Source organism: Sphaerodactylus townsendi, linkage group LG01 (assembly GCF_021028975.2).
Source record: "Sphaerodactylus townsendi isolate TG3544 linkage group LG01, MPM_Stown_v2.3, whole genome shotgun sequence".
Classification (NCBI taxonomy): domain Eukaryota; kingdom Metazoa; phylum Chordata; class Lepidosauria; order Squamata; family Sphaerodactylidae; genus Sphaerodactylus; species Sphaerodactylus townsendi.
In genome coordinates this window covers 74359190-74431278 of record NC_059425.1, presented here as the reverse complement: position 1 = coordinate 74431278, position 72089 = coordinate 74359190, and the positions used below count along the sequence as shown (strand labels likewise).

The 72089-nt window shown below is 43.4% G+C and overlaps 1 protein-coding gene across 3 annotated transcripts; it reads left to right on the top strand.

The window, feature by feature from the left end:
- Positions 1-34688: 34688 nt before the first annotated feature.
- On the top strand, positions 34689-66725 carry VEGFA (vascular endothelial growth factor A). 3 transcript variants are annotated; one of them, XM_048483471.1, is made up of 8 exons: positions 34689-35684; positions 42016-42067; positions 49416-49612; positions 52163-52239; positions 52702-52734; positions 59530-59601; positions 60626-60757; positions 62838-66725. In XM_048483471.1, the coding sequence occupies exons 1-8, from the start codon at positions 35619-35621 to the stop codon at positions 62857-62859; spliced, it is 651 nt and encodes a 216-aa protein (XP_048339428.1). In that variant the 5' UTR covers positions 34689-35618; the 3' UTR covers positions 62860-66725. The 3 variants fall into 3 exon arrangements, with proteins under 3 accessions (XP_048339428.1, XP_048339435.1, XP_048339444.1); XM_048483478.1 differs by lacking the exon at positions 59530-59601; XM_048483487.1 differs by lacking the exons at positions 59530-59601; positions 60626-60757.
- Positions 66726-72089: the final 5364 nt, after the last annotated feature.

Sequence of the window (72089 nt, the reverse complement as noted above, 5' to 3'; positions counted from 1 at the left end):
TTCCTTCATCCCTTTTATGAAATTCATTTGTGTCCTTCAAAGGTGAGAGCCCTGATGGTCAAGAATACTGGCCCTTTCCACACATGCAGAATAATGCACTTTCAATCCACTTTCAATGCACTTTGCAGCCAGATTTTACTGTACAGAATAGTAAAATCGGCTTGCAAACAATTGTGAACGTGGATTGAAAATGCATTATTCTGCAGGTGCGGAAGGGGCCACTATTTGGGTTTGATCAAACCTCCCCAGCTACTTCAATGCAATAAGATGTATGTGTGGTCAGTGAGAAAATCACCCCAGAATTTAAGACTGCTTGCTTGCTTTATCATCTACAAGCAGTAATGAGCAAATTATTTAGCTGTTCATCTTGAATGTTATATGGCTGCTCTCTTGCTCCCTCTGTAGATCATGATTTACTAGCCTTGGGAGTGATATGAGAACCTCTGCAACCTCCAGTTACATGCCTCCCCCAAAAGATATACACCCTTTTGACTTGTATGCAAAGGTAAGAAAGCCTCCTCTTTTTTATTTGATAAATACCTGGGAGGGACCAAGTTTTGCACTGCAGTAAATATTGTACCCTTTAGAGATACAGGAGGTGGGTTCTTGCTGGTCAACCTGAAGACTTGTGCAAAAGCAACAGGAAAATGACAATACATTCAGCTATATCCAAGAGAAAATATGTGAGTGCTGAAAATGCCTGTTGACTATTTTGTCATTCTTAACATTTGCACACATTTCTTCAATAGCTCATGAGAATGCACTCTGGAACTTTTAAATGCAATGTATAAAACTCTTGTACTAATCAGGGTATAGTATTGACTATTCACTTTCTCCATTCCTCACTATTTCACAGGGCTGTTGGATAAAATGGAGGAGAGCCAGCATGGGATAAACAAATAGAAATGATAAACACTGGAAAATGAAATTTAAAGTGTGCTTTCTGTAGGATTCTAAAGTCTGTATAATTCAAAGTGGGAATGTATTGAGCCTACGGATCTCTTGAGGCATCCACATGAGCCAGTGTTTTGTAGTAACCTTGGCCACTCACACACTCTCAGCCTAACCTACCACATAGGGTTACTGTGAGGATAAAATGGAGGAGGGAGGACAATCTATACTGTCCTGAGCTCTTTGGAAGAAGAGCAGAATAAAAATGCACAAAACAAATAAACAAGTATACTGATTGGGTCCTAACAACTGCACAGGTCGCTGCAGCACTGCCGAATCAAATTAACTGTAGAAAGCACAGGCAAAAGTGAACTCTTGTAGTTCATACTCCTCTCTTACAAAATATGCCTTGAGGTTCTGTGTAGAGCAGACAATAATATTTTTGTAACTTGAGCAATAACCAGTGGGATGGAGTAAGTAGCCCTGCTCTGTACCTCAAGGCACAGCAAAATGTTGCTCAAAAACTGTGTTATGTCGTATTCTGGAATACTGCTTTGATTTACGAGTCTAGGGATTCAAGTCTGAGTCTTGAGCACAAGCCAGCTGTGGGGATATGTCTCTTGGGCCAGGCTCGGGGTTGGGTTGTCAGTTTATTCGTAAACACTGCTGAAAACTCTTCACCCTTGCTAGTGGTGCTCGTTCTGCTCTTGGTTCCTCAGTGCTTGCACTGCTAACGTCCAGCTTCTTTTCTGTTTCAGAGAGAAGAGAAAACTTATTCCTTTTCATATTTTAGTGGCAGGGGGAGCCAGCTTCCTCCTCCATTGCTCCACTTGCCTTGGCATTCATGCACCCTTTCTGAAGTTCTGCTGTGTTCACAAGAAAGTGCTAAGAAGAGTATTTTTAAATATAGAGAATTTTAAATGTATAGTTAGTAGATGGACCATACAACCAGAGGGGAAATAAATGGAATGATAACACTTAGCATTTAAGAGTGTTCTTCACAAACATAATCTCAGTAATCCTTATAACACCACTGTAAGGGAGGCCAGTGCTATTATCTCCATATAGGGAACAAGAGGGGGGTGAGGTGCAGCTGAGGCTGAAAGATCAGCAGCTTGCCTAAGACCACCTAGTGATTTCACAACTGAGGTAAGATTTGACAGGGGAACTTTCTAGTTCATGCTGCTAACCTCTGTGCTTTTGTGCCAGCTCTCAAGAAATCAGTTTTCTCTATCACAGACAGAGGTGGGATCCAGCAGGTTCTCACCAGTTCCCGAGAGTGGGTTACTAATTATTTGTGTGTGCCGAGAGGGGGTTACTAATTGGGTCCGCTTTTCCGTCTCCACACCCTCGCCTCCCCCTCTCTTCTTCTTTCTCGTAGCCTGGAGCTTGCTGGCTAGTAAGAGGAGGGACCCTTTATCTACTGCTGGGTCCAGGGGACTCTCTACTCTAAGTTTTGTAGGCTATTTTATTTTTGGCATACCTGTCTATTCTTATGATAAATTTTGATTTTACCATGATGTTTGGCCACCAAAAGCTCTGCATTCCTCAAAGAAACGTTATGCTAATCTGTGTCTCTAATCCTGGATTAATTAATGTGAAATATTTGCAGAATATACAATATGGATTGCGAATTCTAGTTCACAATGGATGATGTTCTGGTTTATGTTTTACTTTAAACAGAAGAAGAAGAGGAGTTTGGATTTATATCCCCCCTTTCTCTCCTGCACCGTAGCACTTCAGTGAGGCTTGGCAGGGAAATGGAAAAATATCTTTTAAAGGGCAGTATAGGGGGAATTGCACAGAGCAATGAGCTGTCACATTGTGGTACATAGGGTTGCTAGATCCTGGCTGGGAAACTTCTTGTGATTGAAGATGGAATCTGGGAAGAAACATAAGTGGGTTAAAATGCCATAGAGTATACCTTCAAAAGCATCCATTTTCTCCAGGGAAACTGATCTCTCTCGTCTGGAGATAAGCTGTCATCCCCAAGGTCCCAGCTGGAGGCTGATATCCTTAATTCCATGTGATATTCCAATGTCAAACAGCATATACTCTAGGGGTGACCATCGTTTTCAGTATTTTTTGGGTTCAGCTTTAAAAGATTTGACATTTTTTGGGAAAGCCAGAAAAGCTAATATCCCTTGCAAGGGAGGAAAGGTTGCTGGTGGGTGGTGGTTCAGGAGTCCTTCCACTCAGGCAGCTACAAAAGACGAAAAAGGCAAAATTTATTGAAATAAAAATAAACTCTGAAAAAAGCCCAAAATGGAGCAGAGCATTTCTATTCAGCTTTATCAAATGGCCAGCCCTAATACCCTCTCCCAAAGCCTTGGCCTGGTAAGTTCCCAGGGGATGAGGGCAGAGGCTCCGATATGGACACAGGAAGAGCTCTGCTGAAAGTCCAGGTGGTCCATCTAGTTCAGCAAGTTCTCTCACACAGTAGCCAATTAATGACTCTGGAGGGCCAACAACAGGGATGTTGCTTCCTGACACTGGTATTCAAAGGTTTACTACTCTCAAATGCCATGTTCCCCTTAAATCTGGAGCTTCTATAGAGGCAAAAATCCACATGTGGAAGCAGCCTTAGTGCTACCCTGAACTCCCCTCTGCTTCTTCAATTGCAGGATCACTTATGGTCATAGAAGAACTGTCCTCAACTAGAGCCAGGGCTATCTTGGCCCTGAGGGACTTATCTCAGTTCTGCAGGGTCTGCAAGATGAAGTTGTTCCACCAGGGCTATTGTTGAAGACAGCAACAGACGGTTCCATCATGGCAGGCCTTTATTTCTTTTCCCTCCTTCTTGCTTGGTTGTGGTTGTATATTAGGGTTCAGGGTTGTATGTTGTAGTTGTACACAGTGGTGGGATCCAAAATTTTTAATAACAGGTTCCGATGGTGGTGGGATTCAAACAGTGGCGCCACAGCACACACACACCTCCAGTCCCTATTGGGCAGGGAGGTTGCTTTAGTAATCCTTCTCGGCACTCAGAAAAAATTAGTAACCACTTCTAGAGAAGTGGTGAGAACTGGTTGGATCCCACCTCTGGTTGTACATTAGGGTTTCAGGGTTGGGAAATGTCCTGAGATTGTTCCATCCTTGTTTGGTTTGGATTGACATATATTTTATAGTATGAATTGGTGATGTTATTGTATATTGCAAATTTTGTTTTTTTTATATTGTTGTAAGCCACTTTGAACCTGCTGTCCCAAGGGAAAGTGGGGTAAAAATAAAATCAAATATATCTGCAATTGTCTTTTAATGCCACTGTTCCCTGCCCTTCTACTTTGTGTATCTGATAAAATGCCATAAAGTATCATGAGATTCCTTTCTGCTTTCACTGCAATAGACTCAGACAGCTATCCTTCTGGAATTTCACAGCATGAATTTTAGAGTTTAATCCTAGCTTTACTACAACACAATTTCAAAAAATGGCAGAATCTCTGGAGCCTACTATAGTGGCTCTTTGGCAGTATAGGGTTTAATATTGTAATGTAGGAATTTCTTGTAGTGGAAATGATTGAATTAAATGCTCCTCAAAGCCCTATATGCCAGGGGCATTTCACCTCCTGCTAGCCTTAGCAATGAGAACCAGGCACTAGGGAATAGCTCCAATTCTGGTTTCATTTCACAACTCCCTTGGAACAGCGGATGCCTGAGTGAGCAGGCCTGTTTATTGCCAAAAGAACCCCACACCAATCACCACCTCCACCTGTCTCTGTCAAATCTATAGCTTAGACATGGGTCTCTCTGTGAGGACCTTCAGTTGCTGTCTTGTATGGTTGCCAACTCCAGCTCGGGAAATTCATCCCCTACCAGTGGCGAGGGAGGGTGCTCAGCAAGGATGTGATATCATAGACTCTGCTTCTTAGAGCAGGGGTACTGATCTGTGTAGTCTGGAGAACAACTGAAATTCCAAGAGAAGTTCAGGCCCCATCTGGAGGTTGGCACGCATACATTTTGCTGCTGCCTCCTTTGTAGTGAATTATATAGTGCCACTGTGCCCCCAACATCCCTGGAGCATACTGTTCTGCACTCTAGTCAGGAACACTGCCTCCTTTAGCTCAGGCCTCTTCACCTTGTGAAGACCACAGGTGAAGCTGGCTGCCCATATTCTCGTCCATGCCTGCCTGCCAACCCCTCATCTGCAGTTGGCCCTTTTGCCCAGCTCTTCATCGCTATGAATGTTTCCCAACTGCCTTGGCCTACACGTGAGCAGGGTGTCAACCTCCTAGTGGGGGCAGAGAACACCTAAAATTACAACTGATGTCCAGACAACATAAATAATTTATTTTATTATTTACTTGTTATGTATTTGTAGTTGGCAATCTGAGTTCATTTTGGAAGAGATTTATTCCCAAAGAGGGTCATTCTTGAGGCCTGCTCCTGCCTTTCCCTCCCATGAAACAATTCTTAAGCTCTTCTGCTTTGCATCCTGACCTTGGGGTGTGATGGGCGTGACACTGGTCAAAATGAAGAAGAGTGTCTTTCTGTCAAGGTTGATACCAGCATTATAAAGAAAGAGAAAGGCATGTGGAAAGTAGCAAGAATGAGAACGGAAGGAATGGATTTATGGGGGTGGGGTTGAATTTCTGTCCATCTCTCAGGGCAACAAAGTAATATCACAAATCAGTGTGATACTGAAGGAAAAGGGGAGCTAGAAACAAGCAGTGTAAACTGAAAACTGAATGGGAAGACAAGTAACATGCTCCATTGGATGAAATCTATTCTGATGTGAGCTGGTTGACCTCAACTGGTGAAAGATTTGCCATGTCATAATGTTGGTCTTTGTCTTCCTTGGGGGAAAAGTGAATTTCAATGAAGGGACCTAGGCTAGGGGAATTAGTTGCTAAAGAGCAGGAAAGGATCACCAGGAGAGACTGAAGGCTGAAACCATGGAAACCATCATGCTGCCGGACCCCCAACTCCACCCCCTTCCCCTTATACTGTCCCTCTGTATTTCCTAGAATAGACACTGAACTCCCATTTCTTTTGATGAGGCAGACATTTGGTCAATGCAGCTGTGATTAGAGTGGTCAATGAGGTAGCATAAGAAAGGGAGACTGGGCTAAGGATCCTCCCTGCCCCACTTCCCTCTAAGCTGGTTGTCTTTTTGTCCAGCAGGAATGGACAAACCCTGAATGACAGTGCTCCCACACCCCAAAAAAGCTCTCTGGGGTTTTCATGGTTCATATTGGAGGCTTCAGCTTCTGCCCTGGTATTTGAAATAGGGTGGATAGATAATGGATTTGCTTCTCTCTACTGCTTGTCTGGTATTTGTATATTTTTATTGCAGTTTGACAGCATGATTTGACTCTCCTCTATCTGAAATGCAATTAATGAATAAATGAATTCTAAAAGCTACTATTTCTTGTGGAAAGGAAAGTCTGTCTTCAATATTTTCAAATTCACCTGCTTGCAAAAATGGAAAATAGAAGAATCCCTCTCCCCCACCCCCCAGCTCTGAGACAAAGTAACTTTATAAATGCACAAACTCAAATCCCATATACCCAGTGGAACAGTAACAATCTAACACATGTGTTTAACTTGATTTTGATAATTGTCTGTTTCAGATGACCATTTCTCGCTATTTGAAGGCCAGCCACAGTAGTTTCACTTCAAACAGGAAAATATCTGCTAGTGTTGGGTGGAATGTGAAGGCAGAAGAAAGGCCATCCCTGTTTTTACTTCATAAGATTTGACACAGGAAAGAGGCAACTGACAGATTGCTTTGTCCACCAAGCTCATCTTTACTGATTATTTGGGGAGGGGATTAAGTTGTGATTTAATGTTATTAATCAAATCTTAAGAGTCCTCCTGTAGATTATAAAATATGTATTGCAGATTGTAAGCATCAGTATAAGTAAAGAGTTTACCAAGGTGGTACAAGAAGGTTGTGTCAAAGCAGAAACCTTATCCTGAATCTTTCAGTAATGAATCTGGAATCTTCCTCGCAGCTGCTCTTTTATTCAAATATTTTTGCAGTGTGTGCACCTATGAGTTGGAGCCCAGGGTGTGTCCCCCATCTGAGCTCAGCTCACTGCATCCTGCACCAATCAGGAGCAACCTTCCAGGCTATCAAGAGTTGCATAAAGGAAGTAGGAAAGACCCAGTCTGTGGTCTGATTGAGAATCAGTGTTGGATTGGTTTAAGTTTCAAAGTGTTATAAATGCATAGAGTAAAAAGAGTATTAGAATATCATGAGAGGAAAATGAAATGTGTTCTGAAGAGAAAGTGATGAAAGGCTAAGCATAGTTAGTGAAGAGAATGAAAGAACATTAAGGGAGCATAGGAAAGGTTGGTCATTCGTCTCTGAAAGCTAGAGTTGTAATGCGAAACCCGAGGGAGCAAGAGCTTCATTTTAGGGGCCCTGAATGCATTGCTTATCCTGAAGATGACTGTTTATGCTTACATAATCTTCTAAGAAGAAGGAGGAGGGGACTCTTACTCATAAAAACATGAGAACATTGGACTCACGGGAAGACGACTTAAAGGGCATATTTCATTAGGCCTTTATGATCATGTGATTGAACAGATGCAAATCCCTTTTCTGCGTAAAACTGGGAGTGCTTTGCAATGAAGCAGGCAGGTGTCATGTTTTGAAGCACTGGAACACCTTTTTCTTTTCCTGTATATACTCTGTAGAAATACAACTTGCCAAGCCTTTTTCTTCAGTAAGGAAAGGGTGACTTTAGCAATTTTGTCATTCCCGGCATTTTTAAAAGCTCATTTTAAGGTACTGTGAGGGTAATCCTAAGCAAATCCACTCAGAATCCTAGTCAACTTTATCCAGTGGTTCTTATTCCCATAAAAGTATTTTTTGGCATGGACTGAAAATTTGGAAAAAAGAGTAAACCAAAATGAATAGTAAGAAGTAGACTTCTTAATGCTGTTATGAAAGCTTCACAGATTGGTGTATCATGCCAGATGTAACTACATAACATCACTAGGAATGTATTTTTAAAAATTCACAAAATAATCTGAAAGTAAGGAGGAAGGGTAATTTTATTTATTTTATTATATTTATATGCTGCCCTTCTCTTTGTGGGCTCAGGGTGGCTTCCGATACATCAAAATACAATCAAAACATAAAACTATAAATAACATTAAAACCAATATTAACAATGTAGGGGAGCAGGCGGCTGTTTGGATAGTACAATGGTAGCTGCCTCAACCATAAGCTTGGTGGATCCATTTGCATGCTTATATCCTTGGCTTCTTAAGATCTTTCATCTTGATCAGCTTATTGAACAACAAGGTGTGTACTTTGTTTCTGTATTTGTACAGGATTTTGCTGGTTTCCTCTAAGGTAGTGCTTCTGTTTGAGATTTCTCACATTTTTCCAGTGCTTATACCACACAGAATAATGTTACTGGGAAACCAGGAGTGTTAACGGCTAAGTGCGTCACTGTGATTTGCTGTGAAGCATGTGGGTGTGTCAGTGTCATGGTTGGCATTGTTATTATTGTTCAGTTTACATTCTACTCTTCCAACATGGAATCCAAGGCAGCACAAATAGGTACTGACAATTTCTTAACTTATACCTTTCTGCCCAATGTAGACCCAAAGCTCTCCTTCATTTTCTCCTCATAACATTGATTAGGCTTAGGCAAAGTGATTGGCCCAAGGTCATCCAGCAAACTTCCATTGGAGATGGGGATTTGAAACTGGGTCTCCCTGACCAAGACCAACATTCTAACTACTATACCACAATAGCTTCCAAATTAAACTTTCCCCACTTTTTCTCTCCAATGAGGACTCAAGCAGGTGACAACATCTTTCTTCCTATCTCCCCTTTATCCTCCCAACAACAACAACAACAACAGTGTGAGAGAGATTAGCATTTACGGCCCTGGCCCCTGCCTGGTGGAATGCTCTCCCACCAACTGTCCGGGCCCTGCGGGACCTTAATGAATTCCGCAGGGCCTGTAAGACTGAGTTATTCCGCCGGGCTTTTGGAGAGTCCAGCCGCTGATAGGGGTGCACGGAAACAGCTACAACCCGCTGTTCCCTTTGTAGGAGTTTTAATAGTGGGACGCCATCTTTATTTTAATTGATACAGAAATTGGATGCTGATTTTAAATTGTTTTAATATTTATTGTCTTATCACTGTTGTAAACCGCCCTGAGCCTTTCAGGGGAGGGCGGTATAAAAGTAGAATAATAAATAAATAAATAAATAAATAAATAAATAAATAAATAAATAAATAAATAAATAAATAAATAAATAAATAAGGCTAAGAGAGAGAGCGACTGGCTCAAGTTTGCCCTGTGAGGTTCTGGGGGCAGAGTGGGAATACACCCCAGTCCTAGCCTAATATTCTATCCACTATGCTGGAAGGCTGGGATCACTGCTGCAGTACAGTGTCAATCACTCCCAAGGCTATGGGAACGATGTAGCTGCCTAATGATGCTTGGTCCTGATGTCATCCCTGGCTTCGCTGTCCATAAAGCCTGCACTCTTGCGTGACAAGGAAATGCTATTATATTCAAAAGAACAACTGAGGTGGAGGAAAAATCAGTAATTTGCTACAAATCATATATAAAAGTAGCAACACAGTATATAGGGAATGTAATGAGTGATCTATCAAACATAGCTAAAAATCTAGGTTGGGACATGCAAACAAATTCATTCCTGGCTGGAGACGGGGCCAGATGGTACACACAGACCCTTTATTACTTCATACAGCCCAAAGGAGCCACATGCTGCTATACTAGGAGAGGTTTAGTTTTCTTACATACTTGATGAGTCCTTGAAAAGTTTCTAATACTTTCCTTCTCTGTAACCTCCTTCCTCTGGCCTTCCCTCAAACTAATAGAGATATCAGGATCCCCCTCCTGTACCTACTGCATTCTTGAGTGTCTAGAATTTCATAGCTGCCATTCTGTATAACAATAAAAAGGATCTTCCCAAACAACTATGCAACTAGAGCTGCCATGTATTAATATTCAAATAATTACATTGATATATGTATTAAACAAAACCAAATGAAATCCTGCATCCAGGTAATGTATACACTGTAGTATGAAAAGCTGAGTTTCATGGCCACTACATGTTTGGCAGCTGGAGCAAATGATGGACAATTTTACTATTTTGCAAAATTTATTTTGGTTTTAGTAATCCTAGTGAGGCCTGACCCAGACACCCAAGTTAGCCTGGTCTTGTCGGATTTTTGAAGCTAAGCAGGATCAACCCCAGCAAATATTTGGATGGGAGACAACCAAGGAATACCAGGGATGGGATGTGGAAGCAGGCAATGGCAAATCACCTCTGCATGAATCTTGCTTCAAAACCACACTAGGGGTCAGCATAAATCAGATGTGACTTTACAGCAAAATCAATCATTCAATCCTAGGGAGGGACAAGACATATGCAGGGCACTGAAAACACCAGTTAAGGTCATATTCAGGAGTTTGGCTACTTCCACATGTGAATGATTTCTCATTGTGGAATAATTGCCACTGCAAATATAGAGGCTTGTGCAGTAACAACAGTGTGTTCACATAGGATGGTTTTATGTTCTTCCCTCGTATCCCCTAGCATTGCTGTTTCCCATTATGCCACCAAAGGACTTTTTGCTGTTTTTTTAAAATAGCGTCAAGTGTATCACTACTAGCAGGGAACTCATAAAGACTTGTAGGGAGATCTCATTTCCCCTGCCCCACTATTTCTCTTTTGCTTCTCAGTAAGCCCCCATAGCATTCTCCCCTTTCCTGCTTTCTTCTCTCCTTCCCAGTCATGCACATAGGTAAGGGGGGGGGTTCTCGGGTTTGAACCCCCCCATTCATGTTCGAAGCTCCGCCCACCCGTTTGTGGGTTTTTAAAACATTTTAGTGCTTTTTAGGTTTTTGGCCTGCAGGGGGCGCATTGTTTGGGCTAGCACCAAACTTTCAGGGATTGTTTGGGGGACTCTCCTGATGATACTACCCAGGTTTGGTGAGGTTTGGCTCAGGGGGTCCAAAGTTATGGACTCCCAAAGGGGGTGCCCCCATCCTCCATTGTTTCCAATGGAAGCTAATAGAAGATGGGGGCTACAACTTTGAGGGTCCATAATTTTGGACCCCCTGAACCAAACTTCACCAAACCTGGGCTGTATTATCAGGAGAGCCTCTTATTGATACCACCCAGGTTTTGTGAAGTTTGGTCCAGGGGGTCCAAAGCTATGGACTCCCAAAGAGAGTGCCCCTCCTCCATTGTTTTCAATGGGAGCTAATAGAAAGCTACATCTTTGAGGGTCCATAACTTTGGACATCCTGAACCAAACTTCACCAAACCTGGGTGGTATCATTAGGAGAGACTCCTAAAGATACCCTGAAAGTTTGGTGCTTCTAGCTGAACCATTGCACCCTGGACAGCAGGCACCTCTGGCTTCCCCTCTAGATTCTCCTTTTAAATCCACCCTCTCTCTGGGCATGGATTTAAAGGGAGAATCTGAGGTCCCTCAGTTTAGAAGAAGAGAGAGTTTGACGATTTATATCCCCCCTTTGTCTCCCTGTAGGAGACCTGCAAAAGGGCTTACAATCTCCTTTGCCCTTGCTCCCTCACAACAAACACCCTGTGAGGTGGGTGGGGCTGAGAGAGCTCCGAAAAGCTGTGACTAGCCCAAGATCACCCAGCTGGCATGTGTGGGAGTGCACAGGCTAATCTGAATTCCCCAGATAAGCCTCCACAGCTCAAGTGGCAGTGCTGGGAATCAAACCCGGTTCCTCCAGATTAGAATGCACCTGCTCTTAACCACTACGCCACATTGAAAGTGATGCTGTTTCAGGGTGGGGGATAATCCACCCCAAAACAGCATCACTTTCAATGTTGTTTAACTAGGGACCCCAGATTCAACCTTTAATGTGGATTTAAAAGGAGAATTTGGGCTCTCTAGTTTATACACCATTGAAAGTGATGCTGTTTGGGGGTGGATTCCAGCATCACAGCGGCTGCCCGGGGGGAGACCACAAAACTCAGATTTTGCACCAGGCTCCATTTTCCATCTATGCCTCTGCCCAGAGGGGAGGGGCAGGGCAGGGCAGGGCAGGGCAGGGCAGGGGAGTCTGCTATCCCCGACCTTGGAGAGCTGCTTTTATAAGTGCTAGGTCAGGGGTGGGGCTTGGGGAGGCGTGGCCATGCCCTAGGGGCGGGTGGGGGTGTGGCTTCACCCCAACCCCCCCATAAAAAATCTATACCTACGTCCCTGTTCCCAGTCATCAGTAAACCTAACTTTATCTGCCTCCTTGTCTTCAGCTTTCCTTCCTTTCCTCCCCCAGCAACCTCTCCCAGGAAAGTTCTGGCCTAGTTGCACAGTGCCAGCCTCCTGACCCAGTTGGTTGCACTGGGGGACTCCCAAGAACTTGCAGCAAGTTTCTACTCTGATTTTCATGGGGTGGCTGTTGGTGAACAGTTGTGAGCAGCTAGGCCTGTGAAGATCATGCAAATCCCATGGTAGCAAGTTGCCTGATAAAACTCGTTTTACAAAGGGTAAAGCAGTCCAAAGAAGGGTCCGTCCTTTCCCCTGCCTTTTATTGACAAAAAACAAGGCTTGAAAACTAGCAATACTGTTGTGGTTCCCCAGTAATCCCAACATCAACCACAGCAGAGTGGATTGATTTAATAAAGTTATGTGCTCCTATTATTTTGGAACAACTTAAATTCTCCCCCCCCCGACCCCGATTTCACATTTTTCTGCAAACCTGGGGCTTCTCTTGGGTTTTCAGAAAGAACTGGTTTGTGTGTTTGTCACCCTAGTCTTTGGATATAAGTATCACAGATTTGGCCTTGCTGAGAATTAGATATATTGGTGATATTATGATACTGTAGCGATATACCATACCCAGTGCTGTTGTTTTTTTAAAGCAGCCAAAAGTCTTCAGTTGCTGGTGGTGACCAGACAACTAGCAGCGACAAGGAGATACAGAGGAGAAATGGCACCAGAGGGTAGGGATGGGATCAGAAATGCACATCTTTCCATGCCCACTGTGGGAAAACCCACATTGTTTCTGGAATGATGAGAGCAAAGCAGGGGATGCCACTAAAGGTCATGTAGATGCTCCAAAAACTCTTCTCCAGTTTGAGAGCCAGGGCAGACCAAATTCTCTGCATATTCTCTGCAAGATCACACACTTTTAAGCATGTTTTCACAACTATAAAGGCTAACAACGTCCTTTAAAAATAATTAGATTTTCAGGAAGCTCAATTCTGTGCCCACTACCATCTTCAGTATTTTTCCTGTACTACTAGAGAGTCACAGTACGCATAGGATGTGCATGGAAATATTCAGAGTTGAGGCCTACAAAACAACAAGCAGAGAAGTTCAAAGGCATTTCTGTCAGAGACAGATGATCTGTTAACTAAAGAAAACATCTCACACTGAAACAACACAGATTCTCTTCCTTTCTCATCTGACCAAGAGGCATCACACCAAGCCTGGCAGCCTTGAAGGACTGGTTTGACAAGAAAGCACAGGACCCATTCATGGTAATATTTAGAAGACATACAGGTCCTTTTTCTAATTGTTAAATGAGTCTTTGATTGCAAAAGCACTTTCTATGCAGTGTTTCATTGGGATACACTTAGGGCTACGTCTGAGTTAATTTAAATCCAAGGAAGCACTGTTCTATGACTTTACTCTTTTTCCCAAGTTGGCTGTATTTTCTTTCTTTTTCTTTTTCTACAAATTTATCTATGTCCCCAAAGAGGTGAGGGTAGTCTCACTAAAATCTAAGTGTTGGTATTGCTCTGTGGAATCCCCTCTGCCTTAGCACTCCCTTGTGTGTGGCTACATACATGGATAAAGATAGGGTTTGACTTAAATAATGTGAAAGGCTGTGTCCTCTGGAATCCTACCCATTTGCCTGAGATTCCCAATGAGACACTTTTGGTAAATGATGAAAGCAGTGATACCACTGTGATACCAAAAGGTCTTTCAGAGATCTGGAGTTGGGGACAGTTGCAAAGCACTACAGCAGATTTCTTCAAGGTGTTTCTTACTCCATTCAGTGAAAAAAAATCACTGGTAAGTTATTCCTGTTGGTATACTGTGGGTTGAGAGCCTTGTGGGGCAGAGTGATAAGCCACAGTACTGCAGTCCAAGCTCTGCTCATGACCGGAGTTCAATCTTGACTGAAGTTGGTTTCAGAAAGCTGGCTCAAGGTTGACTTGGCCTTTCTTTCTTTTGAGGTCAATAAAATGAGTACCTGGATTTTCTTGTGTTAAAGGGTAGATGACTGGTGAAGGCAATGGCAAACTACATCATCTGTCTAGTAAACATTGTGATGTGGTGTCACCCTATGGCAGGAGTCTGCAACCTGTGGCTCTCCAGATGTTCATGGACTACAAATCCCATCAGCCTCTGCCAGCATGGCCAATTGAATTCCACCACTGGAACCAGCATGGCCAATTGAATCCCACCACCGGAACCGGTTGTTAAATTATTTGAATCCCACCACTGGATTTAAGGTAGATTGCCAAATTTAAAAACAAATATTGCATATTTATCTTCATGATACCCAGTAACTCCTCCCCCAATATCTTTCCAGCTGTTTTTCCCCAAATGTTGTGAGTTGGGCACAATTATTTAACTATATATTCTTCCCAGATGATGCCAGGAATTTCCTTTTTTATTTAAATTTTCAGTGTCTATCTTCATGGGAACAAGAGGTTGCTAGAGGCCAGGGTCAAACACTAGAAGAGGAAAATAATTAACGATCCTTATCTTCCGGAATTTGAGTAGAGGTTGATTGGTGATCTTTACTGAACAGCATTTACCTCACACATAGGTTTTTCCTCAGGCTCATCCAGCAATCTGTGGGATAAGCCCAGTTCTGCATGATTCATCTTGAAAGTGGGAACTCAGGGGCCTGAAACACAAGAGAACACTGTTATGGTCAATAGTGTGTGAAGATGTTTGCTTTGAAGGACTGGACAATAATCACAGCAGACTAGGTTTGATAATTGCTAGTGGTTTGTGTTTCCAATATTGTCCTGGAGTTCTAAGGAGATAGGCTGCAGGAATGGTATTGGGAAAGACCCTGATTTAAGTGTTAAGGCAATTGCTAAGTTTGTGGAAAAATATTGTTTGGGTCATTTCTTAAAAATGTGGTAAAAACAAATCTGCAATTATTCTTTACAAACCTTGATTTTTTGTTTCAAAGATTTCAAATGACTTCATTTTAAAAGACAGGTCTTAAACACTTTTAGGATGAAACCCAACCATCAAGTTTTATTGATTTATGTTTGAGGTGCCATATAGAAAGCAGAAGAGAGCCTTTTTAAAAAATGCATCTTCTGCCCAATGTATAGTTTTTCTTTAATTTGTAGATGTAAAAATGAGAAAATCATAAACATTACTGATAAGAACACCCCAAAGCAGTTTGCATCAAGTGGTTTTAATCAGTTTCTCTTTATCTTCTAGTTTTTCTCACTCATCTTCCATTTGAATACTATAAAAATGCAATTCACATGATAACATTGAAGTGACCAGAAGAGTGATTTTTAATGGGGAGGCAATGCATCCCTTAGGAAAAGGTCAACATGTCTCTTGGACTTGGGCATGCTTTATAGTATACCAGAAATAGGAAAGGAACCTTCAGCAAAGACATTCCTTTGCTGGCAAAGATGTGCTTCTTTTTGTTCCTTCCTTCTCTCCTTTAAGAGGATGGAAGCCCCAGCCTCAAGGTGGGAATCCTATCCTATCTTTCTACACCATACAAATATTCCTTTTGGACCTGCGCTATTTGCTTTCACTTTGTATGTACATACACACATTCTTTGCACATCCAGCAGTAAAAGATTTCGCTCATAGTATTTAGTTTTAGCTTTTACTATTTAGATATAAACTGATTTGTATTCTGCCCAGTGGTGGAATTTAGACGGATCGGCCTGGTTTGGGCGAACCGGTTGTTAAAAGCCTGCTTGTTACCCCTCCCCTGGGAGAGGGAGAGACGGGACTTTTAGCGCCTTGGAGCCCAGGGCGGGGAGGAGAGCTGAGGTGTGCTGGGGTCTGTGTGTGTGTGGAGCAGAAGGCTCCAGCTTGGTTCTCCTCTCCACCCTGGGCAGGGAGGAGACTCACTGAGCCAGGAAGTGCTGCAGCGAGGTGGGGGGAAGTGGACCAGAGGTCTCCGGCTCAGCTCTCTTCCCGAGCCAGAGCAGAGCCACTGCTGATGGAGGTCAAGCTGGGGGGTGGGGGCACAACAGCCGGCAGCAAGCCGCGGGCAGGCTCACTGGCTGCTGCTGCTGCCTCCCACCTCAAACACCATCACATTGATGCAGGTTGAGCCGGGGGAGGGGGGGGTGTTGGGCGCAGCAGCAGGTGGGCCCATGGCTTGCTGCTGGCTGCTGCTGCTCCCTCCTCCATCAGCGGAGGCCCTGCTGCCTCATCTTCGGGATGTGATGTGGATGCAGGCATTGGCAAATTACCTACGAATATGCCTGGTCTTGAAAACCCTATGAGGTCTCCATATATCAGCTGTGACTTGATGGCAAAAAAGGCCTTTTGTTAACCTTCTTGATTACCTGGTTTTTCTGGGTTGAAGTTTTTTCTTCCCCTTTCTGTTTTGGCTAAGGGTACCACACAATGAAAGCAGATTTGCATTAGTATTTACTCCAGTAAATGCAGAATCACATGAGGGTGGACGGAAAAGACAGCAAATGACCCCATTTCCTCTTCTTCCTTTTGTCTTGCTGTGATGCCCAGATCACAACAGAAAGAACTGATGACACCTGTATCCACCACAGAGCATTCCAGAGCTGTGAATTATTATCTTGTACCCTCCTCTGCATTATCTTGTCCCCTCCTCTGTATTGTAAATTTTAGGCAATGTTGCTTGTGCCTCCAGCAAAGAATTTGGACTGTTCTGCTTGTATAATAGTTATGAGTGAAGAAGTGTCCTACACAAAGGGTGCCTGGCAGAGCACTCCAGGTGCACCCCAACCTAGATGGGATTTAGAGGAGAGTAGTAAAGTGTATAAAGTATTTAAAACATGTGAGGCCGAACTGCAGGAATGGGACATGATTAAATTTTAAAAGAGCAAATTAAGTGGTGGATAGGAAACACTGAAAATTCTATACATTAATGCTCAGTATTTGATCTTTTGTATTCAGTAACTGATGGTCTGTTATTCACTACCTGAAACCCAAACTTTCATTGGCTGTCAGGGAAACTACAAGTTAAAAAGGCATGAGGAAATGTAGAGTGGTACCTTACTCCAGTTGGTGCCTGAGTCCCTGGCTGGGTTAGGCTTAATTAACAATGGATACAATTGACTAGTCTTTAACCTGAAACAGCTGCCTCCCACCAGCTGTAGACCACCCAACAGAAACATTGAAGAACCAAGCTCTGCCACCAGCTGTTTCCATTCATCTACTCTGTGTTACAGGATAGGATCCAGTAATTTCAGCCATTTGGTCAAAGGCCCATTCACCTGTATGTTGCTCATATTCTGTACTGCCTTGTATGCCCTCACTTGTCAGCAGTGCCCTTTCATACCTAGCTCATCAGTTTTGACCCTGCTCCTAATGTTTCATGTAGGTGAATGAATGAAGGGACCCAATATGGACAGCAAAACAAGCACACAAAAATCATCATAACATTTAAAAATTTTTTGAGTGCACCATGTTTCTGATGTTGGGATGAATGTAGTGAAACAGAATAATTTCAAAAGACAAATTGGAGATCATATTGTATTTAATAAATTCAACTGTGAAGTTTCATATGTGGATAGTTTCTTCGCTACAAAACATGTGGTCTCCCTTTTTGTTGCACTAATTTAATATATCTAATTCTCAACTCGGCTCTATCTGTGGATACTTCAGTCCAGAGATCAGAGATATGAACAAATAAGTCAGATATTTCTACCAACCTAAAAAAGCCCCAGGTTTGCAGAAAAATCTGAAACCTGAAAAAAAAAATATAGTGCAGGGTTAAAAACCTTTGAAATAATAGAAATGGATGCCTTCTGATATCCCATGGATGACTGTGGTTGTTAGGCAACCACTAAGATATTACCAGCCTTCAAAACTTGGTTCTGTCAGTAAAAAGGGCATGTTCAAATCCTCATTCTTGCCATGAAAGCCTGCAGTGTAACCAGAGGTGTACCGGTGGGGAGGGGATGGCACTCAGGGCAATCCCTGCTCAAGGAGCCCCCCTGCCCACGCGTGCCCCCGTGCCCCATGGGGCTTCTTGATGTTGAGCCACAGCTGCAGGTCAGCTCCTGCCGAAGAGCTGGCCTGCGGCCCCGGCTCACAACTCAGGCAAGCACCTGAGGCTGCCTCCTGCCTCCTGGCCTCCCTGCTGACAGGGAAGAGTCATTCTGTGGCTGTGGCTAAGTGGTTCTTGGGCAGGAGCCATCCTGTGGCCACAGCTCAGTGGTTTGCAGTTCAGATGGACACCTGAGGCTGGCTCCTGCCCTCCCCAGCCTTTCTGCTGATGGCTCAGGTGGGTGCCATGGAGCCGGTGTCAGGCACCCGCCTGAGCTGCTTGCTGCCTCCTGACCTGGCCAGGCTTGGCGGTGGGTGGCTCAGATGGGCACCACTGCTGCAGCCAGCCTCCCTGTCAGCAGGGAGGCCGGGGAGTGCAGGAGCCAGCCTGCGGCCGCAGCACCCACCTGAGCAGGACAGTGCCTGGTCCCCCCCCATGTGATCAAATGGCATGCACCTGGGGGCATGGGATACCTCATGTCCACATTAGCGGTTTGCCACTGGCATGAGACACTCACTTCAGCCTAAGCTACTTCATAGGTTTGTTGTTAGTATAAAGTAGAAGAGAAGAGAATGATATAAGCTGCTTTGGATCCCAGTTAAGGAGAAAAAGGGGGGTAGAAATGTAATAAATAATAAAGCTGAAGTCTGCAAGGCCACATACAAGAAAGGTTGGTTGTTGAGTGGAAAGGAGAGAAGGAAGCAAGGAAAAGAGAGAGGATATGGGGGATGCCAGAAGGAGAGAAATGGGAAATAATGTAGGTGTGGGGATACAGGGGAAAATGAAGTGCCCCCACAAATCCTTGTAGGTTCCCAGTTGTCTCATATTCACATAGTATGATTCGTTTCCAAAAACTGGAGCGTGTTCTGTATTCCTTCTGGTGTATCTCACCATGCATCCTTTGCAGGTATTTAATGCATCTAAAAATTTCTTGCTTATTGTTGGTCATGCAACAATTCGTACTTAGGGAACTTCAGAAATTATCAGCTTACTATATGGGAAGCACTTGAACATTGGAAAAATACTTCAGTTCAAATTGCATATAAATTATCTTGTGTGATTGGGAGAACTTCGGCTCCAATTATTTGCATGGCTGTTAGTCCTAAATAATCATTTCAAGGTTTCCATGGCCAGATATGATGGCATATGCACCATCCTAGACTTTTCCAGTGTAGATTTAATAATGGGAATTCACTCCATGATATATTTCAAGTTGCAGCCAGAAACCAAAAGGCTATCAATAGACTGGACTTTGCTAATACATATCTGAGTATGACAAACAATAGGAAGACCTGATGATCTGCTGCAGACCAGGTCTAGTCAAGGTCCATGCCTTTAGACTCTGGATAAAGGTGTGAGGGGTGGGGGTGGGAAGGAAATCTTAAAGTCTTTCCTACCCAGAGACCAATATTTAGCAAGGAAACATTGCCTACCTCCCCTTTTCTCTTGCTTCAGGTCATCTCACATTGAGGGAAAACTTGATCTGCATTTCTGCAAGTTATTATGGGAACAAGGATGACATACCATTTCAGAAACAGCAATGTTTTCCATAGAAATAGAAACCTTTTTGGAGTAGGAACAGAGATTCCTAGATTCAGTTTAAAAGAGGAAGAAAAGCTGGCAATAAAAAGGGAGCGGAGAGTGGAACATGATCTTTAGCCCAACAACAAAATTGACCATAAAAGTAAGATTTATATCTCCTAAAGGCTGTGTATGTGTCCAACACAGAGCTGTATAAGTGACTAAAGAGGTGTTATTGTGTGCAGAAAGGGTAAAGGAATCACCCCTGAGCTAAAAAGGAGGCCTGAGTGAGAAATATGCAGTTCTTAAGTGTACTTTGATGTCTGAGCAGCTGAACAACTTTCTGTTTGGTAATGGAGCTGCTCATGGCTTAGTGGTAGATCATCTGCTTGGTACATGGAAGGTTCCAGATTTAATTTCCAGCATCTGCAGTTGAAAAGTAGTAGGCGATGTGACAGACCTCTGCCTGAGACCCTGAAGAGCTGCTGTCAATCTGAGTAGACAATACTGATCTTGATAGATCAATGGTCTGATTGTATCTAAGGCAGCTTCAGTTGTATTTGTAAGGGCATAAGATCGGGACAGGCATACAAAATGCCTGAGAAATTGTAGACAGAAAGGCCAACGATATAGTTATAAGATTACATGTGTCAAAAACATATTTGGAAAAAGGTGGGCCAAAATGGAAGATTTCAAACTGAGGTTTGGTTCAGCCAAAATGGAGAACTGTAGTGTATTTTAACTATTTACAATTGAGCTATTATGCTTCATGATCTTCTGGCCTGCTAGGCTCATCGCTTTCACTTTGGCCTTAACCAGAGAATGCGCTAAGGCAGCCATAACACAAAGCCAGGACTAAGTCTGATGCCTGTGTTCATATAACATGTGAAATCATAGTTAAGACTTAATAGCTAAACCAGCTTCAAATCATATTTCAGATCTTGGTTTTATGGAGCTTAAATAACTGTAGTTAGTGAACGATCTGTGTTCAGAAGATCACACTAGTTAATTTCATTTTGCTGTGATTTTTGCATCCTTGAATTGAGTAAACCTGAAATATGGTACTTTGCACATCAGTTTATAGTTGAATACTGCAAGCAAATTCTTGAATGCTATTATCTCTATTAACTGTGTCATAAACGTTTAAAAATCCTTTTGGTTTTAGCTTCAGTTGAGTAGAGGATTTGTTTTCCTTCAAATTTTTAACGTGACCAGCAGCTTTGGTGTAATGGGCTGAAGTGATGATTTCCATACAAGTACAGAATGATCTGTCAATGAAAAAGAATCTAATATATCATATTCAAATTCTTAACCATGTATTTATTTAGAATATTTTGGTGCTGCTTCTTCATAATCCTGCCATGAATTATTTTGCCTGTTTTATGTGTGGATTCTTTGATTGCGATTTCAAATTGGTAAAATTTGCTAGACTCTTCTTTGTTTTCCTAAAGTACTATGAATTCAATGGGACAGTTAACAAACAATTATTTAACTTACTAGTGAGATGCTCAACAGTTTAGTGCTAGAAAACAACAATAATAAATAACAAATAATAAACAAAATTAAAAAAAATCGACAAATTTAAAAGTACCTATCCTTAAATCTGGTGTTAAATGCTTTCTCCAGACAGTTATCCAGCATTATGTCAAAACCATACACCAAAACAAATGTTCTGGTTTCCTCTGGGCCACATTTAAGATGTGGGTGCTTTAGACTTTAAAGCTGTATGGTCGTTTCCTCACTACAACATTATACCTGTGTATCACCATTTTTTAAAAAACTGGGTCTATTTTATCCCGGGATGTCCATTCACATGGCTGCTCGTTTTTTGAAGGAATCCAGTGAAGACCGAGAGGAAATGCTCCAGCTTGTTTCACACGAGCCCAGGTCTTCTATATTTACTGTGGAAGCATATTTAAGCATGCCGGGTGTCCCGCATTCTGATTGGCTGTTGTTTTGGAGTGGCAGCTGCAGGCATCTTTGAGCATGCCCAGTGTCCTGCATTCTGATTGGCTGTGGTTTTTTTTTTTTTTTTTGGAGTGGCAGCTTGAAGGAATGTCAGGCAGGGAGATCAGGCAGCTGGGCGGGAAAAATAAACTGCTCCTGCTCCTGATTGGTGTTTGCACATTAGCAGGCTGTAGCCGGCTCACCTCAGGTTTTTTTTAAAAAGAACCTCCAATTTGGTGGTTTTTGAATACCCTGGAATGAGGGAAATATTGTGGGGGGAACCCGCTTTAGGAAACCCTGTGAAATTCTTGGCTGCACAGGGATAATTATCTTGCTCAACCCAGGATATTTTGATAGTGCGGAAATGACCTAAATGGTTTAGATTTGGAATGTGTCAAAGATAGTCTACACCATGTGATCTACAAGTAAAAATAGCTTTTTGGTGGCAGCCTCGGAGCTCTGGAATGCCATGAAATCTACCTTTTACCAGAAAAATCCGAACAACTTTCTGTTCAGAACAGTCTTTTAAATAATGTCTTCTGAGTCCTGCTCTCTTATTGCTTCTGCTATATTGGCTCTATTGACAATTATTGTTTTACGGATTTTAATTTTGAAAAATATTTTTATGGTGCTTGAAATGCCTGAAAAGCTCCAAACCACCACCCCCCTGCCCAAACTAAGAATGCCAGTGCCCCTGTATCCCATTACTCCTCTGATCGACATTTGAAACCACTTTCCTGCCTAAGGAGTTTTCCTGCTATGGAAGGAAGGACTATCCTCCAGTCTAAGGTGGGAATAATGGGCATAACATTTGGGAAGTCTTAGCATAATATTTTGCATTAGTTGATACAAGCAGCAGATTGCTTGGCACTCCCTGACCAGCACTCTGTGGTGGTGCTGCAGTGTCATTAACTGTGATATAACGGATGAAATAACTGAACAGTTTGGCAGGTTTCGATATCATCACAGACCTTGATGGAAGCATATTTTCAACAAACGGAGCACGTTTCAGCCCAGAAGGGATATTTTAGAGTGAACGGCCTGGGTGTGTGCACATTAACAAATGGAGGAAATAGAAAATAAACCTGTCAGTGGCTGTAAGATGTTAAGTGTCAACTCCACAGCAGGCAGACTGGCCTAAAATCTGTTTTCTTTTTAAATGGAATGAACGGGAACTTCATCTGAGAGGTGCTTAATAAACAAAGCTTCCCTTTTAAAGAGAAGAATATATGCACATATAAATTACCCAAAGTCGAATGCCATATAGCAATATGGACTGAAGACATTTAAAAAGCCTTCCATTAGTAGCAGTCCCAGCGGGAAAGCACAGGTGGTATGATACAATAATTAGGATGTTGAAACTTCCTCTGGGGCAAACCAAGTGAATTTGCCAGCAGGAGGAATGATGATGAGGCAGTGGATTAAAAAGTTTCTTGCCTGGCAGAACCTCACAAGATGGTTCTTTCAAAAAGAACAGAAATCAGTGTGGACTTAAGTTAAGGGAACAGGCTTTTGTTAGGAATAGTTTGGAATTATTTGCCAGCATGGTGCCTGGTAAGGAAAATGATGTGTTTTCTTGGTTTACTGGTTTCACTTTCACTTAAAGTAAACATTTGATCTTAACTGCATTTCATACGTTACACAACATTCTTAAGTCTAATCTTTACTGTATTGTCGAAGGCTTTCACGGCCGGAATCACTGGGGTGCTGTGTGGTTTCCGGGCTGTATGGCCGTGTTCTAGCAACAGCCATACAGCCCGGAAACCACACAGCACCCCACTAATCTTTACTGTTTCATTATTATATATATATCATACAGATACTCTCTTCCTCCATCAAATTTAATCTTTCCAGATCTAATTTATCCTGTTGCAAAGCACATTCATACACAACATTTTGTGATTAGTATATCAGTATTCTATAGATAGAACTTGTATATCTTTATCTTTCCACATATATTCTATCCATAAATGCCAATTAATCTCATATGTTTCGAATGGCAAATTGCATGATTGGTGGCTTATTCTGTCAACCTTATGTAGATGTTGTACTTTTTGCTTCCAGTCCTCAATCATAGCAGATTTCCAAACTTGAGCCAATACGATTTTTGCTGCCATGATCATATGTTGCAGAATGTGCATGTGCGGTTTTAGCTCATAATCTTTACAAAATGAAGGTCCTAATAAATAATTTACAGGATTTAATGGGAAATCATGTTTTATTACCTGCTCAATTTCTAGTCTTATCTCTTTCCAATATTCACTTATCTTGGAGCTAAACCACCAAACATGTTCAAAAATTCCATTCTCTATCCCGCATTTCCAACAAAGAGGCAATGTTGTTTTATTTATCTTCGACAGGATCCCTGGTGTAATATAATTCCTATAAAACATCTTTAAGTTGTACTCCCAAAGGTCCATATTTGGCATATATTTATAAATGTTTTTCCAATATATGTTCCACTCATCCAGCGTAATTATTCCCCCCCCCAGCCTCACCCATTCAATCATAGTTCCGTATTAGTTCTTCTTCCACTTTTTGTTCCAGTGATAGTTCATACATAGAACTCATTGTTTTCATTATGTTCAAAGTTAGAACTCTGTCAAAATCAATCTATTCCATTGAAATTCCCCACGTATTATTGTCAGTTATCATATTTTCACTTATTTGTATGTAAGTCTCCAGTTGACAAAGTTCACCATTTATTTGTATTTGTTCTCTTGGTTTAAGTCGACTTAAACCGAGAATGAAATTCTTCTGGAACAAGCCTATTTAGGGCTTTAAAGATCAGAGCTGGACCCAGAAAATAATTGGCAACAAAAAGCTTGCTCTGCCCATGGGTCACAGGATCCATGGGCAGAGCAAGCTCTCCCAACCTCCTCCCCCATCCCCAGCACACCTCCCTGCCCATGGATCACAGGACCATTGCTGTGTTCAGATTTGTGATTTGGGGCATGTTCTATGATGTGATATTGACTTTGAAATGACCTGGTGCAAAAAATTGTTTGGTCAGGTCGGGGAGGGCGGTTGCCTACATGAGGGGAAGGGGGCGCACAAAACTCAGATTTTGCCCCGGGCTCCATTTTCCTAGCTACGCCTCTGCCGTTGCTATTGAATTTATACTGTATTCTTGTCAGTAGAAGAGAAAAGACAAAGAAGAATGTGTAAAAGCGTAGGAAGAAATAAAGGGTAATGAAGGGTAATGCTCAAGTTCAATGAATGAAGAGTAATGCAGAATAATGCTCCATCAAAAACACAGGCACAGAGGGCCCAAAAGCCATTTTCATAAGTAATTATTTAGTTAGATGAGGAGGTATTTTTTGTGCATGACACAAATTCTGGCCAGAGAAGCTGCCAAGGAGTACACTGAGCTTAAACATGACTTGTTCACTCATGAGCGGCTGCAACCTGAGATTTTTGAAAAGACTTGCTAGTAGAGCGATTCTCAAATGACCCAGTTTGGGGAAAATTAGGGGAAGGATCTGTATGAAGTCTCTCCCCCCGCACGGGTTTTTATACCATCCTACTCCCCTGTTTATTGGCCCGTGCGGAAGGAGCCTCTGTGTTGCATGGAAAGATTCTGAAAGAGAGGTGGACAGGCACGTGTAATGCACATTCTAAAATGTTTGCTTCCATGTAGCATCCACATAAGTAAAACCCAGTGGGTTTTGTGGGTCGTGCTCCCCAATAAGTGTGCCCAGGATTGCACCATCAGGCCGGTAAAGCCGCCAAGGAGCATCTCTGAACAGCAAGCTGAGTCTGCCTGCCAGCAGCAACTGGGTGTATTCTATTTAAATCACAGCAGAGGGAGTCTTGGCACAGCAGTGCATGAAAGAGTGCAGTACCTAAACCTCCTGCTTCTGCAAGTTCAGCTGAAAAGGAAGATGTTAATGTTCCTTCCCAGTAAGGCTACTGAAATAAATACACCTCTTGCACAACTGCTTTTTGGGGAGGGTACTTTGGTTTGGTGACCTAGAGCACCTTTGAACCAGTGAGACTGCAACTGGCCAGCTGCACTGCGGCCCTTAGGAAACTATTGCTTTTCTGCCCTTTTGCCAGATCTGCTGAGAACCCTAATCAATTTGCTGTCTTCCCTGGTGCTGGGCTTAATGTCAAGGAATTTTATATGAGATCAAAGAGTGATTTGAGTTTTAAGAAACAGCACTGCTGCTGGTACTAAAATGTTTTAAAAATTGCTCTTTTGCTTCAATAATTTTTTTTTCTCAAATCGGTGTCCAAATTCAGAGGGAATTCTACTGAATAGTGTGATATTTGAATTGTTGAATGCCCCATAATTTAACTAACCCCTTTTGAACATTTTCTTGGAAGTTGCTTTAAATGATCAGCTAGTTCTCTCGAAGTTAAAGATTGGACTGGATGGTCAGACAGGAATTTCTTAGGAAATTGTAAATTACTAGTCCCGTAAAGCCCTTGAGTTATTCAGTGCATAGGAAATAATTGTTCATATGACTGGGATTGTGTATGATTATTTTGATCTTTCTTGGATCAAGCAGCAATTAGATGAAGAGTACAAACACCAGTGACTTCAAAGGATGAGACACTTCATCACCCTTTAAAAATCTACATACACACATTAGTTTCATTAGGCAATAAAGGCTGCAGTTCTGCTCACAGGCACCTCATAGCTGGAGTGAGCCCCAGTGACCACAATGGGCGTTATTTCCAGAGAAACAGACACAGAATTGAATGTTACATGTCATTTACGTCAAGGGATGTAGTCAGTCTATGTGGTCTAGGCAGACAACCTCAGGCAGCACTTAGATCTCACACCCCTGATTGACATTCTATTGTATGGTTGTGTGTATGGTTGTGGGGTTTTGTGCCACTATGGTAAAAAATGCAAAATTGCTCATCTTTCATACAATTATTCTCAAATAACAAAAGCACTGATTCCTAGCCTTCATATAGTGATTGAGAATGTGCAGAGTGTTTCACATCATTATTGTTCCATCCTGTGCTTTTCTACACATGTGAAGCTGCTGGAGAGGTCATCTAGAGGTTTAGGCTGAGTTGCCACCAATGTGCAGGTGATACTCGGCTCTCTCAATTCCAGCAGATCGTTGCGAGGCTGTGGAAATTGTGAACAGGAGCCTGGAAGTAGTCTTGGGATGAATGGGGGCTAACAAACAGAAATTTAATCCTGGTTTTTGGGCCCAATTTAAGGTGCCAATATGGACTTTTAAAGCCCTATATGGTTTGGAGCCAGCATACCTTAAGGCAGAGGCATATGGGGGAAAAATGGCACCCAGAGATGAGTGTTCTCTGAGCGCCCCCCTCCATGCCTAGGGGCCTGGGGGCGGGGCTCTGGGGCGGCACCCCCTTGTTACTATTATTAACTTTCTCCCTGGTTTTGGTGCTATGTATATTTATGTTTCATTGAATTATTATGTATGTACTTCAATTTAAATATACACATGTATTTTAATTTTGAAAAGTTTCAGTGTTTGATGTTTGTCATCTGAAGCCCCTGTTTGGGTGGAGAGGCAGCATAGAAATAAATAAATTAAATAATAATAAATGAATTAATAAATACAATAAAGAATAATAAAGAATTAATTAATAAGTACAATAAATAAGTTACATATTGCAGTGGGTGTGAGAGACAGATAATGTTGCTGAAAGGATGAGGTTTCAACTGAGGATTTCTTGGGCAGCAGTTTACCCACTCTCTATCCTATGGAAACCAGCGGAACTGACTTCTGATTGAATATGAATAAGTCGGGGGCTGTGCATTACTATTCTATACTAGTCTCATTAACTGTTTAATGACTTTGAGAAATTATGGTGAGAAAGTGAGAAGAAAACATGTATGCCATACAGGACTTGACATTACTGACTGATGCCAGCATTTTAAGATCCCTGGATAAATTTATAGTCACCCCTAAGCATTGAAGTGTTTGCTCCTTAGGAAACCATCTGAAAGTGCAGGGTTTCTCATGACTTTTGTCAGAATTTGTGCAAATGCATAAACAAATGGAATGGGTGGGATAAACAAATGGAATGTTTTTCTGATAACAGGATATTGAGGCAAGTTCCAAAAGATCAGATCCAGGTGAAACAAAAGAATGACCAAGAAAAGCTACAGTTTTTGTATTAGAAGAGAAGATGTTACATGTTGCACTGAAACTTCCCAGAGGCATTGCCTCTTAGTGAACAGAAGAAAACTTTCAAGAATCATCAAGACCAAAATCCTGGGGTGAATCAGTTACACATGGATTGTTTGCCCTGTCAGAAATACTACTGGAAAGGGTGTTTTCCCCCTCATTCCCCACAGCATTGCCCCAGTCCCTGCCGCAGCCATTTCCCATTATTTTACCAGGAGGGGCTTTTTTTATGGGTGTCTAATGTTGGTAACTGATTTTTTTTAAAAAAACCTTTAAAATCTCCCTGGTTGCATGAGGGGGGTTAGGATGACAACCACTATGGAGACTGGGGCAGGGAAATGAGGGGAAACCTGCCATGTGAAAGTCCCAACAACTATGCAGAAACCACAGGAAAATATCACTGTATGGAAGTTCATCTGTTGATTTCTCCCTTTTGTGCCATCTTTTCATGCACAGTTTGGAGAAAACCAAGACTTTGAGAAATCTAGTCTGCTAGTAAATGCCTCGTTTACTCACAGACTATTTGTGGTTTACTGAGGATTTATCTGAAATCATTTTCCTCATTATCTCTAGATCTAATTCCTCATTGTCAGTCACCACATTACCAGTTTTTTATTATTATTCTGTGTTAATTAACAGAATGGCCACAAGTCTGGAACTGATTTTGAGATGTTCATAGAGAAGGACATTTCTGTCTCCTAAAAAACAAGAACTGTAGGCTCTGCTCGTAGGCTTACCTTTAGATAGTTCTATGATAAAGCGGATCGTACGACATTATAAGGTTCATTGATCCCAGTAGCCTGGAAGTAATCAGGCCCTCAGAGCCACCTACTCACCTTAACAGAACTTAAAAAATCATTGTCAGTCTGAATCAACAATATTGACCTTGATGGAGTGATTATCTGATTCAGTATGATGCAGATTCATCTTTATTAACATCTTTGAAGTACAGAAATATTGGGAACAGCAAGTGGGGAAAGAATCTCAGAAGGGAACATTTCTCTGGGCTATACATGAGTTTGCCTAATGGGCCAAATAATGTCCTCTAGACTGGTTCAGGTCAAAAAAATGCCCTTCGCCATCCCAGCCCCAGTCCGAATTGGGCACTCCATATATCAGAAGTGCAGAAAAGTAATGACTCATTTTCTAGCACTAAAATAGGACAGTTTTCTCAGCTTCATTCTAAGAAATTGCGTTTACATCCCAAGTATGTAAATCCCATCTTACTCTATTAGTGTCAGGAAAGTGTCCTTAGGATTTCAAAGAGAATGGCTCATTCCGCACATGCAGAATAATGCACTTTCAAACTGCTTTCAGTACTCTTTGAAGCTGTGCGGAATAGCAAAATTCACTTGCAAACAGTTGTGAAAGTGGTTTGAAAATGCATTATTTTGCGTGTGCAGAAGGGGCCAATGAGTTGTGATCTGTTAACCTCTTGGTTCAAGTCTTATCCCTGCCATGAGAAGCTACTTTCTTTCAGCCTAAAGTCCCAGGCTTGCAATATGGGGATAATACTGGCCTGCCTTAAATGTCCAAATAAAACAGTATAATGGCCTGTATCTTACCAATCCACTAAGTCCAGTTTGAAGCCTACCTCCAGCGTAAGGAGCTTTCCTCAACAGAAGAGCCACTTAAGCTGGAGAGAGGCTCCTTAGGTTGGAAGAATTTCCTTGAGCTTCTGGTATGATTAAAGACAGTATGCACGAAACTTGTTAAACAGAAAAATGTTAAGTACCTTTATTATTTATTCATTCTTGCTCCTTTCCCTGTCTGGGTGACATGTATAGACTTCAATTCCTTAACTGTAGTGAACTTTGTGAATCAGAATTCTAGTACATTTTGATGCAGAACTTCACAACTAAGAAGCAACAACAAGAATATATTTCCAAAGGCAAAAATAATACCATGAACCTGCATTTGCAGAAACCAAGCTAATTATTGTGAGGGATTCTAGAATTAGCATCTTTCAGCTTTCAGAGGAGGGAAGGGTTTGGGGGCAGGAAGGATTTTGGTGAGATATAATCTTCCAAAGCAGCAATTTTCTCAAAATGAACAGATCTCTGTCACCTGGAGATTAGTTTTACTCTCCAGATCTCCAGCCACTACCTGGAGGATGGCAACCCCAATCACTTATACCTTCTGTGACAGAATGGGTTAGGGGCGGAACTTGTGGAAGAATGGGCTTGCTTTGCCTGGCAAGCCCTATTCCGCTCCCAAGCCTCTCCCAGGGGTTGCCAGCTTTCCTGGGGAGGGCTTGCTTTCTCTCTGGGAAAACCACTGCCACCACCTGACCAAGAAGAATTCCCCGCTGGGGAAGATCAGGGTTCCCCAACTTCCTTTCCAACCATGAGGCCTCTGCCTCAGTTTCCCTTGGTTCCCTTCTCCTGGGTTCCACAGGGCAGATTGGAGGCCCCAGAGGAAAAGCTGATTGCCAGCTTCCAGTCTTCCTTTCCCCTCCTAATTAGATAAGGCATCCAAGACAGTGGGGTGTTCATGGTACAGAAAACTGTTTAAAAGTATTTATTACAAATAAAATAGTCACAAGTATCTTTTAGCATAGCACCAGATTGAGCTAGGGTTTCCAAAGCAAAGGAATATAAACGCAAATCCCCTGCCCCTATCTCTCAACATACCCTAGTTAGCAGTTGTTGAAAATAGGGTAGGCCCATAAAGCTTAGAAGGTTGCAATTCTCAAAGAGTTCTCATTACCTGACAGCAGAGGTGGGATCCAACCAGTTCTTACCACTTCTCTAGAAGTGGTTACTAATTTTTTCTGAGTGCCGAGAAGGGGTTACTAAAGCAACCTCCCTGCCCAATAGGAACTGGAGGTGCGTGTGTGCGGCTGCGCCACTGTTTGAATCCCACCACCATCGGAACCTGTTATTAAAATTTTTGGATCCCACCACTGCCTGATAGGCTGGGTGTGCTCCCTGGATGAGCACATGGTTCAAAAATGGCTGCTCCCTTCCCAGCCCTGGCTAGAGGTCTTCTCCCTTCTGTGTCCCAGCAGAAAAGCCTGAGAAAGAGACCACATCTCTCTGCTCCCAGAACTTTTATCAGATCCCAGACCTCACCCTCATTTGACCTGGTCAGGCTGGGTCAAAATATCTTTTCCCCCTAGGTCAAGTAGCTCTTACTGATGTTCATCTGTGATTTCTAAGTCCTCCAAATCTATGGTACCTGGATGGAGAAGCAGAGGAGGGAAAAAAGGGGGAGAGGAAGGAGCCATTTCTCCACACCTTCCATCTTGTTTTGGTATTTGTATCCCTTCTAAACTGCATCCCGGTCTAGTACTTTCAGTAACTTTCTGCCTATCTTAGTTTTTATATTATTCCAACCACTTGAGTTATTTCTCAAGAAACAGAACAGAATTTGAGGAAAACCAGACCACGAAAATAGAATATATTCTTTAGGAACTTAAATAAAACTTGCTTCTGAGGTTCTAATTTCTTCAGTCACTTAACAAAAAATATATAACAGACAAATTTAATTTTTAAGACTAAATAAAATTTTTATTCTGCCTTCAGAATGCAGCCATGTACACTTGTGCTTGAGACCTGCTGTTGTAAAAGGGGATAGAACTGATGGACAAGGTACTCAAAATTCATTTAACATCTATTTTATACTGCACTCTCAGTAGAAGTTCCAAAAGTGTTTTACAAAGTAAAAACAGTTTAAAAGCAACAAGTAATCAACACAGTTTGCTCAAAATAAAAGCATCATCAAATTTAAAAATAACCAAGCAGCAAAATAATATGATTATTATGAAATACTTGTTAGTCGTAATTCAGATAAACAAGTATATGCTGATTGTAGCTGCAGCCACCTTTGGTTGTAGCATGTTGATTTGGAAATAAATCCTTTGGAGTTCCATGGGGCTTACTCCCAAGTAAAAATATGTGGGAAAGTATACAACCAGCATATACACCATCCCAGAGGTGGGATCCAGCAGGTTCTCACCAGTTCCCGAGAGTGGGTTACTAATTATTTGTGTGTGCCGAGAGGGGGTTACTAATTGAGTCCGCTTTTCCGTCTCCACGCCCTCACCTCCCCCTCTCTTCTTCTTTCTCATAGTCCGGAGCTTGCCAGCTACGGTAGTAAGAAGAGGACCCTTTAACTACTGTTGGGTCCGGGGGACTCTTTATTTGCTTGGTAAGCTATTTATTTTGGCACTTTTTTCATGATGCTTGGCCACTTAACAGCTCTGTATTCCTGTATGTGCGAATGTTATGCTAATCTGTGTCTCTAATCCTGGATTAATTAATGTGAAATATTTGCAGAATATACAGTATGGATTGCGAATTCTAGTTCACAATGGATGATGTTCTGGTGTATTTTTTACTTTAAACAGAAGAAGAAGAAGAAGAAGAAGAAGAAGAAGAAGAGGAGTTTGGATTTATATCCCCCTTTTCTCTCCTGCAGGAGACTCAAAGGGGCTTACAATCTCCTTGCCCTTCCCCCCTCACAACAAACACCCTGTGAGGGTGTGGGGCTGAAAGCTGTGACTAGCCCAAGGTCACCCAGGAATAAAAAGGGAGTGTTAATGACTGATTTTAGGTATTGATGGGGCTAAAGGATTACAAAGCATTTTGTATAAGTGAAAGGTTAAAGGTACTGACTACTAATGCTTACTCAAATTTTTTAAAAGTCATGACCTTTGTATCCTGGCAGTAGGCTTGATAGCTAGCTCTTGAATATGCCTATGCTATAGGAATGGTCCATTGGATCCATGTTTTAATGAATTTGTGTCTTAATCTAAAGTGCAAATTATTTTGAGTATTGAATGTATTAGCCCTTCAGAATATAGTTAACAAACAGTGGTGATGGTGAATCTTCACTAAACTGTAGTGACCACTCTTGATTTCATAGTTGGCATAAAGTCCTGTTGTTTCCTATGTGGCTGGTTAGCGAAGGTAGAAAACGGGATAATTCTCCCTCTTGGGCTGTTTTAAAAACATGTTTTGGAAATATGGTAAAGTTCCTTGTTTAAGGAAAGTATCCTTCTTTTGATTTCTAGAAACAAAATCAAGCATTTGAAAGTATTAAGTATTTGACAGGCAGTCAAGTAGAGGAGAAGTAGTTGTTTCTGTTGGCAGTAGATGATAGGACTTGCTATAATGAGTTTAAATTATGGACAGAAAGATACCAGCTGGAAATTAGGAACTTTTTTTTACAGTAAGAGTTTTTTACAGTAACAGAGAAATTATTAATGCCCCGCCCCCGGAATCCCTGCCCCCGCCCCCGTCGTGCCCAGCCCAGTCCCATTGGTGCTACGCCACTGTTTGAATCCCACAACCATGGGAACCTGTTACTAAAATTTTTGGATCCCACCACTGCACCATCCCATTATAGTCCCATAGGTACATAATTTGCTTTATCTGTACTTTCTGGGAAGCACAACTGCTTGCAGCAACCCAGTGCGATGAAATTTATTTACTTAATTTATATACCCTGCCTTTCTTCCCAGAAAGGGGCCCCAAAGCAACTTACTTCATTTTCCTCTCTAATTTATTCTCACAACAACCCTGCGAGTTAGGCTAGACTGAGAGTGTGTGAGGGCCTAAGATTATCCAACAAACTTCCATGTCAGTGTGGGAATTTGAACCTGGGCTTCACAGATCCTCGTCTGATATTCTAACCACTACAAGACACACACAGGAGCATGACGTGTAACACACTCATATGACCAAACTACATATGGGTTTCACATTTTCCCTTCCATGAAAGTAATTTATGCGCAGGAAAAGTTTAACATTAAAAAGGCTGTCTGTGAAATTTCGTTGACCTCTTACATAACGACTTTATCACACTTATTTTAAGGCATGGTTGTTGAGACATAACCCTGGGCTGCTGTTCAGTTTGCATACATTTGATAGCAGCCCAGCTTGTGCAAGTGCTCTTTTGCCTTAGCCAGTGTCATATTTAAATAAGGCCCAACTCAAGGAGGAAGGAATTTTTAACATTTTGCTCCATTCAAGTTTTCTTCAGATTGCCAGACTTAGCCACCAGGTGACTCCACAGAGTCACAGCTGTGCACTTCATTCTAGTGTAGTCTGAGGACCTGCTTTCTAAATTAATCAACCTCCACCCCCACTCAAATACAAAGAGTTTTCTCCTTCCTTCAATTTGTGTTGAGCCCCAGGTATTTGTCCCAGCTGAACTTTCATACCATTAAACATGAAGGTTTAACGTGCCTCTTTTAACAATTATTTCGCAGCTAGGGAAACATGAGCAGTTTCAATGATTTCGGTATGAGAATGTGCTCACAGGTAACCTATTTGGAATCCGTGAGGAAAAATGTGTTTCCAGCTTATTTTTCCCGAATGCAGATGAGGGGTTTATCAACTCATGGTTTCCCACGTCATGCGTCCACTTCCCTCCATGCATACATTTAGTATGGCAACCACCTCTTTTGATGACTTATGGAGGTAGAAGGCCTAGAAACAGTGACTCTTGCTTTATAAAAATTGTAAACTTTAGCCAGAAAAAGGGGGTGGCGGCAAGGGGGAAAAAGGCAACGGACTCTCCACCCATACAACATTCTTTGCCTTTCGGAAGCAGCCGTCACTAATAGGGGTAACCAGGTAGAACCCTCACTGTTTGTGACGTCAACGGTAACAATGGGTTCAAAGCCGCTGTAAATTCTCCTGCGCATTGCCACGGGAAGGCAGAGAGGAGGCTTTCTCTCAACTTCCATGCCGCCCACTGAGGCTTGCGCAAGAGAACGACCCGCTATATTTCGCCGAACGACTTCAAAGGAAAGGCGTGAGCTTGTTTGTTTAAAAACGCCCAGGGAATGCGCGTTTCTCAGCTTATTGCACACCTTCCTTTTGAGTTTCACAAGTACCGAGGAACCTTCATTTTTATATTAAAAAATCGGGGGGGGGGGAGGGGAAGGTGGGCGGGTCATTTTGATTGGAGGTGCACACGAGAAAATTTGGCTCACTATAGGAGGAGGAGAGGGAAGCAGAGAAGGGGGAGGAGGAGCGGAGGGGGGTGGGGACTGGAAGCCTGAAAAAGCGTCTCTTGTCGAGCCGTGAGCGGAGCCTGGAGAGAGTCTTCTGCCTGACATTCAAACGAGAGACAGGCACGCATAGGCAGCCAAGTGCAGGCTCTCCCGAAAGAAAGAAAGACGGCAAAGGGAGTCATCCGAGGCAGAGAATAGATCTGCACGGGGAGGAACCGACTCGGGTTGGGGACTGGCTGTTCCTCCCCCTTCCTGGCGCATTAAGATCCGCCGTTCAGTCTTTCATTGCTCATTAATTTATTTTTCCTTCCTCTGCTGAGAGGTGTCTCTTTCCCGGCTAAACCCCCCCCCCCCCCCCCCCAACTGGAAAGCGAAAGGAAGCGGCAAGAAGGCAGCACCCCCCCCCCCCCCGCCTCCTTTCAGGGGCCCGTTTCGCGCTGGGCTCATTGAACCTGGACTAAAGAGCGGCTTTCCTGAAGGTAGTGAACGGGAACGAGCCACCTTATTCCAGCTTGAAAACCAGTGGCAGGATCCGAACTCCGGCGAAAGGGAGCGAGGCAGAGCCTTCGCGGGGGAAAATCCATTGAAACTTTTGACAAACTTTTTTCGGGGGGTGCCTGAGTGGCGAGCGCGCGCGCCTTTGAGGGGTGTGAAAGATCTGTTACAATCCAGAGCCTTTTTGGTGCTGGAGATTGCCCCGGAGCAGCGTCGGATCAAGCCGGGCCGAGGACGCGGAGAAGCCAGGGGTGCGGAGTGGGCGGGGGTCCGCGTCTTCGGCGCCTCGGAAGTCGGGTTTATGAACGGGTGAAACCAGAGACTGAAGTCTCTCTCTTCCAGCCCACCCCCTTCCAGTCCCGAGCCTTTCCCAGATCGCCCAGGAGTAGCAGCCCCGGCCAAAGGAAGAAGCCGAGAAGAAAGCCAGGAAGAACCCCCCCACCCACCTCCCAGCCGGTTGGAAGCCTCTTTTGCCTTTCTCCAGGAATCATGAACTTTCTGCTATCTTGGCTCCACTGGGGGTTGGCAGCGCTGCTTTATTTCCACCACGCCAAGGTAAAAAGGGGGCGGGCGGACCTGGGGGGCGGCGGCGGGGAAACCTTTCTCCTGCCCCCGCATGGCCTGATCGCTCCATGCTGCTTTGAACTTGCAGGGTTGGGGGCGAGATGAGAGGCCACCCGCCTAGCCTGGCCAGGGGGCTCTTGCATCCGGGCAGGATAGATGATGACCCACCCAGGTACGCAGACCTTAGATGAGTGGCAGCGCCGGCGTGTTTAGGCCACCGCAAAAGCCTCTCGAGACGCCTGGAGAGCAGCGCGGCGCCGAGGTAGGCAGGTTATGCTGCTGCGTCCACGCCGCACTTCCATATGGGGCCTGCGCGGCTGCCGGCCACAGCCCGAGAGCGAGAGAGCGGCGGCTTCTTCCCCTCTCGGTATTCGGCCGGGTCTCGCCATGTCGCCTCCCCTCCGCCTGCGGACTTCGGGAGGAGTTGGAAACCGGGCTTTGAGCGGCACACGCAGCAGGCACCGCCGCCGTCCCTGCGTCGTCATGCATCCCGGAGGTTGGAGGCAGCGCGCTGACTTCTTGCATCAGCTTTTCGCTCGCTCGCTCTCACGCACACCGTTTCCCGCCTGACATTGCCAAAGGGTGGCTGGCTTTATTTGCTTGAATCAGAGGCAGGGTTGGTGACCGGAGTTCAAAATTCCTGGCTCGCAAAAGCAAATAGAGATAAAAGGCAACCTGGTGGGTTCTGTGTTTCTTCCGGATGGATTTTCAAATAAAGGACCTTTTGGAGAAGCCATAAATAAGAGTTTCTTCTGTACTCCCTGCTCACCCTCCTTTTGCAGCTGTCACTTGATAGGTATCCCCTGTCCCCTTCCGTTCCTCGTGTTGGGTGTAGGTGCTCTCCCTTGGCTTCTTGCCCTTCTTTCTCCTCCTTTCTTAAAACAAAGCACAAACTAATGACTTGTGTCCAAGGTAAACCACGGTGTCTGGTTGAGGTGGCTCGTGCTGGTTCCTAGTCACTCAACTGGGTGTAGAACTCTTTGGCTTTCTTATGCCACTCCGTGTCCTTGGAGGGAATTTAGGGAGGTCCATGTTAGTGTGAAAAGAAATGCCCTGGACAAATTGACCTAGCCGTTACCTGTGGTGCTGTGGCAGTGGTTACTGCCAAGAAAGGTATGGAACAGGAGCCATTTCAGTCATAGAATCAATCAAGTTTAGTTGGGGGCATCACATGCTTTCTTGCTAACCTGTTCCACCACCACTACCTTCTTCAAGTGACAGCGGCGTATTAGGCTATGCATGATGGGAAATATAGTCTGCATTCCTTTAGGGAGGTTTGCCCTGATGCATTGGTCATACTTGCATTTTAAACTGGCCTTAAAAATACATAGCAGTAGATCAGGAGTTTCTGTGAGATGGGTGCATGCGTAAAAGGATTGGGATGAAAATGAAGGGAGAAAGAACTATAAGTGCTGAGAAACTTCCATTTCCCCTGGGAAGATTGAGCAGAGATGCTCAGTTTTCCGGGCCATATGCTCCGGGCCATACAATACCTCCTTTTTGGGAATACTATCCAGGATTGTGAACTGTCTGCTGAAATGGTAATATATGTATTTTATATTAATTGACCCAGTGGCACAGAGACCATGACATGGCCAGCTATGGGTAACTGGGCAAAAGATGAGACTAAGAGGGGGAACCCGGAGGGGTGCATGTGAATGTGTTGGACTTCTTTAAATGAGTGTCAAGGGGAGGTGTACTGCTGAGTTGAAGGCAGAATTCACAGAGTCCGATAGTCTTCTGAAATGAGTCTGGGACACTGGGAAACTGTGAGTCAGTGACCTGGCATGGGAAGCACAGGTGCTGGTTCCCACTGGAGCCGTGGAGATGTAGCTGGCTGAAACAACAGCGTCGGGCACTCTCTCCACAGTGGCAGCCAGCTAGCTCCTTTAAGTGCTGCTTATAGAGCTCCCCTGCAAATGGGGCTGTGGTGAGGCAAAGGTTAATTTGTTCCCAATTTGCCAGTGTCCGAACTTGTAATCTGGCACAGCTCCTCTTTTCCCACCATGGTGCAAACACTTTAGCAGCATTTGGGTGTCAGCAGCCTTCCCCTTGATTTTTACTAAAGTGGCATCTTGTCATTCCCTTCGATTGTAAGTCTGTACGGTGCATTTGAAGTTAGGTGTCGTGGGGATCCCTCCCAAGATGCATTTCCAGTGGGATCAGGCAAAGATCAAACACAGAAGGAGAGGGAGGGAACAAGGGTGTGTGACTAGATTGCTAATGACCTTGCAGCCACTAGCTTTTTACTGTTGATCAGGCCACACTGGGGAGGGAATTTACCTCCCAGCTCTGTATGCTAAGTTGATGGAGCACAATGGGTTGCCTTCAGTGGTGTGATTCAAATAGTTTAACAACTGGTTGTTTATAAGCACCATTTTAACAACCGGTTCTGCCGAAGTGGTGCGAACCTGCTGAATCCCACCACTGGTTGCCTTCTATTGGAACACCTTCATTTCAATTTCTCACAAAAAAGGTTTGATTTTGCTGTGCTTCTCCAGTGTTGTTTCTGAACTGTTCAAGCTTCATTTCCCCCTGTTCAGGCCACGTCAAAAATCCCTCTAGCTGCTTTCTGGATTACTGCCGTCTCTCCCAATAGGTACAATGGGAGAAGGCTGCAGTAAAGTCCCTTTCTTAAGTAGAAACCTCTGAGAAGACTTCTTGAGTGCCTAAGATGGAAGAAGGGGTTTTAACTCCTGTCTAAGGGGCCCTCCCAAAGTAGTTGGATTGCTAGTTCCCGTCCTGAACAGTTACAAAGCTCTTTTGATGAGGCTGCAGAGATTAGGGGGAGGGAAAAAAGAGGGGGGCTGATGGTGAGCAGGAGTGGGCGGTGTGTGTTTGGGGAAAACTCTCAGATTAACCTTTTCCTTGCTTCAGATTGGAAGCAGGAGGCACAGTGTGGTCCTTATTCAAGAACACAACTGGCAGGTGATTTGGAGCCCAAAGGAAGCTTTCCTTCTATTCTTCTAGAGTCCAGTTATTCTTTTTTTTTGTCCTGTCAGAATGTCATAGGAAAATACTACATCCCCTGGGAAGACACCATAAAACAGAAACAGTGCATAAATCCCAAAGCCAGCAAAGGACAGGCAGTGTGACCTTCAGAAGGGCACTGGGCCTTTTTGTCTCCTGGAGAGATGTGTTGCTGTGACAGAAAGCAGCCCCATGTAAATGGGGACAAATACCCTGGGCCTGAATATTTCTGCTTTGGATAGGGAAGGATTGTCAGTGCTGACAACAAGAAAAGGCTCCACATTTCAGTGTAGACAAGAGAAGTGCCTTTATTGCAGGATGGTTTCAAGGTGACACTGTTGTATAATTAGCTCTGAGAAACTTTCTAGATCCAAAAGCAAGTGGCATGAGCATTACCATGGAAAAATTACGTATGGGTAATAGCAACTCATCATTTTATGAACTATGGACAGAGGAATCCTATTCTACAGATGCACCTGAATGTAACACTGCTGCTAATCACAGGTCTTCCATATGCCCTTGGTATGCATTTAAAAATGCTGCGGTAAATCTCTGTTTGCTGTCAGAAATAGTTTCTAGGGGTTTTTTTAGGTTGCTTTTACAGAGTGAAATGTCATAAAGCTATAGTGCAGCTGGTCTTTTTCCTATCCATTTTTTGTTGTGTTCAGCATCTGAGTAGAGAGAAAACTTAGACCTATTTCAGAGGAAAGTAGGAGGCTAAGAAGAACTGCAAAAGTAACTTCAGGGGTAACTTTAGATGTAGCTTGTAGCTGACTTCAGATTTCCCAAATAATGTTAAAGGAAATAGATGAGATCTTTTTCTCTATAGGGCCTAAAGTGTGTGTGTGTGTACCCTGTTGCTGCTGTAGGATGGCTCTTGCACGTGATTGCAGTTGCTGAAGGTGTGGTAGTTTTCATGACTCTTAAACTGGAGCAAGCCCTGGGATAACTTGCCACTTGATGCTTGCTCATAAAGGCTACGTGCATTATGTGGTGCTAGCGAAGTGGGTGGACACCTGTTTGACAGGGAGCTGTGGCAACTTGCTACTTCAATAGAGATCTGAGTTGCTGAAGCCCTTAGACACAGCTCAGGCTTTCTGTGGGCATGTTGTGGCTGTCTTCTGGCCCTTGGCCTTGTTGGTTTTAGAGTTCAAGTGTGCCTTGTGTCTCCCCCATCTTGTTTGTGCTGTGGCTGTGACCTTCCTGCTGGTGGAGAGAGACACTGTTTTGATTTCTGGAAAAGAATACTGTAGCCCACTGGCTAGCAAGCTCTCTGGCTGAAGGAGCCAGGCTGTTCAAAACCTGGTGGTTCTGTTTTCTTGATTTGGGGTTTAAATTCTCTTAGGCACTTCAATTCTACTGAAGTCAATGAGAAGTGATCACACTGAGCAGGATTGCAGCCCTGGTGTATGGTGCTGATTTGCCCTACTTCATAGCAAATATATTTGTAGCCCATTATTTGCAGTCGGGGCTTTGATACTAAAGAATGGCCTGATGGTCTCTTCTTTCCTTGGAAATGTGGAATCCTAGTTCAAATTCACTGAAGTTGGCAGAAGCCAGGAGGTGGCAGATCAGTACCAGTATATCTTGGATAGGGAACTGAATACAAGTCCAAGGAGAGAAGTACTTTATTTGACATATTTATATGTCCATATTTTCCCAAGTGTCTCAGGACCCAAGATGGATAGATGTGGAGATTCTTTTCCTTCCCAAGTGTACCTTTTTGTTCTCTCTTTAAATGTATGGACAACTGTTTGCAAGATAACACACTGTTATTGGTGTGTATGTGGGGGTAGTATGTTGAAAGTACAAAAGTACTGCCTTGCTTTGTTTGCCTTCCCTACTGTTTTTTACTAAAGTTCCGTTTCTCTAATTGCAGAACTGAATATAAGAACCAAGTTTGTTGGCTGTTTAAATGTATATTGCAGTTTAATCCTGAATACTTCAGCATAGTGAGTGGACATGTATTTATACCATGTTTTTCTCCCCAGTGGGGACCAAAGTAGTTTATAACATTGTTCTGCTTGCTTTTATCCTCACAACTAGAAACCCATGAGGTAGATTAGGAGACAGAGAGAGACAGAGACACAGAGACAGAGAGACAGAGACACACACACACACACAGAGACAGAGAGACAGACAGACAGAGAGACAGACAGACAGACAGACAGACAGAGACAGACAGAGAGACAGACAGAGAGACAAAGACTAGCCCAGGGTCATCCAGTGAGCTTTATGTCATTGTGTGGATTCATCTGGAAAAATACAAATCACTTCTGCAATATCCCAGGAATTCTAGTGCTCAAGCACCTCATTAAAGAGCTGGATTTCAAGACTCTCATCTAAACAACAATCTGATAAAAAGATACAAAACAGCTGTCAGATAGATGAATGATCATGTTGCATCTGAGCTATGAGATCATTTTGAGGGGAATGAGTGGCATGATGGGCTGAGTGACACATGGAAAAAAACTCTATGAACTTTTCCTGTCAGATGTAGAGGAACGAGGCAGTTATGACTAGCCAGGACTAATAGTATGCTGACACAGCATAGATACCTTGTTGTTGCTGGGGAGAAGATCTCTTCTGTTCCCTGCCCACGCCAGGTGACTAGATCTCCCTCTGTACCCTCTTATGAAGCAACATTATGCTGTGGTCAGTTGAATGGCTCTGCCAGCTCCTTCCCCTTTGCTGGAGATACATGGGGCCCCTGGTTGAACTGCCTTCTGATAGGTTGCCTTGGACCAGGGGCATGTACAGCTCTCATGGCATATTTGTCATGTCAGCGTTAGAAGGTCATCAATGTATTCTGCTCTGCCAGACCCCTCTCAAGTTCAGATTTGCTCTCTAGGTTTTGACGTTAATGTGAAATTCCTTTGAACAGCTAGACTCTGGTCTCTGTTAAAGTGACAAAGCCATTATCTTTCTCTAAAATCCCTTTCCTAATTTTCTAGCAGCTGAATTGCTTCTGCTTTCTCATGGATACTGTCATTGGTCTCCTTCCTTTCGTCCTTTACTGTTTCAGCCCAGACCATAGTGGTGTGCTAATTTTCATATGCTCAGAAGAAAAGGGGGGAACAAAAGTTTCTCTGTGCTTGTTCTGATACTTCGGCAAGCAGTGAAACCCGCTCAACAATTGCAAAAATGTATACAGAACTCCACAGTTCAAACAGTGACCCTCCCCGAAACAATTAACTGGAGAATTCAGAGGTTCTTATGTGGATGTTCCAGTGGAGAGAAATAAGTTTGGGGAGTATAACCATGTTTTGCCTCATGGTTGATTCCTGGGAAATTGCACAGATTCAAGACACAAGTGATTTTGTTATGACTAATTTTCCTCTTGTCTTTGCAGTTATCACAGGCAGCTCCTACCGAGGGGGATGGGGAGAGGCATCGCCGTGAAGGTAAGTGGCTCATCTTCCTTCTGTCCTTTTGACAATCACAAGTCCTGTGGAGAAAGAGATGTCGTAGGATGTGAGGAGGTGAATAGTAGATTATGGGAGAGGATAGCTAGTGTGGGGAGCCTTGTTGTTGGGGAGAAGCCTGATTAACACTACCACCTTCTGGAAGCAGAAGTAAAGTGTATAGAATTGGGTAACTGACATTCCAATTTTATATCGGGATGTGGCCATATAATGGCATGTGACTTCCCACTGTGGATGTCATATGATATAATGTTCCCACTTCTCTTTCCTGCTGCAGCCACTTGAGGGCTCCTCTGTTTTGTTTCTGGGGGTCAGCAGATACTCAGAAACAGCATAGAGTGGTCTGCAGGGAGGTTGCAATTGGTGGAAATTGCCATCCTCATTTCAGCAATCAGAAATATTGTTCTGTTGGAAGAACAGTATGGTTGCATACTGGGGACAATGGGAAATAAGATAGGAATGGTTAGCTGCCAGATTTTACTCTTTCTCAGTCATGAGATATTCCAATTTTCTTTTTCATTAAGAAGCAATCCAAATTAGCACCAACATTGTTTTTGTGGGGGACAGCCCGTAAGCTTGCCCAAAATTCATGTCATGTGGCACTTTCCAAAACACATGCATTTTATTTTTGGGTTATTTAAAAACTAAGCCTGGAGCAATTGTAAAGAACTCAGACGAATTTACCATGATTTCAGAAGGAAGCGTTGTGAATTCTTCTTATTAGTCTAGAGCAGGGCCAATTGGCCATGCTGGCAGGGGCTGCTGGGAATTGTAGTTCCTGAACATCTGGAGAGCCGCAGGTTCCCTACCCCTGCTCTAGAGCTATTCTTTCTGGTTGGTAGACCTTCGACCCAGGTTGTATGCATAGGCAAGACCTCAGAGTATCAACAATGGAATATGCTGAAGACTATGCTCCAAATAAAGGAAAGCTCTTTTCCAGGCAAATACTTCTCTTTTGCTACCTGAATTATACAGAAATTATATTTTTCTTAGAATCTTGTATTTCATAGACCATAATTTACACCAAATAGGTTAACCAGAGGTGAACTGAAGTACTTTGGATGTTTGCGTTGTAGGTGACTTTAAAATATGTGGGAGTCAGGATGTGGTGCTGGTACTAATTTGAATTGGGTATTAGATTTTTAGCAAGGGTTTAGTCAGTTAGACCTAACTACTGGTTGTGAACATTTGGACACCACATGGAATTTCAGACTTGAGCCTCCTTTTCAGAACATTGAGCCTCCTTTTCAGAGGAAGTGTTTGGATTTGTACCCCACTTTTCTCAACCATGAGGCATCTCAAAGGGGCTTATAAACTCCTTTTCCCTTCCTCTCCCCACCACAGACACCTTGTGAGGTAGGTGGGCCTGAGAGAGTCCGGAGAGATCTGTGACTAGCCCAAGGTCACTCAGCAGGCATCATGTATTGATGTAGGGGAAACAAACCTGGTTCACCAGAGTCTACCACTCTTCACCACTACAGCACACTGAAAGAAAAGGTGGCTGAACCTTCCCAGGTCTTAAATATAATGTAATGGAATCTTAGACTTTGCACAAATAGGCAAAATGGAAGGAGAGGATGAAAGAGTCAGAAGTAGGAAGGGGTGGAAGGACACAGCAATGGAGTGCTTCAGTGAGCTAAGTTTCCTATGACATAGGGCTGAGCCTCCTGGAGAAAGCTTGCTCACCTGTTCTGAAGACCTCTGTGCATCTTAATATACATGTGCCTTATTCGAGCTTGGGCTTTTCCCTGGCAAACTTTGAACCTTAAGGCTTTGCAGTCTCCACCCACATCTGAGATCTCTAGGTTGTGACTTGTTTTCCACCTTCTTGACGTGCAAATTGGCTGCTACAGTGCTTAAGTCTTGTGTCACATGCTTAGTTAGGGATGCACGCACACACACACACACACACACACACACACACACACACACACACACGGGGTGGCATTCTCTGCTGTTCTCGCTACAGGGCAGCAGGGGGCTGTAGAAGTGCAGCCAGGGATTGAATGCCTCTCATCCAACACAGAAGGCTTCAGTTTCAGTATGTTTTGTTGCCTTGATGTGCTATAGAATAGTATTGGTGAAGGCTTACAGGAGAGCACATTTATAACAACACACCTATTTTATACTGTTGTCCATTCCTGATTCCTTTTCCTGAGGAGATTACCACACATTTGTTGCATTATTTCTTTTCCTTTTAAAAATATACATTGTGACATGAAATGGAAGGAGAATGAGCATTTTGAGAAGGTATCAATTTAAATTTGAAGGCATTGTTAATTCTGGAGGGGGAATTCTGGGGGCCTTGAAAAGATACCCAGCAAAACTTTTTAGAACTTTGCAAGCAGTGATTGTGGTGCACAATAATTTACATCTTTAAAAACTTCTTAGAACTGGTTACTTATCTGGATCTGCAGATGTGCATGGATTTAAGCACAACTGTCCCTAATCTACTTCAGGAAACTGGCCAATTGGACCATTTATTTCTGCCAGTTGTGAAAATGCTTACTCTATATAATGCTTACTCCTATAAGTCACAGCTTTATCTTCTAGCTCTTTTGGAGCTGCACAGTGAAATGCATTGTACACAAATTTTGGTAATCTTTAACAAGAATTCAAATTAGGCTGGCCTCAAAAACCAAGGCCACACTTCTGCTAGCAATGCTGGTCTTGCTGGACAATTCCAGTCTGCAGCATTTTGTAAAACTGACATGAGTTTTGGCACCAAAGGATGAAGGAACCCAATCAAATGCTTTGTGATGAAACAGCACTGAATGAACTAGTGTTTGATTCTCCTCCGTTCTCTTTTGTGAATGTATAAGGTCTGCATAAAGGATTGTAGATTAATCACAGGGTTCAGTGGTTTTCCTTTCTATACAGGAGGTAGAGGAAACATTTTTACCATGAAACAAACATGTCTTTTCATTCTTTCTTTGTTGTGCACCAAAATTCATGTGGGCTGACAGCCTGAGTGATAGATAATCTGGAGCTAAAAACACAGTTAATTGATTATTCCCAGAACTGATTAGATCAGGCTACTTGAAGAGGGTAGGTATTTTGGGCCTTTAAAAAAAATTGAAACACAGTGACTTCGGTACTATTATGTGTTTTTGTGGGCATTAGTGAGTAGACTTTATGGTTAAGTATCTGATAGTGCTCCAGAACAGGAAAGATGTAACACAGTGGCTAAGAAAATTAAGATTTGGAGGTTGCTGATAGAAATCTCATCTGAAACACAAACTTGGGCGAGCCGTTCTTCCTCCAGTTTATAAGGTTATAGTGTTATATAGATATTGCTACCTTGAGTCTGCTTGTATTGGAGCTTTCCTTTGTAGTGAGGGAAAGGGGCAATGCTGCTTGCTACAAAGAGCATTTGTTCACAAGAGTAGGCCGCAGTGGGACAGACATCACAGATGCACCGAACCCCAAGATGGGTTCCTTCTGCTTGATGCTAGGAAAGGTGTGGGCAATCAATTACCTCCCTGGCTGTGTGCCTGCGTGCTTCCCAGGCCTAAATTGCTTAATTCTCCATTTTATAGACGGTGGAAGGGGAAGGAGGAGGAGGTGCCATAGATCAGGCAGAGGCCACGGGAGGCTGATATTAAACTTTGGACTTGATTTGTGGGTTGGATGGGGACTGTCCTTTCAGAATGAGGATTACAAATCATTGGCTGCCTGCCTCTCATGCCAGGCTTTTCTTTCCCCGAGCAGCTCCGTTTTTTAAATAGACCTGCTTGGGCCATAGCCATACATATCCCAGGCAGAGGCTCCGCCTGTTTGTCCCTGCTTCCAGGAGCACTGTAGCGGTGCTGGCTCTAAATGACCGAGAATTAACTTTCAACAGTTAATTGAGAGCCTTGAGCTCAAAGCCTTATAGCTGCTGGATGGGTTTTTTTCCCCCTCCAAGCAAAGCAGTCTTTATGCCAGGTTGTCACGGGTTCAAGCCTTTCCAGAAACGCTTACTGTTAAATGTTTTTTCCATGATGCAAGCAGTTTGTGCTTATCGAGCAGGGTTATCAACCTTTCTGCTGCAGGACTGTGCATATGTTAGAGACATATGATCAAAAGGCAACAGAGCTCTGGTTAGACACTTTCTGTGGAGTGTGTGAGTCACCGTAGAAGCTTCCTTGTACAACGTGCTGGAGATGTTTGTGTGTTCAAAGTATACAATGTAGTCTTGGAAGGAGGACTCCTTGTACTTGAATTTAGCCATCTTTTGCATACTGTAGTGTCTCCATCTGGTGACTGAGGATTGTGAGTAATCTTCAGCACTCGCTTGGGTGCGCTAAAACACTTGTATGGCAGCCAGTTAAAGCTATAGCCTGTCAAATTTGCTCCTTGTAGGACTAGGACTGAGACATCTCATATGCTTCAGCCTGCCTTCGAATTCACCAGCTAGATGTTTATAGCCCTGCTCATGTCTTCAGTCCTATTGGAAAAGGATTTCTTGGCTCAATCCCCAATCCTCAAGGCTCTGACAATATGGATTCCCCTGCAATTGTAATGGCCTGCCATACCATTCCTGACAATGGAAAAACGTTATCATTTTGTTGGTGACAATCATGGGGAGGCCAAACACATTGCCTTGCCTATCAACCTGCAAGGTACCAAAAACATAAGACAAAAATAACAGGAAGGAAGAGAGGTGAAAGTGCCTGAGGGTTACTATTGCTAGCTCAGCCCAGAGCACAGTGCTCTGTTCAAAACCTAGTGTGTGGAGGTGGACTGGGGAGTGGGGTGGCACACCTGGCAGCTTTTTTGCTCTGGGAGTGACGATATGAATGGAAAAATCTGATGAAAATAGAAGAATCTGGTGAGAACCTGGTGGAAGGCTTTGCTTTGATGGAAAGGCGTGGTGTTAGTGCTGTCCCACAGGTGCCTGTTAGATTCGCACAGTTGCATGACTAGTTGAGGAAGTACGTTTTCCCAGTGTCAAAGCACTTGGGAAACTGTGATATTCACTTTGCTGAAACACTTCCTTTGGGAATGTCTAGGTAGTACAAGTAGTCGTTGCATGAAGAAACCACCCAGAAAGCCCTTCTTCAGCATTGTCTGTGGAAATTGTCTTGGGTTGTATGAGCTCAGGTATTTGGCAAGATGGTTGTGGTTTGATAAACTGGTTACTGAATTGAAGACTTCAGGCACTACGTTTCACTTCCATTATCTTTGGAGGGAATACTTACTGCCTGTTCTGTAACTACAGATGTAAAGGCTAGGGGGAAAAAGATCCTAGAATTTTTCTAATAGAAAAACTGGGAAATCTTGGGAGTACTGACATTTCTTCGATTTTTGTATCACTAGGGATGTGTGAAATGCTTTTTAGTGATGGTGGTGGAAAGTATTGTCAAGTTATAGTTAACTTATGGCGACCCTGTATCTTTTTCAAGATCAGAGATGTTAAGAGGTGGGTTTGCGATTCCTGCCTCTGTGTAGCAACCCTGGACTTCTTAGTGGTCTCCCACCCAAATGCTAACCAGAGCCGACCCTGCTATTCTTCTGAGATCTGACGAGATCAAGCTAACCTGGGCCATCCAGGTCAGGCTTTTTAAAAAAAAGATATGCCAAAAAGTACAGCTTTGTATGTTAACCACCTTATAAAATTATTCATTTTATGTAACAATATGTAGAAACAGGTTGGTTTCCAATTTGAAAAGGTTTCAGACAAGGATATATTTTATCTCCCTATCTTCAATCTATGTAAGAGCATATCATAAGGAAACCTGATTTAGATTAAGGTTGAGTGCCCCGGGGGGAGGGGCTGCTGTTCAAGGGACCCCCCTCCATTTCAGCTCCTCCAGGGAGAATTGACTCAGGGTGGCAGGGGCAGCCTGTTGCCTGGCAGTTCCTTGCACCCTCGCCTGGTTCCGATGGCGCCCTTCCTCCCTCCCAGGGGCTCACTGGAGCCCTGCTGTGTACCCTCTGCCTCTGCCGGCCTGGCCTGAGGGAGCACCGCACTGGCTGGCTGGCGACTGGCAGCGTCTCCATCACAATCAGCCAGGAGCCCCTTTGGGACTCACCTGTCTCCTTGGGCGCTGCTCGGGGCTCAGTGGCTGGAGCAGGGGTGGCCAGCAGGCTTGGAGATGGAGTTGCCCGGGCCTTAGGGGCAGCCTTGAGAGCGGCGGAGCCCTGAGGGGTGGCCCTGGCATCAGTTGAGGGGGGCAGGCAGGCAGGGCATCCAACCGTGACAGACGGCTTGACTAGGCGACTCCGGCTTCCCTCCTGCTGCCCTCTGCCCTCCGTGGAGCCTGGGGAAGAGAAACAGTGTGGCTGCATTCAAGACTGGCCGGGGGGTGGGGGGAGGAGGGGGCGATTTTCCACCCACCATGTGACTGAATGGTCACTGCCCAGGGATATTTGCCCCAACATGTTCCAGTGGGTGGTACGCCCCTGCTCTATTATCAACCAAAAGGGAAACTGCAACCAAGAAATCAGAAGGAGGCTGAGACTGGGAAGGGCAGCCATGAAGGAGCTGGAAAGGATTCTTAAGTGTATGGATGTGTTGCTGCCGACTCAGAAGCAAAAATGATCAAATCAAGGCTATCATACTTTGGTCCCATTATGAGAAGACAAGAGTCACTAAAAAAGACATTCATGGTAGGAAAAGTAGAAGGCAGCTGTAAAAAGGTTAAGACCTAACATGAGGTGGATTGTCTTCATAAAGGACGCCACAGCCCTCGGTTTGCAAGTCCTGAGCAAGGCTGTTAATGATAGGACACTTTGAAGGTCATTAATTCATAGGGTCACAATGAATCAAAAGTGACTTAATGGCAGTCAACACACACGCATGTCAACGGTACACTAATTTTAGGTGTGACAGGAAAAAATTTCATATATTTCAATTTTGTCCCAAATGTCTGTTTTTCTGAAAACATCAAAAGTGGTTTTGTTTCTTCCCCCAGAGCTTCAATACTTCTAGAAGTTTTACATCTCTATCTGCAACTGCTTTGACTTCTGGGGTTTGCTACTTACTTTAGTTTCAGTATTGCAAATACTGTAGTGCAAAGGCATACAGAATTTAGCTAGTTAACATTTAGACAAGGTGAATGCTGAGTCTTCCTTGCTTTTTCCCCCACTCTTCCCCAGTTGAGCTTTAAGTGCCTCTTAACTGAGCTAATGCATTTATTGACAATATGTTTGGATGAACCTGGCCTGGGAGATAAAGAGGAGGTATGCAGGTTGAAGGAGCTTTAAGTGCAGAGTCATTAGCCTGTGTGCTTAGGGGTCTGGCTTCTACCCTACCTTGAAACTTTTTAAGGATGATGATACTGGAGTTCACAGAAAAAAACAAGTTAATAATTTGTACCCCCTCCCCCAACTTATTTTGCAGTTATCCCATTTGAGGAAGTCTTCGATCGCAGTTTCTGCAGATCAATCGAGACCCTGGTCGATATTTTCCAGGAATACCCTGATGAGGTGGAGTACATCTTCAAGCCGTCCTGTGTGCCCCTGATGAGATGCGCAGGCTGCTGTAATGATGAGGCGCTTGAGTGTGTGCCCCTAGAGATGCATAATGTCACCATGGAGGTGAGGTTGTGGAACAGAGCAAAGAAGCTATATTTTGTATTATTTAGGGTTTTCACAGTTGATGTCAATTACCTATTGTGGGTTTTCGGGGCTGTGTAGCCATGGTCTGTTAGTTTTTGTTTCTTATGTTTCACTTGCATCTATGGCTGGAAACTGCTTCGGAGGCCCTGCAACTACTTCTCATTTTGGGGGTCATGATTCTCTGAGCTTTATTGCTGGTTGACTCCACTTTCTGTGCAGGACAACTAAGAGGGTGCTGCAAGTTCTTATGCATCCCAGTGGGCTGTCCCTGCCTTTTTGGTGACGTATGTGCACACCAGTCAGAGGGTGTGTTCTCAGGCTGAAAGGCCGCAGAATAGGGAACACCCCTATCAGCACCATGGTGGGCTCCTGCACCAGGGGGGTGCTGGTACAGTGGCAGTGTTCACACTCAGGTGCTGCATAGACGCACAGCTCCCTGGCACTTGCGTAAGTGGCCTGGTGTTAGCATAGATGCCACTTATACCATGTGGAGTGGTGTTTATGCTAGCGTCAGGGTCCTCACAGCTCCACAGCTCTTTTCTCTCCCCCGCTTCTTGATTGCACTGTTAAAGTCAACCTGGCACGGGTTCTTTCATAGTCTTCTGGTGTTCTGCCCGATGAACTTGTATTTTGGAAAACATCCACACTGCTCTTCCTTCACTGTCACTCTTGCTTGAGTTTCTCTGTCTGATGATGCGACAGACTGTGGTGTTCAAGAGGAAGCCCCTCATGAACGATCTCTTGGCCAAGTCAGACTTGGCTGGCCAAGCTACAGTTTGTGACTCCTTAGCACTGCAGGGATAGGAAGAGCAGTGATGCAGGGCTGAGTGGAAGAGCTTCCTCTCTTTATTTAGAATTAAGTCACCCAGAAAAGCAGTGGGTGGAAATAATAGCCAGGGCCAAGCAAGCTGAAGACTCTCTCTTTCCACATACAGGAGTGCCAGTTCACTTCCGCTCCACTGACATCATGTCCACTCCTCTTCCTTAGCTTAATCCTGACCCACACCAAGACTGTTCTTCCATGCCAGAAATAACTGCTGACACCCTGTCCACTTTTGCAGATGCCTCCATCCCATTCCATTTCCAGGCCTCTGAAGAGTTGTGGTTTAAGTCCAAGAGCCACAAGTGGCTACATTGATTCCAAGGAGAATTTGGAATGGGAGAACTCATATTTTATATATTATCTACTGTACAGAGACACTGAAAAAGTTTAATCTCTGTCATAAATCACTGAATGCATTTTGGAGTCAGTACCACCAGTTCATTTCCAGACCTTTTTTGTGCTTAAAAAGCTCCCCTTGACTTATATGCGAGTCAGGTGTATTTTAAAAAATATTTTTGGGTTTTTATTTTGTCGGCTGCCAGGGGGCGCAGCTTTTAGGCTAGCAGCACCAAAATGTCAGGGATTTTTCAAGAGACTCTCCTGATGATACCACCCAAGTTTGGTAAAGTTTGGTTCAGGGGGTCCAAAGTTATGGACTCCCAAAGGGGGTGCCCCATCCCCCATTGTTTCCAATGGGAGCTAATAGTAGATACGGCTACATTTTGAGGGTCCATAACTTTAGACCCCTTGAACCAAACTTCACTAAACCTGGGTAGTATCATCAGGATAATTTCTTGCTGATACCAACCAGGTTTGGTGATGTTTGGTTTAGGGGGTCCAAAGTTATGAACCCCCAAAGGGGGTTACCCATCTCCCATTGTTTCCAATGGTAGAAGATAGGGGCTACATTTTGAGGGTCCATAACTTTGGTCCCCTTGAACCAAACTTCACCAAACTGGGTGGTATCATCAGGAAGGTCTCCTAAAGATACTCTGAAATGTTGGTACTGCTAACATAAACATTCCTCCCCTGACCAAAAATCCAGTTTTGAAGGATTTTAACTCTTGTATTTTAGCAACCAAGCTAAAAGGTTGAGCTAAGGTTTTTGTACTTTTAAAGTTATTGTTGAGACCATATTGTTTTTGTTGACCTTCTTTTCCACTTACAGAATTAGTTTACTGTTTTTCTGTGAAATAAATATTCAAAAACATTTAACCTACTGATGCCTCAATTAGTGTAATTTTATTGGTATCTATTTTTATTTTTGAAATTTACCAGTAGCTGCTGCATTTCCCACCCTCGACTTATACGCGAGTCAATAAGTTTTCCCAGTTTTTTGTGGTACAGTTAGGTGCCTCGACTTATATGCGGGTCGACTTATATACGAGTATATACGGTATATATTTAAGCTCTAAGCAAATAACTGGCGAAGGTGAGCAGGAAATCATATTCTATGTACATATGAATTATAAATGTGGTGAATAGGTGGTTGTACTTCATTGCATTGCAGAGTTGAGGCTTTTGGGCTGGCTAGGTTAAGTTAGGTGGTGGGAAGTACTGTCGAGTCATAGCTGACTTGTGGTCATCCCCAAGTTTAGCTAATGAATAGTTTGTGTACTTACATTTGTCAGAGTTTTTAGTCTAAACTATATTGGTGTGCATCTGATTTACCTAATTTTTTCTTTCAATTTTCTTTTTTACTTTAGATTATGAGAATTAAACCCTTTCATGGTCAGCACATAAACCAGATGAGCTTCCAACACCACAGTAAATGTAGCTGCAGGTGAGGATGAAGAACTTGCTCAGCTGTTCTTGGAATATGCCTTGTCATACTGATAACTGTGACCATATGTATCTAGTTCTGATTTAAAAAAAACACAAATTCTGATGGGGTAGGGGGCAGTGCTTGAGAGCTGGAGTCTGTCTGAAAGAGAGTAGTATTACAATTTTAGTAGAATTGTTGGAAAATGTTCATAAACTGCTGGCTGTGGACACTAGATGATTCAGATTGAGAATCCATAAAATGCAGTAGCACACAACTATTGGAAAATGCTTTGGAGGACCAGGAAGGAAGGAAGACCTGCTTTTAAAAATAATCCTTGGAATTCATAATACTGGCAAAGTAGCTGAGCAATGGAACTACTTACGGGTTTTTGTAAGAGGGGTAATCTGGTGAAGTGAGGGTTAGAGATATGTGTGTACATTGCCAGCCTTCTCCTGATATTGCTTTTATTCCCTCTTGTAGACCAAAGAAAGAAACCAGACTTAAACCAGAAAAGTAAGTGACCTGGCTTATTTTTTTCCGGTGGTGTTGGTGATTCCCCTTTCCTTCCTTCTTTTCTTCAAAAGAAACAAACTGTCTTTGTAAAAAAGTGGACATCTGAAGATCTGTCCCTTGAATCCATTCCATGTAGACACTCAAATTTACTGCCTTAATGGCTGTTGCTTGGAATCTGTCGCTACATCAACATTTCTTGATGAAAGTTGCAAAGAAATGACTGAGTTCCACTGTTCCTCTTTCCCCCCTCCTTGGGAATTGATTCTGGGTGAAAGTTTCCTTGCGCACACAATCATTACTCCAAACACTGGAAATCATTGCCATTCTCGCTCTTGCTGCTTGGGTGAAAATTTGCTGACTTACTCCCACCAGTTTGCCTGGATTTCTAACACTAAGACTAAGCATGTGAGCTTTGCTCAGAGCATGGGAGCCCTGCCAACCTGGGTAAAAGCTGAGATTCCTGATTAGGGCACAGAGTGTGTTCTGTATGTGAATGAACTCTGCATATCAGCTGTGGAGGGCGGATAAAGTGAAGTGAGTCAAGCTAATCTGATCACTAGGTGGTTTACCTCATGGGAAAGAGTCTGAAAGGGAAATCTGTTTTCAGCTTTCTGTACACAAAGACCACCCTGAAGGAAAAAATATTGGATCCTTTAATCTGCAGGACCATACCAAAGATAAGCCAATAATTTCTCCTGCCACCCCTCTTGTAGTTACAAATAGGACACTTCCTGTTCTTCAGTTTGATATGAAAGCCATGAAAAGAAGGGGAACCCCCCAAAACTGTTATTTTCCAATGTTCAATTCCTCCCCCCTTCATTTTGTGTAGCCATCAAGGGGTCAGCCTCCTGAAGCTTGACTTATTCTCTGTAGAATGTGTGCACTTACTGATTGACTGAGTGGCTTTAATGGTTCAAAGGTGTGTGAATGTTGGGGCCAAATGAACACTGTTGCTAATGGGGTGTTGCCAAAGCCCCTTCTTCCGTTGTCTGTGATTTATGCTCTTCACCTTTGGCTGAACTTCAGGTGGCTTTGCATTGCCATGCGAACCTTGCAAATACATGTGGCATGCTAGTTTGGGTTGTGCTGACAATTTTTCTGGTGCTGGTTGCCTTTTTGTATGCCTCTGGATATGTGGAAGTTGAAAGTCATGGAAAGGTTCTTGGAAGTAGATATGGCTTTCTCTGTCCCTCTTCCCCACTTGTAATTCTAGCTGTGTTTTTGATATGCTTATTTGCTAAGTTAGAGAAATTGGTGCCAACAGTATACTTTCACACAGCCCTGGAAACTTCCTGTCTGCTACCATTGGGAGCTGCCTAATTACAGTATTGCCATCCCTCCCACTCAGGGTTCCAAGAAGGAAAAAGAAAAAATGAAGAAGAAGCCCTCTTAAAGCATTTTTGCCACAAGAGCTCCATGGCCCTTTGGTGATGACAAGCCCTGGATCTGAGACCAAATAAAACTCTGAAACAGTCGGTTCAAAAGGCTTTATTGGAAGTATCAGTAGCCAGCAGATGAAAAACCAATTCTAAATTGTCTTTTCTCAATCCCCCCCCCATATATCAACTGAAAGTACTCATCCCCCCTCCCATCTTCCTGCGCTACCCAACTACAAAGCAAAGACAGTGAAATGGTGAGAGGCCAGAGGATGAGATAAACAGCACTCCTACTTGTTCAGCTATGTGAAAAAGAAAGTAACTCTCCACTCAGACTTCTCGCTCCCCCCCAGTTGCAGACTATCTTCCCAGATGCCAGGCTCCCACCTGACATTCTGCCCTCCTTGAGGCCTACCTCCCCCTGGAGGTTGATTGGGATAAGCTTTGTGAAATGCCTTCTCCAGGCAGGGAGCATTCACAAGTTGTGCATCCACCCACTCTTTAGACCTAGTTGGTTGGTTAGTCCAGGAAACCAGGTACTGCAACTTCTTGCGGTGTAAACCAGAGTCCGGAATAGCATCGGCCCCCTGGTGCCATTCACCCCCCCCCCCACTGGGATGGGCGGCGGGACCTTGACCAATGGGTGCCACTTGTGCAGGGGTGGAGCCTTTTTCAGTAAACTGCAATGAAACAGGGTGTATTTTTCTCAGGTTCTTAGGCAAGTTGAACTCCACCGTCACCTCATTAATCTTTCAAACAATTGTTAATGACCCAATGAGCTTTTGTCCCAACTTTTTTCACTCCTGCAACCCCTGCAAATTCTTGATAGACAAATACACCCGCTCCCCCACTTCCAAGGCAATAACATGTCTCCTTTTATCCGCTTGAGTTTCCTGAGCAATTTTGGCTTGCTGCATGGGAGGTCTCGCTTGGCGGATGGAAGCTACCCACTCCTGCAGTTCTTTAGGCCCCAATATATCCCAATCCCCAAAAGGGAAGGGTTTGGCTAACTGACCAGAAACAACTGCAGAGTCTATGATCTGCATTATTATAGGCATACTCTGCTAACAGCAGGAGGTCAACCCAATCATCCTGATGGTAATTAATGTAGCACTGCAGGTGCTTTTCTAGGGTAGCATTGGTCCTTTCAGACTGGCCATAGGTTGCCGCATGATAAGCTGAAGATAAGGCATGCTCAACTCCAAGCAATTTCAAAAAATGTTTTCAGAACTGAGAAAAGAACTGGCTACCTCTATCAGAGATCATTTTCTTGGGAACCGAGTGTAGCTGGTATACATGCATTATGAACATGTGGACCAATTTGGCCGCCGATGGGAGGGGAGAACAGGGGATGAAGTGGGGCTGTTTGGAAAAAAGGTCCACAACCCAAATCACCAATTTGCCTTTACTGGATGGAAGGTCCATTATAAAGTCCATTGAAAGAGAGCACCTTCCAAGGGGCTGGCAAAGGCTGAAGACATCCAGGGGCTTTCCCAGGAGCTTTTTTTGGCCATAGCACAAACAGGGCAACACCAAAATTGCCGGATCAACAGGTGCAAAGTCTTGACAAAAGCCAAAATGGCTGGCTGAGCGGGCATCATCATCTTGAGGATTTTGGAATGAAGGTAGCACATATAACTTATTACCCTTCTACCATAACCCCCCATCCCTTCCAAGTCAGAAGAACTCTCAGAAGGATCAATGGGAGTTTACCTGTCTCCATCAGGGCAGTTTCCAAGGAGGAAGCCAGCGAAGGGGAAGGAGGTGTCAGAAAAGCCTGTAGGCATGAATTTCTGTGACAAATGGGCACAAGGGTGCAGTTTACCATCCTCCCCCCTCTGCAGGACAGCAGCCTCCATAGCTTGGTCCAAGGCATCAACATGTACCACGAATGGTTTAGTGGAGTCAGCATGGTGAAGTACTGGCACAGAAGTAAAAGCCTCTTTCAATTTCAAAAAGTCAGCCTCACACTGAGAATCCCAGTTCAATGGCTCATTCGGTTTCCGACCGCTGCCCCTTTATCCTTCATATGCAATAGGCTAATTATGAAGAGGGCCAACTCCACAAAATTTGGAATAAAATCCCAGTAGAAATGAGCAAAGTCCAAACATTATTGCAACTGCTTCTGCATTCGGGGGACTGGCCAAGCTAAAATATCTTTAACTTTGCTTGGATCCATTTCAATCCCTGCTCCCGATACCCAATATCCAAGAAAGTCAAGTTTGTCCTTATGAAATTCACACTTGGTTAACTTCACATACATGTAATTGTCCAAGAGTCTCTGTAAAACCTTCCAGACCAACAGTACATGCTCCTCTATGGAGTTAGAGTGAATCAAGACATCGTCCAAATACACCACTACTCCGTTGAACAATAAGTCCTGCAATACTTCATTGATTAAATTCATGAACACACCAGGGGCTCCATTAAGCCCGAATGGCATGACCCTGTACTCAAATTGACCATAAAGGGTGTTAAAAGCTGTCATCCATCCCATCCCTTTTGCAGTTCGAACTCTATAATAGGCTTCCTGTAAATCCAACTTAGTAAAAATCTCCCCCTGGCCCAGACTTACCAACAGGTCTTTGATGAGCAGCGGGGGTGTTTATTACAAGTAGAAATGGCATTAAGTCCACGATAGTCTGTACACAAGCAGAAGGACCCATCCTTCTTTTTCCGGAAAAGTATAGGAGCAGCAAACTTACTGGTAGCCAGGCAAATAAATTTGCATGCCAAATTCTTATCCATAAACTCTTTGAGGGCTTCTGCTTCTGTTGGGCTCATCAGATATAAACTCCCCTTAGGTAACTTTACCCCCAGAATCAATTCAATGTTACAGTTTGTCTTTCGATGGGGAGGCACTCCCCCTCTTCAAAGACATGTTATAAATCCACATAAGGTGTAGGGGTAGCTGGGACATCCTCTGCTGGCCCTGCAAAACCCCCCTACTTGCACTGTAGAATCATTGACATCCATCACATGGGGTTCAGGCACTGGCTCTAGATGGGGTTCGCAAGGGGGATCTTGAAAACGGATAATCCAAGACAACCACTCTATCACGGGGTCTTGATTCACCAACCAGGGCATCCCCCAAACCACCAGGTATTTAACCACATTGACAATAATGAAGCTGTGCTATTCCCATTGCTGACCTTGCTTCACCAATACTTTTCAGTTTTATGAGTGACTGGGGGACCCTCCCATTAGTTTACCATCCATTTGTTCAAACTGGATTTCCCGTCTAAGCAGGATCTTCTTTAGCCCCAAGCCATCCACTACAGTAGGATGCATGAAGCATTCAAAACAACCAGAGTCTATCAGTGCTTGAAGCAGCATTCGGGTCCCCGGTTCACCAATGTTAAGGGGAGAAGAAGGGGCCCAGAGTCACTCACCCTTGTTTGCCCTGTGAAGGGACCTGACCATGGGCACCGTGTGTTGCTATCCAGTGCTCCCTTGGAGGTGGAGATCTCATCAGGGGATTGTACAATGCAGGCACAATCCCAAGCATCGGTGCCTCACATATTGAGACTCGGGCACTACACATTTTTTGCCACTCCTCAGTGCTGCCTGATATGTTGGTGGTGACCCCTGTTTGGGGCTGGTCTTATGCTTATATTTTTGCATTGATTTCAAGTGTGCCTCAGCCTCTCCAGCCAGAACAATCCACCCTATCAGGGTATCAAGGTTGTCGGCTACTGTAGCCCAATGGGCTACCTTTGGATCAAGGGCTTCTTTGAATGTGTACACCAATACATGCTTGGGTCAATCATTGATAGGACTGGCAAGCTGCCAAAATTCTGCTGTGAATTTGGCCACCGAGTGGTTACCCTGTTTGATATGTTGTCGCTGCCGCTTAGCTTTCTCTGCCAAAAAGGGATTCTCAAACCATCTGCGCAGTCCCATCACAAACTGATGGTGAGTGACTTTGGGCCCCTTCTTCTCCCCTTAATGTTGGTGAACCGGGATGGGCGGTGGGACCTTGATCAATGGGTGCCACTCAATGTCAAGCCCTGGTTCTGAGATCAAATACAACTCTGAAACCGTCGATTCAAAAGGCTTTATTGGAAGTATCAGTAGCCAGCAGATGAAAAGCCAGTTCTAAATTGCCTTTTCCCCAACGCACCATATATCAACCCAAAGTACTCATCCCCCTTCCATCTTCCCACTACAAAGCAAAGACAGTGAAATGGTGAGACCGCTCTCCAAGGCCAGAGGATGAGATAAGCAGCCATCTGGCCTGGGCACCCCTACTTGTTCAGCTATGTGAAAAAGAAAGTAACTCTCCACTCAGACTCCTTGCTCCCCCTCCCATTGCAGACTGTCTTCCCAGATGGCAGGCTCCTGCCTGACAGGTGTTCATTTTTGGCTTTGGTCCTCAGCCAGCACTGGCTCCGAGATACCATCTATATTGGCGTTCCTGTAGCTTTTGAGTGGAAGGTTGAAGCAGCATTCAGGTTGATGGTCATTCTTCTCCATACATCAGAAGTGATACGTACTTCATGGGGAGAAAAATTAGTAAAAAACTAGTGAACATATTGTCTTTGCAGTGGGAAAGTAGTGACATCCTAGGCTTTTTTCTTTTCCTTGGTATCTCACCACGCAGAAATATGTCACTTGGCAAGTCTGTACCTCCACCTGCGGCTTGAGCAGCTCGAGGCTGGGCAGAGAATTGTTGGTGCTATGAATCCTTTTCTTGCATTGTTGTTCACCTGCTGAATTGCTTCAGTGCGCCTATGTCGAGCCCCATTAGCAGAGGGGTGGAAATGCTGGCTCACCTGTTGGCTGTTTGTAAAGGACAGCCCTAGCAGCAGAACCACTGAGTTGGACTGACATGAGCCATAATAGCTTGGCCTTTCGTGAAGCCCATGAGGCTGTACTCTTCCATGTACTGTGGGACGTTTCTCCTCCTCCCCCCCCCCCACTGACATCTGAACTTTGCCTACTTTCCATATTACCACCATGACATTCTGGGTCTTCAACACAGAACATTGGCACAGTGATCGCCCAGATCAGAAATTCTAGTTGGTTTTAGCAGGGAATCAGGTGCTGATTTACCTGCATTATCCCTGCCAACTGATGATGCTCAGCATCTGGGAGTTGGTAACTTGCAAGTCCCTTGTCGGCAAACCCATTGTCTTTAAAGGGAGAAGAAGTTTCTCTCTGGAACAAGAAGATTATTGTGTGCTTTGAGGCAGCCTTTAAGTGAGGGGAGGTTGCAGTACGCGATCATGTTTTGACTTTGCCAAACATGCTAGTGTACCTGGAGCGGCAAAGAATAAATCACCCAAAGACTCTCCATCCTTTTGTTTTTTATGTGCTTCCCCTTCTACCAAGGGCACATGGCTGTATCTTCTCCCTGTTTTTATTTTCTTCCCTTCTCCACTTTCCTTTCTGCTTTTTTGTTTTGTTTTTCTTCCAGAAAATCAAAGCGAGGAAGGGGGAAGGGTCAAAAGAGAAAGCGCAAGAGACGCCGGTATAAGCCACAAAACTTGTACGTTTGCATCATGTGCTTGTAGAACTCTGCGCTTTTCCCATTTCTTCCTCCCCCCAATCAAATTTTTTGCTTGCAATACACTTAAAAGAAATTTTCACCCGTCTCTCTAAATCACTCATGCAGTATTTTACCTGTGGTGCAAACATTGCCTTGACACATGGGAAGTAAAACCATAACAGAGTAGTGATCTTTTTAAAAAAATCTTGCGTGGGGATTATTGTTTCTCTTAAGGTACAACATAGACAGTCAGGCAGGCTTGTTTGCTGTTGCACCTTGCAATGTGCCTGTGTGATTTCTCCTCTTACCCCCTCCCCCATTTTCCTCAGCTTTCTTTTGAAACTTAATATTTAGGAGGCTGGCAGTGGGAGCTTAATGCTTGTTGTTCATGTGCATGTATGTGCATTGTGTGTGTTTGTATGTTGGTCAGAAGGTAATGAAGGAGCTAGAGTACACTGAGAAATGTGTGAGGACATCACTGTTGTATTTTGGTGGCTTTTCTTTCCTCCTCTGCTCTCCCACCAATTCACAAAATCCTGCATTGCCAATAATCTTAAATAGCAAGTTAGGAGCAGGAACGGGGTTTAAATAGCAACTATTTTCATTCGATTCAGGAGGCGAAAAGCAATTGACCTCTGATTCAGGAGCTTATGTGTCCCTTTTGTACTACTGAAGCCCCAGCTAGTGTTGGAAGCACTTTCTATCTGAGGTGCCCTGACATTATGGCTGCTGATTTATGGTCCTCTAATAATACAGTGAAGAGCTTTCAGTTTCTGCTTATTTGGCTAATGCAGGATTTGTGGACTACGTAGTTGCAGAAAGCCTGTTTCTGTCTCTTTAAAGCTATTGCAAGTAAGTGTTGAACACCTTTGGGAATTTCCACCAACCGGCAGTATTCTGAATCAGCAATGCTGGGTGTGTATGGGGTGGGCCAAGGGTTGTTTCAATGTGCAGGGTGTTGCATGTGTAATTTCTTCCCGCTAAAGCGCTGTAGCTTAGACCTCTTTCCTTTTGCCTTTTGCAGTCACTGTGAGCCTTGCTCAGAAAGGAGAAAGCACTTGTTTGTACAAGATCCCCAGACCTGTAAATGTTCCTGCAAATTCACAGACTCACGTTGCAAGTCGAGGCAGCTTGAGTTAAACGAACGCACTTGCAGGTTTGTGCCCGGAGAATGAAAGAGAAAAATTCACACTCATGCACATAGACTGAAAGAGAGAGCAAGAGGATTTGCTTGTGGCTAGCTTCTGTTGCCTGTGTTTGTGGCCCCCTTCCTTCTGCTTTATAAAGATGGGGAGGCGGGCAGGAGGAACAGGGTAGTCCTGACTGTCTAAAGTGGTGAGCTTCTTGAATGTTGTATAGTTGGATTGGGATGGTCACAGGTAGCATGGTGTTAATGTAGCTGTACTCCTTGGGGAACAGTATTTGTCCTTCCATACTGTTAGGAAAAAGACTCCAGGCCTTTTATGCAATTGCATAACAAACCGAAAAGTTGATTTAGTTGCCCAAATCACTTGTGTAGAAATCAGCATCCTGTTATCCCCAGCCTTCTGCTTTGAGCTTCCAGGATAGCTGTACTAGTCTAGCCTCAATCCCCTAACATTCTATAGAGGATTCTTAGTATGAGCCTGCATAGGACCACCATGACATCTAAGTATGCTTTCTCTTTTAGCACAGATTGTGTGGCCAGTCCCTTCTTCATTCTTTCCCAATTTTAAATACAACTGGATGAATTAAATACAATGTTCAGGCATGTGAAAAAGGCCACAGGTGGTCCAGAGTGGCAAAATCGAAAACTCATGAAAGTTTCCTGATTTTATATTACTTCCAGGCCTGCTTGCATGTGGGACAACCTCTGTTTTTCTGTTGTATGGCCACAATGTTGGCCCAACATTCACAATAACTCCAGTGCTTTCTGACATTAATACAGCATACATATTGGTTATGTTTGGAACACAAAAGCACTTCTGTATATGAAAGTGGGGTGCCTTGTAGATAAGGCTAGGTGGTCAGGAATCCATTCTCATCTCTTAAAACTGTATGTGGATCTACAGAGTTCCAATACAGTAAGGTCTGTTCACATCTGTTCAGCATGATGATTGCAGGCCTTTTCCTACCACTGCGCAGGAAATCCAGTTTCCTGCCACTGGAAGAGCTTGGGAAACTGTTCTGTGTACAGAGGAATCTTGTGTGTGTGGTTGTAATCTGAGTGTGAATGCCTGGTGCAGCAGAAAGAAGAGATCCAACTCTTCTTGAATTACAGTTCACCCTGCAGAAGTAGTCCCTGGAGTGAAACCAAACAGCCCCCTGCCCTTGACCTTTAGAGTTCTCTTAAACGAGCTCAGTCTTTCTTGCAGAAAGCGTAAGGCTTAGGCTTAGAGATAAATTCTTTAGGACGGAGCAACATACTCCCTGGATGCACCAGTCTTGGAGGAATGCATGGGTGGGAGGATGCGTTGTGGGCTGGCAAATTCATGTTTGGAGAGCCACTTTGAATGAACTGTATCCCTGTCACTCCTGTGAAGTTATGGAATGTGGATTTTAAATGGGCACAGCCAATTCTTTCTCCTGCTTCTGCTAGAAACGCTGCTGTGTTCAGGCACTAACTTCTGCCTCTTGGCAATCACTGGAATGAGAAACTTTTCCTTTTTTATTTTTTCTGCCTGCATGAGACACTTATGGCTTTGTTTGGCTGCACCTCAACATGATCAAAAGTGGAAATGAGATTAGGCACTGAAAGGTGTGTACATGTTTCTGTGCATGTCAGGTTTGTGTGTGCATAGATGAATGTGTGCAAGAAGATGGAATGATGACTTCAAAGGGAAAGTAATAGTTTCATGTATGTTTTTCTAATATGGCAGGAAGCTTGAGGGGATTGTAAATGGGTTTTCATCATTCTAAGACTAATCTTAGTCATTCCTTAGCCCATTTTTGTATGGACTGTATGGCTCATTCCGCACACGCAAAATAATGCACTTTCAAGCTGCTTTCACAACTGTTTTTGCCATTCCGCACAGCTTCAAAGAGCCCTGAAAGCAGCTTGAAAGTGCATTATTCTGTGTGTGCGGAATGAGCCAATGAAAAATCATGAGTGCCTCATTCAAGTTGATGGTCTTGACATTATTTCTGGTTCTACTGTCATCCTTTTTACCAACCAGGCCCTCAAAGAATCCTGCAGCCAACTTCCCTGCAGAAAAGGATAACCTCTCTTTCTCTTCCCCTTCCCCTCTCTTTAACAGATGTGAAAAACCAAGACGATGAGCAGCAGAGAAGAAAGGGGCAGGGGAGGGTGAATAACCTTGGTTCTGGAGCCTAATTTCTCATCTGGTCAAAAACACTATCCAAATGGACACTAAAATGAAGGATCAGAAGAGCACAGCACTTTTGAGTACAGATGATGGACTCAGGAAGGAACATTCCCCGAAGACCCGCACAGGATTCACCTTTTGGTTTTGGACTATTTTATTATACAAACTTTCCTTCTCATGCTGCTAAATAATAAAGCCAGGGAGACTAGAATGGTATATGTTTTGAGAAGTCCATATTTACATGAATAATATATATGTGTGTATATATATAGATATACATATATATTCTAACTCTTTTAAATCCTTGCTAACATTATTGATGTCTTCACTGGATATACTCAACTGCTGTGGACACAAGTGAGCTACTTGGTGCATAAGAGCAACTATGACTCGACTTCAGCCAAAGTGCTGCATGTATTCTTCATCCCTTGCTGGTTTTTCTAGAACATACTGCTTCACTAATGTCATTCCCTGCAATTCTGTAAGGAGAGGCATTTGTTCCAGAGAGGAGGAAGCAGGGGATTCCAGAGATGACACCTTGGGATATTATGGGTCAAAGGTCAAGGAAATGACTCAAGAAGCTGGGACTGAGGACTCTACCAGTTTCCTTCTCCCTCCTCCCCTTTGCCCTTATTTGTATCAGAACAGCTTCTTTTGCTGGGACATGAGAAACTGGTGTATGGTTGCTGTTGTTTTTTAAATTGACTTGCTTCATGAACTCTGCCATGGATATAAATTTTGGCCTTAATGATGGAAACTGGCTGATGCAAGAACTTCTCTGCTTGAGGAAGCATCACTGGAATGTTCAATCTTCCATCCCTGACGTTTGGCTAACAGTACATGGAAGGAAGAATGGGGACCGGTGCATAGACAGGCAATAAAATAGCACTGTCTGAAACTATCGTGCACAGAGCTGCCACTGAGGAGCATCCCAGATGCTTATGGAACATCTCCAGAAAGGGATATTAATCAAAAGTATATATGTATAGTGTGATGGGTGTGAGTGAGTGTCTTGTGTATGGGGTGTATATGTTCACAATTATAGAGGCCATTTTTGGTGCCTGTAATGTGTTCAGCATTGGCTTACTCACTATCTCTAGATGGGAGCTTACCTCTGATGTTAAAAATTCTTTGATTCTTGAGCTGTCATAACCTGTGAATGTATTGAGAGGCTTGCTTTGCTAAAGTTATTTATCTGTTTTTAGAAAATATGTCACCACTACAACTGTGGGATTGTGTTGCCTATTCCACTAAGAGCTTTGAAGAGTTCAGATGCAACATAATGCTTATTGAATGAGTTCTATGAAGCATAGATCTGATAGGCAAAAGCTCATGCTTTGCTCTCAGTTAACCTTAGTATTTTAGAAACATCATAGTTTGTAGTGAGATATGATTATTTGTAATACATACGCTCTCTTCTGGACAGGCCCTCTACATAGGGAAGACTGTTCTTAGAGTCTTAAGAAGTAAACAGGTTGAACATGTGCCATGTGGAATTTTAGGCCTTAGTAGATTTTCTTATTCGGTTGTTGACTATTCAGTGGTGTAAAGTTCTGAGGACATTCATCTGAGCTTGGCCGTACTTCATAAATCTAATGCAGCCAACCCATACATTCTTGAAAGAGCTGCTTCTGCACTAAAAGATTAAGCACATTGGTATTTGGAGCTACTTCAAGGTTGGTAGAGTTTCTGTAAGGCTAGTATTTTAAGACTTCCTAGGGCTTGACAGTATCACCCAGTTCCCTTGAGATTAAAATACAATTCCTAATTTGTAACATCAAACCCAGCCATTAGCTATGATGAAATGTATGTTTATGCATCATCTGGTAGCCATAATTGCCACATCTATAATTGCCCCAGCAGATCTGCCTGTATAATTGCCCCCAACTACATAAAATGCCTTGGAACTTTAAAATTGACAAGAGCACCATTTTAACACTTGGGCTAGCCTAGTAGCCATTTTGGTATGTGTCATTTGGCATAAGTGTTCGTGGGATGCTAAGTGCCTTGCTATGTAAAGCACTTTGATGTTTCTTATACCCCCAAACCACTAGACACATTAAAAATTCCCAGAAGGGAGGTGGTGGGGTATGTCCCACAAGTGCCTGAACCTTGCTGACAAGATTCTCTCTCTCTCTCTCTCTCTCTCTCTCTCTCTCTCTCTCTCTCTCTCTCTCTCTCTGCTTTGGCATTAAATGAGTTGCCATAATGGGACATTTCTGATAGTTTGGCAAGCACAGCCTTACAGTCTATGGGCAGAATACACTGTTAACCTTTGGGTGTGTGCAGTTTTTATTGAAGCTTAGTTAGGGGCTTTGTTGTAGGACAATAGCCTTATTGGTGCTACAAAGGCAGATTTTCCATTTTCTAGCATCTGTGATGTACGTTGATTCCACTGTATGCAGGTGCAGATGTGCCGTGCATACCTTTAGGGTTAGAAATGGTGTTACTCAATGCTTATATAAATGTGATGGAAATATACTGGCATAAAGTGTGCACTCACATAGACACAAATAACATTTTTTATGTGTCTTTAGAGGCTTCAGACCAAAGATATATATACTACAGCAAGCTGACTACATGCATGTACCCATCTGGTTGCCCCAAAGACGGTCAGTGAGGCTAGCTTTGAAAATGCTGATCACCTTGGAGGGAGGCTGAATACTAGCTTTTACTTTCTTCTGCCATAGGGGAGGGAGGATACCCCTGAATTCTGTTCCCACCTTACCCCCAAAATGACTGGAACTATCCAGTCTGACAAAGTGTTTATCTGTTAAGCACTGCACACGCCTCTCAAGCCGGTGTCTAAAGCTGCCTGTGTAGTGTGGAATTCAGTAGTCTACTGTTATAAACAGCCCCTTTTTGTACACATGAAGGCCAGCTTCCCTTTTCTCATTAGACTTGAGCATGTCTTTAGTTCTGAGTTTGGCTTTTTTAACACAAGCTAAACTTGGTCTTTGTCAGAATGTTGGCAGATTCTTACTTGCCTACCAACTAGTGAAATAACAGCTTAAAATCAACTTGTAACATGATCAACCACTATGAGTTCCCGCTTCCAGCCGGTAGCAAATGTGGTGTGTACATTGTGGATGAGTGGGTAAGTGTGTATGTGCAGCTGAAGTGTCTGTGTGTGTGTGTGTGTATACACATACTGTGAGAGCTGACAGTGTTCCATATACTTGTTTAATATCCCTTTTTAAAATTAGAAATTAAAAATAATTTAATTAAAAGTAGGGATTTTTTTCAGTATTCTTTGTTAATATTTTATTTCACTATTTATAAGCCGTACCTCTTTTTTTTGTACTGTTATGTATAAAATTTAACTCTCCTGTTCCATCCCATCTCTCCCCAATTGTTGGCAGAGTCAGTAGCATGTTATGATCAGTTATTTAATATCTCTCTAACATCCCCCTTCACATTCCTTTTGAGACAAGAGTTAGGTATACATCTACATACTATATATATATTTGGCTATATATATATATGTATATATAAATATATATATTTATGTATATGTGTGATTTGGATTAAATACACTACGATTTTTATATATGTAAAAAAACAAGGAATATAGAAAATTTTACATCCTGAATCTTTTTTAAAATTTTAATATTATCATTTTATTTATTGGTGCTACTGTTTATCTGTAATAATTGCGGGGAAAAAGAAATTAACATCACATTGTGTTTAGTGGATTATTTTCAAGATATTCCGTAGTACATATTTATTTTTAAACAAAAAATAACAAATATATCTTTAAAAAACGAAACACCGTTTATGACCGACAAACTTTTTTTGTATTAAATAATTTAAATCTGTTATGGTTTTCCTTTTTTGCGGGAGAGGGTCTTTTACAACTTTTTCTGTGTTTCAAACTGATTTTGCTAAGCAGGTGTGAGGAATGGATAGAATATGCAAATCAGGATATGCAAATAAGTTGTCCTTTCTATGGAGGCAAAAATTACATAGCAACTCTGTCTTGGCAAATCCAACTATTCAAGAATCTTATCATTATCTTTAAATGTCATTCTTTTGATCACAATCTGCTGATGTTATGAGAGGTGGTAAAGTAGCAAATTCAAAGTGAGATTCACCTTTTAATTCCTTTTGTACAACTATTTTCGGTAATGCTGGATTGAGTCTAGTGCTGAAATAATGTTTAAAAAATGGTGTTCCAATCGTGAATGATCATTTGTAGACACCCAATGGTGGCTATGACCCTCTGGTCCACTGCCAAAGTGCTGGCCTTAGTTGTATTTTTTGTCATACTAAACCACTCATGGGTTGCTTAAGGTTTACATCATTCACTTCTACTTTATGTAGCCTCTCTAAAGGGAATTGACAGGGCATGAGAGGTTTCCAGTTCATTCTTTCTTCTTCATTTCGGAGAGGCAGTTGGGGAAGAAAAAGGACGAACCACAACTGTTTTGCATCAATCTGTTCTCCTCAGCAGAGGTAATGTCAACTGTTGTGAAGAAAAAGGAAATTCAGAAGAGCAGTTTGATCACCTCTGCATGAAAAGCCACACCTTGTAAAATTCTGTCATTGGTGGGCGACATTCCATTCACTCCCCTGCCACCTTTCCCCAATCCAGGAGCAAGCTGGGCCCACTCACTGTCTCCCACTCTGCAGGTCCCAGCAGAAGCCCTGCTTCCCCTGCCCACTGCCTCCCCCCAAAGATGAAGCCACAGCCTGCCAGAAGTCCCCCTTTCCCCTACCCACGATCTCCCCTGCTTCCCAAACACAAGCCTGGTGAGGGGAGCAGCACAGTCTTGCCCTGCAGAGCCTGCCACTGGCCTCTCCATTCCCCACCCCCCCCACCAGCCCACTTCCATCCCCCAAATACAAGCTGGGGCAGTGATGCCTTGTTACCTGCTGCCTTGCCAAGCCCACCTCCCCATTCTCCCACCTGCCTTCTCCCACCCCCTACAGACCAACCTATCTTCCCTGCACCATGTAGCCCCCAAGAAGCTTGTCCAGCCATCACAGCCTCCGCCACCTCCAGCTGCTTTTATTTATTTATTTATTTTATTTATTGTTTACACTTTTATACCGCCCCATCCCCTAAGGGCTCTGGGCGGTGTACAACGACTTAAAACACAATAAATAAGTTATTAAAATCTTTAAAACTGTCCCCCCCCCCCCGCCCCGCAAGCTCTGTCTAGAGCCCACTATATACTTTACTACAGCAGGCTATGCTGCCAGTTATGTACATAACTTACAGAAATCTTTCAGCCTTCCGGTTTCCTCATATCCCTTTCTTGGAAATCTATTTCCAGTGATGAGCTCTCTTGTAACAACGTGCTGTCATTTAACCACAGTCTTTCCTAACCACAGTCAGACCAGACCTGCAAAGCAGTTGGGACGATAACTTTGATGTTCTTCAGCAGAACAATTGCAAACTCATTTCCCAGAGGATTTCTTACTTTCACTTCTAGCCTTTTGGTATTTCTACTTTTTAGGGGTTTCTCTAGAAAGATCGGTTCCTGCTTAGTCTTAGGTTTGTCAGTTTTTCTACTAATTGACGTACCCGTTTAAGCAGTTTGGTGTGCAGATAATATCTGGATCTCACTCGCATTTGGTGTCTGATTTGGTTTTGGTACTCAAACTGTCTTGGAGTGATCATCCTGAACAGGGTTGCATGCTTCTAAGTCCGTTCATTGAATGCAAAGGACTTAAAGGGTTTAGGACTCTGTTTAGGATTTAATTGTTCATCACCAAGCACCAGGAGATGAACTGATATAGCGGATGCTTGTCTCCTAGCCCTTTCAGAGACCTTTGATACCATCAACTAAGATGGTAGACTGTTTTATTGTGATGGTATTGGGATGTACCATGCCCATTGTTAGTTGCCCTCTGTAGCTCCGTGATTGTTTTAATCATTGTTCACTTTTGTTCTGCTGTAAACAGCTTAATTGAAAAGTTTCTGCACTGTGAAAAGCTTTACCAGCAGAGGAATAGGCCTCCCCCCCCCCGCAAATGGCAGCCTCCCTAACATCCCAATTGAAGCTGACGTAGGTAAGACTTATTGCAAACAGATATGACTTTTTCCTAGGATAAATGAGATACAAATGGTCCAGATATTTGATCAATGTTTGACTTTATCAGTGGGACATCAGAAGTAAATTATGCATTTCTTGCAATCTTCCGCTGGCATCCTGGAAGAAAGAGGCCCAAGAGGGGTAGATCTGCTTTTCCTTTGCTCAAGGCTGCTTCAGCCAAGGGAGTGCAGTAGCCAGGAGCCATCTTGAAAGTACTGCTTTCTGATCTTCAGAAGCAATTTCGGTGGCTGAACTTTTCTGCACTCTCTGTTCTTTTGATGGTATATTCATCCCAGGGCAAGCAAAGTGGGGATGGTTCACTTGTCACGCTGCACATTTTGTCAAACTGACAATCTTGAGGTGCAGTATTTATGCATGTACCCTCTTGGGTTGTGTGTTTTATTTTACATGCAGCATTTGAGCTGCATCCCTATACATACCTACTATACTGGTAAGCCACATTGAAAGAAGTTATATTTTTTCTTAATAAGCAGACATACAATTAACGGAGAGTCTGGGGCTTAGAATGAACTGTCTGCAGGCTATACAAGCTAGTATCCTTCCCATACTACATGTCTGTCCCCAACATACCTCTGGAAGCTGCCTGTGATTCAACCCAGTCAGAAAGAGTGGGGCAGAAGTAGATTAAGTGGGGCAATTGCCCCACAGCCAGGAGCCAGAGAAGCTAGTGGTTTCAACTTTAGCTGCTGTGCTTGTGTGTGTGCTATGTGCCGTCAAGTCACTTTCAACGTATGGTAACCTTATGAATTAATGTCCTCCAAAATGCTCTAACAAACAGGCCCAGGTCTTGCAGACTGAGGGATGGGGCTTCCTTTATAGAGTCAATCCATCTTATGTTGAATCCTTTCCTTTCCCTGCTGCCTTCAATTTTTTGCAGCATAATTGTCTTTTCCAGCAAGTTGTCTCTTCTCATAATGGGACTAAGGTTTAGTCACTTTAGCTTCTTGAGATAATTCAGGCTTGATTTTGTGTAGAACCCACTTATTTCTCTCTTTGCTGGTCCACAGTACTGCTGCATCTTTTCTTGGAGAGAAAATCACAGATGTCTGGCTATCCATACTCTGCTTAGATCAGTGGTTCTCAACCTTCCTAATGCCGCAACCCTTTAATACAGTTCCTCATGTTGTGGTGACCCCCAACCCGAACATTTCTCCATTTTACAGATGGAGAACACTGATACAGAGAGTCTTAGGCGACCCCTGTGAAAGGGTCGTTCGACCCCCAAAGGGGTCCCGACCCCCAGGTTGAGAATCACTGGCTTAGATGATTGCAAGATTTTTCATGGGGCTGTTTGGAAGACATCTCAGAAACTGTACCTGAAGCAAAATAGTGCAATGAGGAGATTAACAGGAGTACTCTTGCACTACAGGATCTGTATGGGGTTCTGGTATGCTTCAAAACAAAATCAGTGCTAAGTAGTTAGAAATGGGTTGGTATCTTCTCCCATACAGTTCTTTTCACTAAGATGTCTTCAGAAGCCCAGCTCCGGGTACCCCCTACTGATAGGATTAGATGGGTGCCAGCAACTAGGGTATGATCTTTTCCATGGGTGGAGGCCACAATAGAGAAGGCACATGAATGGGCAGTTGTTGATTTTGCCCATTTGCAGGTTGGTACCTGCAGAAAACTGATGAGAAGATGGTGTGATAGAGTATAGGAGGAGACTGTTTCTCTAACAGCAACCCTTTGAGTCCAATCCTCAAGGAATGATTTGAACCAATTCAGTGTGCATATAGCCAAAGTTCAAGCCACAACTGCTACCTGAGCATCCAAAGATAAGGACCAATCTAAAAGCACCTCTCAAACCTCAAATGTGATTATTTAGACAGTATCCCCCTGTCCAAAGTGGATGATACATCAACTTCCTTTACACATCTCACAGGATTTTTAGTTTTTTTTACATTATTTATATATTTATTGAACCCTCATCCACCTGTACATGTGTGTGACGACAAAGAGACACAGACCAATGACAAACTTGATGTTAACCCCACGAGAAAAGCCATGCTGGATCAGACCAATGCCTATCAAGTCCAGCAGTCTGTTCATGCAGTGCCAACCATGTGCCTCTAGGAAACCCACAAGCAAGACAACTGCAGCAGCATGATCTTGCTTGTGTTCCACAGCACCTAATATAACAGGAATATTTATTATTTTATTAATTTTGCTCTTGCTGGATGCCAAATTACTCATTCCTCCATCCCCCCACTTTCCCCAAATGCAAAAATCATGCTCAGTGAAAATATCTATCAGCTTGAAAGCTATGCTTTACTATGTATGTATTTGATAATACTGCTGCAAGAGTTTTTGCACAATTTAGGATCCCACTTGCACAATTTAGAATCCCACAATTTAGGATCTACAGCACAATTTAGGATCCCACTCTGAATGCAGCACAGGTTTCTGCCAGTGTAAATGCCCTCTCCAGGGCACTTACACCAGCGCTGGGGCAAATCCGGTGGCACACGGCCACTGTGGCACGCCACAATGCCCAGCTGTGATGCCTGGCCTCACACTGCCACTTGCAAGCCGCCCCCAGCTATGCGAGCATTGTGGACCCATTCCAGGGGGCAGAGCTGACCTTTGGCCTCCTGAGCCCTCTTGGTGGAGCTGCCAGCAGAGATAAGCCAAATTTTTTATGGCGTATCTATTCTCCCCTATGGGAGAATTAAAAAAACTTTTGGGGCTTCCTGTGCCACAGGTGAGCCCTGTGTAGTGGGCAGAGTTCAAGTGGTGTTGTCCCTGTCTGCCCTAGCTCTGGATTGTGCTGTCAGTCTATTACATCATATGAAACAATATGCATTGCAACACACAAATCCAAACCACAATGCAGTAGTACAACAAACTGCCTGACACTGCTTTAATCTTCTAAAAGAGAAGCATATTTCCAGCCCTTGACCGATAAATTTAACCGCGGTGTGTACTGAAATTACAAATAAAGTAAATGCAATGCATTAAGGTTATCATTACTGAACATCTGAGTGATTCCTGATGATTCACCGATATATATATTTTAAAAAGCATTCTAAGTACACTTGTTAGGGAGTAAGTCTTTTTTATGTCATAAGAACAAAATGAACATATTGAACTGGACTTGGGAGAAGATCCATTGCCAGTGTAA

Excerpts from the sequence above, each read along its gene's own strand:
- VEGFA (XM_048483471.1), top strand. The coding sequence starts at position 35,619 with ATGAACTTTCTGCTATCTTGGCTCCACTGGGGGTTGGCAGCGCTGCTT. Across the intron at positions 49,613-52,162 it reads TGCATAATGTCACCATGGAG|ATTATGAGAATTAAACCCTT; the intron begins GTGAGGTTGTGG and ends TTTTTACTTTAG. Across the intron at positions 52,735-59,529 it reads ACCAGACTTAAACCAGAAAA|AAAATCAAAGCGAGGAAGGG; the intron begins GTAAGTGACCTG and ends TTTTTCTTCCAG.